This window comes from Mytilus trossulus, chromosome 2 (assembly GCF_036588685.1).
Source record: "Mytilus trossulus isolate FHL-02 chromosome 2, PNRI_Mtr1.1.1.hap1, whole genome shotgun sequence".
NCBI lineage: Eukaryota > Metazoa > Mollusca > Bivalvia > Mytilida > Mytilidae > Mytilus > Mytilus trossulus.
The window spans coordinates 96,262,735-96,323,682 of record NC_086374.1 but is presented as its reverse complement, the minus strand read 5'-3'; the positions used below and the strand labels follow the sequence as shown (position 1 = coordinate 96,323,682).

The window sequence follows — 60,948 nt, the reverse complement described above, 5'->3', positions numbered from 1 at the left end:
CTGACTTTTAAATTTTGTAAAGTTTTGAAACATTTTGTGGCTTACGTTTTGAGACTTAATCCTATTCAACTATACTAATTATTAAAAAGTATGATATGCACGTCGGAGATGAAAAAAATCATTGAAGGAAAAGAACAAAGAAGAAGAATACATAACTCATTCATATTGTAATTATACATTATGATATATCCGGGATTATTTTCTAAAAATAGAATAGTAAGTATTTATTTTCTTGTTACCATCATTCATGAAAAAAAAATAGATATAAAAAATTCAACCGAACCACTGCGATTGTCTCATAATTATAGTCGAACCTCGCTTAAACCGATGTATGATTGCCACAGTGCACGAATCTGATCATGGGTCACATTATGTTACAGAATATCGAAAAATAAAAGTCATGTAATCACCAATATTATGGGCAAATTGAGTAAATTGAGGTTATACCTAAGAAAAAAATCAACCCTGCTAATATAGCTATAACCGAATATAAATATACTTCCAAAGTAAGCTCTCGTTTGAGAACTGTGTAAAGTAGGTTACATTCAAACAAGCTACCCTTTGGCAATAAATGTATAGAATGAAGATGTTTCATTAATAAAATTATGTTCTCTCTATTCAAATTGCTACCCAAGCATCTTAAAAATACTTCATTATATTGAAATGAAAATTCAATGACTTTCTATCAAAGAATCTTGATCATATTCTGAGATTTAAAAAAAATGTTTCCTTATTAATAATTCATTTTAAAGCAGAAAGATCATTTTGTCTATTTGACTTGGAGGTTTCACAATTGTATGACATTATTTTTAATATGACTATATACTATATCTATTTTCTTGTTAAATTATATACTTTTCTGATGCACAAATCAGTCTTAATTTATGTATAATTGCACTTCAATTATTCCATTATTCCTATGCATATTTATTATAATGATTTGGCCTTGTATGTATGTTTCTTTTTTTATCTACTAGTAAATCACATCCGAAATGAATGACAGACGGACATATATACAAAACTTAATGAATAATTGAAATAAAGATGTTTGCGTTATAACGCAAAGGTTTGCGTTATAACGCAAAGGTTTGCGTTATAACGCAAAAGGTTTGCGTTAAAACGCAAAGGTTTGCGTTATAACGCAAAGGTTTGCGTTATATCGCAAAGGTTTGCGTTTAACGCAAATGTTTGCGTTATAACGCAAACATAGGAAGAAAAATAAAAAAAAAATGTGTGGCGCTAATACGCTTCCGTACATAGCCGTAAAATATTTTTCGTTTAAAATTTTGAAAGAAAAAATCAGACTGAATTCTTCATGGTGCAAAATCCAAAGACTTTTAATGGACTTCTCAAGTGAATAGGAGTTATACAGGACAAGATGCATGAAAACCAAAGATGCATGTTAAATCATTCATTTATGAAAATTGTTAATATGATAGAAAAAAAAATACTAACAAGTTTCTTTAAATGCAATGTTTTTCTAAATTGGCAATAGCGAGATAAATCTTACAATGACCAGATTTCTCCATAGTTTTAGACTTGAAAATGGTGGTTATCTCACCCAAACACAGGCACTTGTTTCTGTCAATGTGGGGTTTACTATCCATACCAGTACAAAATTTATTTTTTGTACTGGTATGGATAGTAAACCCCACATTGACAGAAACAAGTGCCTGTGCACCCAAAGTTTCACTTTTATGTATATATATAGCATTCAGATGCCGTACAGTCTGTACTCAGTCGTGGATAACCTTATCCATGTTTGTAGTCTTCTAAGAGCTGAAAAGTAATGTTTATAACAGCATTAACTAACTAATAAACATGACACTATAATTAATAATTTCACAAAACGACTCATGTTTGGATAGAAATAACCAGAATAGCTCGACATAGTTTCAATGGTGTAAAATCCAAAAACATAATCATTGTCCTGAAAAATGTGTGCACGTTATTTGACTTTGGTATCTTTTAGCGTCTTTGTCGCCGGATGAATTTCATATTTAGTTGCAATCAAGGTAAATTTGGAAAGATTCAGTACAATTTAGGGTGCAATCGACAAAGATCGTTACGGTATACATGTGTCAGAATACAAATTGAGGAACCATAGCAACTTGGAATTTTGAACCCTAAAACGTATATATGTCCGCTCGTTTTGTCAATCACTCTGATCTCGTGGGATTTTGTCTGATGCTTGGTCCATTTCTGTGTGTGTTACATATCAGTGTTGTGTCGTTGTTCTTCTCTTATATTTAATGCGTTTCCCTCGGTTTTAGTTTGTTACCCCGATTTTGTTTTTTGTCCATGGATTTATGAGTTTTGAACAGCGGTATACTACTGTTGCCTTTATTTATCAACCAATGCTATAAAATGTACCACATTCAATATGTAACCTTTGACTACAACATTTATATTTACACAAATTAATTATTAGATCAAAATTAAGTCAATGTAGTTAAAAAATCTTCAAGACCAAACTCAGACTTGTACATTCTATAATTCAAACATTGTGACGTATAAAATATCTGAGCCTTCTATTCATTAACAAACAAATTGTGGTAATACTGTTTCACATTTTTAGACAACTGACAATTTGTATCTATATATTTAATTTCCAGGCATTTATAAAACCACATTCATATAAACATATCTTTACTATTATTACTTTTACAACATTGAACATGAATTATCTACCCTTTCAAGTTCTCTGGTTTATTTATGTTGTCGTCCTAAATAATAACATGCACTTTCAGCTGACTTTTAAATTTTGTAAAGTTTTGAAACATTTTGTGGCTTACGTTTTGAGACTTAATCCTATTCAACTATACTAATTATTAAAAAGTATGATATGCACGTCGGAGATGAAAAAAATCATTGAAGGAAAAGAACAAAGAAGAAGAATACATAACCCATTCATATTGTAATTATACATTATGATATATCCGGGATTATTTTCTAAAAATAGAATAGTAAGTATTTATTTTCTTGTTACCATCATTCATGAAAAAAAAATAGATATAAAAAATTCAACCGAACCACTGCGATTGTCTCATAATTATAGTCGAACCTCGCTTAAACCGATGTATGATTGCCACAGTGCACGAATCTGATCATGGGTCACATTATGTTACAGAATATCGAAAAATAAAAGTCATGTAATCACCAATATTATGGGCTATGTATTTAGCCCAATATCCAAAGTAATTGTTTCCCAATTTATAGAGCTGTAGAAAATCTGTATCTTACTTTTATTTAATGTGAAAAATATTTTTTATGTTCATAACCAGTGTCCTTATTTGTTCAAAATACCGATACCAGGTCAACTTTAGTAGAATAATTGGTGTGTATACTGTTTACAAGAACAACCTTAACACACTATTATCCACTTTGTATTTTTTTTGGCAAACAGTAATAAATAAAATACATAAAATATTTGGACACCGTTATGAACAGAAATATTGTTCTCAAATCTATCATTATGTTCCCTGTGTGAATAAACAAACATTTCAATCGCTTTATAGGTTAATTTATTGTATAAAACAATACCAAATTATAGCTTAAGGACTAAACAAAAACTTACATTCTGTTAATAAAACCATGATTATAGACATTTTTAAAACGTTCATAACAATATTTCAAAACTGTGCTTCCGTCGTTATCATGGTTATGAACAAAAACATTTTCCCAAAATTCAAATGAAAGTCGCAAATTGCTAGCAATTTCAACAACTCCTCTTTTAAAGACAACATAAGATTTCTTGGAAAAACAACTAATTTATCATTTATTACTCAAAATCATATAAAAATAATCAAACAATAATCGTTCATAACAACAGACACAAAAATAATGTGTCTTCAAATTATTAACAATGCTGATATCGAAAATTTAATCTTCATGCCAAAAGTTATAAATGTGTAACGTGATAAAATAAGATCAGATAACAAATGTTTTCGAATATGTTTAAAAGAAGCACCAGTAATCCATTTTATTTATTAAAAAACAGATTTACAACATTTGTTCATAACTCCAATACTGTAAGCTAGTGTTAGAGTTATGAACGGCATACTTTACTCTATTTAAAGTTTATTATACATCCTAGATTTACAATTTTGACATTAAAATATTATTTAGACTTAAAGAGGATGTTGTATTTTCGGTTTCAATGTTGAACAAGTTTCATTTCAAGTTTAAATTTTAAAATATGTCTTGTTCAAAACTATGGAAACCATGACCCTTTCCGCCAAGTCGGTATAAAAAACTGAATTTTTCCAAACTGCAAAGACTATAACACTGTTAATTACATTACATTTATTTAATAGTTACTATACTTTTATAAAAAGTTCATTTGACACTGATACTGTTCACAAGAATCTTGAAAATTCATTAAAACTAGCTACTCTTTCTTTTTTTGCGTTCATAACTACGCATTCTATGGACGGACACCAACGTTGTGTAGTTGGTCACATCTCTGTGTGTAGTTACATCAATTTGATAACTATGTCATTACCTTGTGTGTACTGGCATGTTCCATTCCATATTTTGGGGGAGAACATTGAATGGCTAACAACGGATTTATTACGTATTTTTACGTTCATAACAACTGGACACCTCGAAAACCTGATTGACAATGTGGTCAATGATAGTTGTTCTTTTTAGACTACGTGCTTAATTCAACTGCTTGCTCGATAATATTAGATTAACAATGATTTTTTTAGTTGTAGCTCTAATTAAGAATGTAAACATTAAGATAATTTTGACATTTTCTTCCAACGTTTTATTGGACACCGCTGTTATGAACATGATTAGTTTTTTTGACGATATATTCTGACTCAACTAAATGATAGAATATGACTGTAGTGCAAGAAATGGCAATTCATGTGTCAGTTTTATTCATTTAAATAAAGCACTGTTCATTATTCACAAACATGTTTAATACAGAGCCTTCTAAAAATCTAAGGTGGTGGAATGTAACATTTCCGGTTCGAAATTTAGACATTTTTTTGGAAAAAATGTTCAAATAAAAAAACATGTTGTGATGTTATGCTATTGTTTTAGAAAAAGGGAGAAGGTTTGGGCCCATTAAAACGTTTAATCCCGCTGCAAATGTTTGCACCTGTCCTAAGTCAGGAATCTGATGTACAGTAGTTGTCGTTTGTTTATGTAATATATACGTGTTTCTCGTTTCTCGTTTTGTTTATATAGATTAGACCGTTGGTTTTTCCGTTTGAATGGTTTTACACTAGTAATTTTGGGGCCCTTTATAGCTTGTTGTTCGGTGTGAGCCAAGGCTCCGTGTTGAAGGCCGTACTTTAACCTATAATGGTTTAATTTTTAAATTGTTATTTGGATGGAGAGTTGTCTCATTGGCACTCACACCACATCTTCCTATATCTAAGAATTATTTCTCCCATCTTTGGTATTATCAGATTCCTTGGTTTCTAATCTTTTTTGCCATATACAGTTATCCAGGTAACAACATATGGAACAAATAGAAATTGACAGATTTTTAGTCACATGTAGTGATGTACCCATGATCAGATTCGTGCACCACATTAATTTGCCAGTGAGACAACTCTCTACAAGAGACCAAATGACACAGGAATAAACATCTATATGTCACAATATGCCTATCAATCAGGAGCAAAGCCCATACCGCATAGCCATTTATAATCATGATTATATATAATATAGGCCCCAAGATCATATCTGTAAAACAATTCAAACAACGGTGGCCGCCTAATTAATGTACAAAAATAGGTGCGAAGACCAACATGTAACACAGTATGTGCTTCGGAGCGGTCAGCAGTATACGTTCTTATAATCTACTAAACACTGTTCATATAACAATGTAGGACTCACAACGTAGCACATGTAGAACGACAGTCCCCCGGTCTACAAAATGAACCCATGAGTGGATATATGATCAGATACATTCGTCATATAATAATATGGCCAATGTTCACCAATGCAAGCAGTCATCGGCAGGGTAATATACGAGTTTTAACGCTAAACATATCATACATTATGATTACCATATGCATTGTACTAAATCATGACTATACATATATTAAACGACTTATCATTAACAAAAGATCGTCCTAGCTAATACCTATTATACTTTACGTTTTCAAGTTTTTTTAAGTGAATTACTCACAAAAAGGTACCAGTTAACAAAAAATGTTAAATACCAATCGCCACAAAACCTTAATATGTGTAAAAAGAAGCTATATACATTCGTTATACCGTTTAGAAGAAAAATGCATATCCACAGCATGCACAGGGCATGCAGAGAGTCGAAATTCCACTGGGAGATAAATCAGTTGTTTTTGTTTATACTTTTTATCTATAATTACAAAAATAATTCACTAAATGCGTCAGTTCCCGAAAATATTTTCATCATGTTCATAGAATGTAAAAAAAAACACAAATATGATATAAACAGAGATGCTTGCCAAATTTTAAATCAATATAATGTATGATCGACTTGTGCTTTCTTGGTAGTAAAAAGTCATGAGAGTTGCAGTGATTGGAGCAGGAGTCAGTGGATTAACTGCTATAAAGTGTTGTTTAGATGAAGGACTAGAGCCTGTATGCTTTGAAAGGTCAAATGATATAGGTAATTGAAATAGTGATTATTATACATTAATTGTAACACTCTTTGTTCTGAAACACTTAGACATACTGATAAGCCAGTCATACATTTTACTTTAAATTATATAACAGTCGATTTGTGCAGATTTTTGGCAAAATTGCTCAGATTGTGGTTAAAGCATGACATTGCAGTAGTATTTTGTCATGGTCAACATTTTCAAAATTAGTGACTATGTGGAACGCATCTATCCCATTGAACTTGAGATAAAGGATACTACAGACACAGTTAAGTCGGCTTCATATCTTGACTTACATCTAGAAATTGACAATGAGGATCGATTGAAAACAAAACTTTACGACAAAAGAGATGATTTCAGCTTTCCAATTGTGACCTTTCCATTTCTAAGTAGCAACATTCCAGCAGCACCTGCATACGGGGTATTCTCCCAATTGATACGATATTCCCGTGCTTGCATTTCCTATCATGATTTTCTCACAAAGAAGCTATTAAACGAAGAGTTCCAAATGGTGAAGTTGAAATCATCCCTTCGTAAATTTTACGGACGCCATCACGAGTTGGTTGACAGTTATGGAATAACCGTTTCACAAATGATATGGGATATATTCCATGCGTCAACTTCAATCCCCTTCCCTTTCATGAATGTGACCTACCGAATTTTTACCGGATTTGTTATCACATAAGCAACACGACGGGTGCCACATGTGGAGCATGATCTGCTTACCCTTCCGGGACGCCTGAGATCACCCCTAGTTTTTGGTGGGGTTCGTGTTGTTTATTCTTTAGTTTTCTATGTTGTGTCATGTGTACTATTGTTTGTCTTTTTGTCTTTTTCATTTTTGGCCATGGCGTTGTCAGTTTGTTTTAGATTTATAAGTTTGATTGTCCCTTTGGTATCTTTCGTCCCTCTTTTTCAGCGATGGACCCACTCTGAAAATCAAAATTAGCATAATTTTTTAAATGACGAATGTTTGATTTCTATATATTCATAAAACAAAATCATGAAAATGATATTAGGGAAGATGTTGATATGAAACCTGGTGAATAGAAAGACAGTGCTTATACCAATTGTCTTGTTAAACAACTTTTTTTTTTTTAAATTTCCCATCTTCAATTACGACCATCTTGAAAAATTAAAGCAAACATACATGAAGGTAGAGAGCTCCAAAGTCATAATTCGATGAAAATGAATACACAATATATATACAGTATTACAATGTCGAAAATATAAAAAAGTATTTTTATATGAGCTTTTGAAACAGGACGAAAAGCGAGGCTTGTCGATATTTATAGATACAAATGGTGCAAGACAACAAACAGAAATGGCGTCGTAAGATTTATTCTTTTTAAATTATATTTGTTCTTAAAAACACAACGTATGATAATATTATTATAATAATCTGAAAAATTTGTGACATCAGTGTCAGTACTAATTTTGTTAGGATAACTTGCTTTTCTTTTACCCAAAACAGGTGGGCTATGGAGATATTCAGATAAGGTCACAGAAGGTCAGGCATGCGTTATGAAATCAACCATCACGAATACTAGTAAAGAAATGATGTGCTTTAGCGATTTTCCAATGCCCGCAGATTTTCCAATGTATATGCATAATACTTATGTACAAAAGTATTTAAATTTGTATGCAGAAAAATTCACTCTTCGGAAACATATACAATTTGAAACGGAGGTAATAGGGCATTTTAAACAGATTAAAGTTTGATTTGACTGCCGCTTCGCCTGAATTTTTTTTATATATAAATGTTTATTTTTACCATTTTCATGACTTATCTTTAAGAATTTTCCGTATTAAATGTAAAATCTATTTTTTAGAACCTGTAGCAAATAGCACACAGAGACACTTTATTGTCGTATTGATACAATCTGTTTTATAATATTGATCTTTTGGTAAAGTGCCGGTCTGCAGCCTCATCCATTCGTCTCAACTCGGCCGATTCCGTACCTTCATCTTTCACAACTCGGTCGATTTCCTACCTTCATCTTCACAACTCGTCCGATTTCCTACCTTAATCTTCACAACTCGTCCGATTTCCTACCTTCATCTTTCACAACTCGGTCGATTTCCTACCTTCATCTTCACAACTCGTCCGATTTCCTACCTTAATCTTCACAACTCGTCCGATTCCGTACCTTCATCTTCACAACTCGTCCGATTTCCTACCTTAATCTTCACAACTCGTCCGATTCCGTACCTTCATCTTCACAACTCGTCCGATTCCGTACCTTCATCTTCACAACTCGGTCGATTTCCTACCTTAATCGTCACAACTCGTCCGATTCCGTACCATCATCTTCACAACTCGTCCGATTTCCTACCTTAATCTTCACAACTCGTCCGATTCCGTACCTTCATCTTCACAACTCGTCCGATTCCGTACCATCATCTTCACAACTCGGTCGATTTCCTACCTTAATCGTCACAACTCGTCCGATTCCGTACCTTCATCTTCACAACTCGTCCGATTTCCTACCTTAATCTTCACAACTCGGCCGATTCCGTACCTTAATCTTCACAACTCGGTCGATATCCTACCTTAATCTTCACAACTCGGCCGATTCCGTACCATCATCTTTCACAACTCGGTCGATTTCCTACCTTAATCTTCACAACTCTGTCGATTTCCTACCTTAATCGTCACAACTCGTCCGATTTCCTACCTTAATCTTCACAACTCGTCCGATTCCGTACCTTCATCTTCACAACTCGGCCGATTCCGTACCTTAATCGTCACAACTCGTCGGATTCCGTACCTTAATCTTCACAACTCGTCCGATTCCGTACCTTAATCTTTACAACTCGGCCGATTCCTACCTTAATCGTCACAACTCGTCCGATTCCGTACCTTAATCTTCACAACTCGGCCGATTCCGTACCTTCAGATAGACGGAGAGTAGCGGAATCACCCGAGGAATGCCAATTACAGCCTCGTCGATATACTTTATTTGTCAATGCTTGTCATTCAGTAATAATTGTCATTTTGACATGGCATTGTGTTTCTTTCCTTATCTGTTCTAAAAAGATATAGGAAGATGTGGTGTGAGTGTCAATAAGACAACTCTCCACCCAAGTCACAATTTATTAAAGTAAACCATATTATAGGTCAAGGTACGATCTTCAACACAGATCCTTGTCTCACACCAAACAGCAAGCTATAAAAGGCCCCAATGCAACTTCCTCTTGGTTTCTACTATTTTATCTTTCTTAATTAATTAGTTTCTAATTACTTGTCATGCAGAATCTTTAAATTTCCTAGAAAAAAAATAATACTTACATGTTTTTGTTCAGATATTGAGTGTTTTGAAAAAAGACGATTTTAAACAGACTGGTCAGTGGGTTATCAAACTGAAAGACAAGAAAACTGATAAGGTGAAGGAAAATATCTTTGATGCTGTTCTTGTGTGCACTGGTCGTAATAGTGAAAAATATGTTCCTGATGTTCCCGGTCTATCAAACTTCAAAGGAGAGGTTGTTCATAGTCATGACTATAGGAAGCCAACTGGATTTGAAGGCAAAAGAGTACTTGTCATTGGAATAGGAAATACGGGATCAGAAATAGCTGTAGAACTCAGTGCAGTTGCTTCACAGGTATACTTTGTATTCATTATTTATAATTTAAGGTGTATTATAAAATTGATTGCAAACCGAATCGCATGTAAACAAATACTAAAATCATTTTATAATATGATGGGTTACTACTTATAATAATATGTATTGTCTTAAAGCAAATATTGTGGAGATCGAGAGCTTATACATGACTAAGGTCTGTCCCCCAATCCAATTCAGTTTATAATCTATTTGAATAAAATACTGTTTAAACTTTATAAGCATATAAAGTTAAGCTTATGAAAATAAAATACAAACTACATAAAACATGTATACATTTTTTTTTAACAATTATTATCTTAAGAGTCCCTTGTCCACTCTTGTCCACAGTACCATTTTATAAATTTTAATTGTAAGTTCATAGCAATAACTTGCATAACTGAGTAAAAATTAACTAAAATACGTGAACCGATCATTTATTGTATTTGTTTAGACATGACGTATTGATGTGAAAATTTATTGAACATTTGAAATGGTTTAATGATCTTTACTTTGAAGGTTTTTATAAGTACCGGACGTGGAACTTGGGTATTTCCCAGAATAGCAGACCATGGTATGCCTATCGACATGACAGCTGTCAAAAGGATAATGATGAAAATAAAAAAAATATTACCACAGTCGCTAATTGAAAACATGGTGGAGAAAAGAATAAATGCAAGATTTGATCATAAACATTATTGTCTGCAACCAAAGCACAGTGTCTTTGCTCATAGTCCAATTATTAATGATGAAATACCAAACCGATTGGCATCTGGAACATTAAGGTTAAAAGCGGGTGTCAGAACATTTACAGAAAATGGGGTAATATTTGATGATAACACAGTGGTAGAAAACATCGATGTTGTTGTCTTGGCAACAGGATATACATTTAAATTCCCTTTCTTAGACAAATCTGTGACTGAGGTGAGAGAAAACCATGTTGATGAACTGTACAAGTACATTTTCCCGCCAAAACTGGAGAAGTCAACTTTAGGTATAATCGGATGCGCACAAGTACTGGGAGCAAATATGCCAGTATTTGAGATGCAGTGTAGACTGTCAACGCGTGTTTTTCAGGTAAATTAACAAAAGTAGTTTTAATAGTTTATAGATGTGTCTTGTGAGTGTACAGAAATAAAAAAAAATACTTTACTGAATACAATTGAAACTATCCATTGATTGATCATATGAAATATTCGATAATACTCATTTTATTTTGTATGTGTGTGTGTGCTTAAAAGATTGATTGTGTATTGCTTATCTTCCAGTGGCAAATATTACATGCATGTTCAGGACAGACACAAGTTGAACAATAAAAGCCGGGATGATGGTCGGGGAAATTTGGACTGCCACTTAAAAAATAATGTATATTGGATAAAGACAGAAGTTTAACCTTGCAACAGGCTACCTACTTACTCCTCAAAGAGTTGTTGCAAGGGTTCTTAACGTGCAAGGAGCGTGGCACTCTCTAAATACATGGAATATCAGATTTAATGTCCCGGCCCATTCTGACCGGACGTGGCTGCAAATATGTGCATACCGCACAACCAAATGGCTTCCCCACTTTGGTAATCGTTTTTCTACCGTTCGGAAACGGGAAAACGAGAAACGGAAACGTATCGGATAGAGCTGATGTCGAACGTACATCCAAAGGACGAGTACCGCATAAAACTGACACCCAAACGGAAGCGTACCGGATAAAACGGATGTACAATATATACGAAAAAATTAAAGACGACAATAACAATACATGTAATTCGGTTTTGGTTTGTTCTACAAAATGCCGCTATTGGGTATTGTCTGGCATCATTAAGTGCTGCTTGATAGTGAAGACGTGCCCTTACTTTAAGATCGATTATGAAAAATAAGAATTCATGACACTTAGATTTATTCCTGACATATTAGTCATTGTCATTACTAACTCGAAATTTTCAATTGGCATTTATCCGTTTCATATCCATTCATCATCCGTTTTATCCGTTGTACGTCCGGAAGAAGTCCGTGTCACATTCGTTCAACATACGTTTTATCCGTTAAACGTCCGTTAGAAGTCCGTTCGTAAATTTGTCTACCGGACCCCTAACGGATGAATAATGGACAAGCAACGGATACAAAACGGAAACGAAACGGGCGAGTATCGTACAAAACGGATATGGAATAGTAAAATCACAAAAATACTGAACTTAGAGGAAAATCAATTCGAAAAGTTCACAATCACATGGCAAAATCAAATAAAAAACGCATCAAAAAAGAATGGACAAGAACTCTCATATTCCTGACTTGTTACAGGCATTTTCAAATGTAGAAAACCTGGTTCTATAGCGCTAACCCTCTCACTTTAATAACAGTCTCATCAAATTCCGTTATATTTACATTGATGCGTTAATTAAACAGACACAATTCAATTTCATTCTCAATTTTACAATAACGGACGTCTAACGGACAAGAACGGATTGAAAAAAAAAGTTATCTGTTCTGCATCCGTTAGAGTTATTCGTTTAGGTGTGACCGAGGCTTAAGAGTATAGTTGTAGACAATTGTGTTTCTGTAAGAGGTATCGATTACATATATACATACATGTATGCATGGATATTTTCTGCTCCATTTTATTTAAAGATTTGTTTTAACAATACATATATGTAGCCAAACCTTTTTAAGTTATTTTGTATTGATAAATGTATACAATGTACTATGTTTGCATTTTAATCCGTCAGGGTTTCATATTTTTTGCAATAAAGTTTCTTTAATAATTTTACAGGGGAAATCAACTCTTCCATGCTATAATGACATGTGGTTAGATATTAAATCAAAACAGGAGGCACTGACACAAAAATATGTAAAATTACATAAACATACCGTTACTGTCGATTCCATAGAGTATATGGATGAATTAGCCACGTTAAATGGGTGTCGACCTGATTTAGGTATGTCTTGTCTAACATTTAATTTACAGAAACTGATAAAGAATAATTTTATTTTGTTACCATTTTACCATTCTATAAAGAAGAGCATTGAGGTCCAAATATTCCATAAAGTTTTGCCAAATACCGCTAAGGTAATGTATTTCTGAGGTAGAAAGCCTTAGTATTTCTCAAAATTCAAAGTGTTTCATGTTTATTAACACAGAATTGCTGACTTCTGGGCTGCATCAGCCTGGTGAAACCTTCGGGAAATAAAATATCCAACAGAAGCGTCATTGACCCAGTGGCTGTGAATAGATACCAGGATTGAAATTAAAAAAAAAACATACTTAGTTTATGTGAACTCCTGTACACAAAATTAAAGAAATCTCATTGTACACATTGTTGAAATATTCAGCAGACTTTAAGTGATTTGATAAATACGTGTTTTTATAGGTTCATTAGTATGGTCAGATCCCACATTGGCCTTAACCTGTTACTTTGGACCATGTACACCATACCAATATAGACTACACGGACCAGGAAAATGGGATGGAGCAAAACAGGCGATATTGACGCAGTGGGACAGAACGTTAGGACCCCTAAAAACAAGATCATTAGGATTTAAAGAACAGCCTTCACAGAAAAACTTCTTACTGTTTTCTTTTATTTTTATTGTAATCATTTGTTATATACTTCAAGCTTTATTTTTATAAGTTACTTCTTTTGTAAAAGTGGCGTCCGATTTGCCCCGATTTCTTGAAATGCAAAACAGATATAAACAAATATTTTTATATTATACATGTATACGATAAAGATTCTGAAAAATCTACCATTTTCTGAAATGAACCCAAATTTTCAACTTTTTCATAGTATTTATCATACCACATTTTTTTAAATTTTTATACTTATTTACCTTCGCTACAGAAGTGTCTTAAACTACTCATTTTTAGATATTGATAATTTTAGTATTAAAGGAAGATTTATTTGTTGGTCAAGGTTTGACTTTATTGATTCTGGTGAATTGCAAAGATGAAGGCAAACCAATAAGTTTATTAACCCTAATAAATGATTTCTGTTTGTTTAAATTGCTTAAATAATTGAAAGTTGACGTTCTTTATTATTTCAAACAATTAAACCGAATTTTACAAAGCAGTTGTTCACTGTTGAAGGTCACATTTTCACAACTCTTTAAAAAGAACACAAAAATAACAAAACATACTGGAAATGCAACAGACCTTATCCCCGGCTTAGTATATATCTAGGATTTTGATTGGTTAATGCACGTCGTTACAAAACCCATAGCCCCTGGGTGTTGCTAACCCATATCCCCGGACGTTGCTAACCATTATCCCGGGGAACTTCACGCAAGTTTTCCTAAGTTCCATGCTTGCTCCTTTTGAAATATTTAATTCTGTAGATTATTCATGATGTTTGTATATATGTTGTTAATATCAACTTCACTTTTTAAAAACATTTATCATGTATAGTTATGTTTCTTGTCACTTGTGTATACATTGTACTATGTTTGCATTTTAACCCGTCAGGGTTTCATGTTTTTTGCAATAAAGTTATAATTATGTAATTAAATATTTAATTCATTAACGATTTTGTCCTATTATGCCGATCAATTACACTCATTCCATTAAATGCATCACTTGACTGCCACATTTTTAAGGAATGGGACTACTGACCTTGCTATGCAAATGACCCAAGTTGACGTCACACCATCTATGACGTAACTCTCACAACATTGAGCGCCAAATTCGACTTAATCCAGTGTCTCTGTCTCCGTATTAAAAACGTCTTATATTTGACTACCTATAGGGTTCTACCATAGGTAGTACCCTACACCCCTTAAAAAATATGTAAAATTTCCGAATTTCAATAAAACTTTTTTAGATAATGAAAAAAACGTTGTTTTCACGTTACACTTTGTACCCGAATTTCCATAAAACTCGCCCGATTCGGACTAAGACCGGGGATAAATTCGTTATCTACGTTCATATCCGTAGATATGGATATTTTAACACCCTTCAGTACCCTGTACACCCTTCGGCTACGCCTCATGGTGTACTGGGGTACTTCAGGGTGTTAAAATATCCATATCTACGGATATGAACGTAGATAACTTATAATATCAACCATCGTCTATCCTGAAAAAAGTAGATGTAAAAACAACAGCGCACAACACAAACAAAGTCCGCGGCAATACTCTGATTTTGTACTGGCACGAATGTGGACGGGATAAATACGTGTCACCACCGCAGATATCCTCGTAACACGTATATAATTGTTAAATGTTTAGGAAATGCATAATCACTGGGAAAAAATCGGGAATTATACATAACTGGGAGGAAGAGACAATAAATAGAACCCGGAATTCTGTGACTTGAATAATTCAGGGTCACTATTTTTCTCGAGGTTATTGTAGTGAACGTAATATAACGTCTGGACTATTCGGGTTAGTAGCTCTGTGTAGCAAGACAGCGCTCTAACCGATTTATTTTTGGTGAACCGCATATGAATGGCAGGGAAGCAATTCTATCACAGAACAGTTGCTGTGCTTTTTTTTTGTGCAACATATTTTTTATAAGATAATTTTCTCAGTCACATTTTAAATCTGAGGTTACTTCACGTTGAAGAGAACCAAAGTGTTTCTAAGAATCATCCGAAGGTGCTAAAACGGGATTCTGACACCTCAAATCCTTGTGTAGGATCTGAACAAACTAGCTTACATTGCATTGTTCCTGTCAGTTCTTTCATGAACATAATTCATGTTTTGGTCTCCTTTTCTACTATGAAGAATAGGTATCAAAATATTACCGCCAATGTTGACCAAACCCAAAATTGTGTACTATCTATCAAGCTTACCTTTTATACAGTTTGTTATTCTGTTGGTTTATATGCATGTCTTTGCTACGTTAGAATTTCTTATTCATTGGAACATCGAAAACACAAAACATAATTTCAATAACTTTATGATTTATACTTTGAGGACTGAGCGAATCAGGTGAGCGTATATAGTTAGCATGCTTTATTCTATTGCATGTATTATGTTTGGTGAAGGTTAATTTTCTGGTAATAAGACCCGTTACGGCCTAGCTAATTGGGTAGGCAAATCTACCGATGTCGTCCTTTATATGCCATAACTCATGGCTGTGCTTCTTATTAAAGGATGGCCATACGGAGACAAGAAGGTAGGAGTAAAATATGGGTTAGTTCAAATTTGTTTAAAACTTCTTTAAATTACTTGCCACGTATTTTTAATGATGCAAGTTCGTCTGCAATACTAGTAACTAGTAAATTAGTAAACTAATTAAAATAAATGGATAATATAAAAAAAAATGCAAAAGGTGTAGTAAACTAATTTATTACACCTTTTGCATTTTTTTTTATATTATCCATTTATTTCATTGGACACGCGACATTTATTATTTTTTCTTAACCTTTCACAAGTCCCGCCATTGCTATAACAACAAGTGTTAATATTAGCAACGGGTGTAAACTGCCTTAAATTAACACCAGCCTGAGAATAAAGCTTGTCGATTCGAAACAATTAACACCCCTACTGCCGAAGTTTACCGATTCTTATTTCTACATCATTTTCGTCGGTTTGTTGTTATAAGTAAACTATCTTAATTTATGACTCTTTTTTTTTACAATTGTCCTTCTGGTAGCATAGTGCACACTTAAATCATACAGCTTCAGTGTATTAAAAAAAACTTTTGGAGGAAGCTAGTGTCAGCTAGGAGGATTAACACATTCGTCTTCAGTGATAATTGTTTCCCTCGTGTGTGTGTATCCAAAGGCAGCATGTTTATACTGTTACTTATAATATGATGATGCTTTTATAATATTATCAACAACAAAGGATAGATTTACTTACTGTGTAGAAAATTTGGAGAGAAAAAAATTGTTAGTACATGTTGCATTCGGGTTAATAAAAGAAAGTGTGGGGTACAATCACGAGACAGCAACCAAACAACACTACCAAATGACATACAGCGCCTAAAATAAGAGCGGAATCTTTACAACATGTAAGTAATGTCGGTTAGCTTTATGTCGTTCTTGTCGAGCAGAAGCCATTTAACGATATTTACTCTTATTGGGCAAATTGCGTTTGCCTTTGATGGGTTCAAGTTCCTAATGCATTGCCTGGACATGACATAAAGTGTCATTTTCCATAATAAAAACAACACCCTTTTCGCAAAAGATGGCTTCTCAGTTCTTCTTTGCCATTGCTTAATATTATCAATGTGTCTATTTTTTTAATTTCATTCTTCAAAGTTTGGTTCGTCAGAATTTTATTATGCTATTCAAGTGATTTCCTGGTTCCCCCCCCCCCCCCCCCCCCATTCAATGCACAAAGAGGTGCTTGCCACATGAGCACTTCGTTGACTCTGGGGGCTAAGAAATCAAAATTAATATGCTTTCATTATATTTTCTTTCTTTTTCCTTTTAATTTATCAGTATTTGCATGACGCTGCATGATACTTCATGTGGTAGTCGGTTAAAGAGCTCATCAGAGCTCATCAAAGCTCATGTTATTGTCTGTTATTATGTATACATATACAACTTACTTACTTACTTACTTACTTACTTACTTACTTACTTACTTACTTACTTACTTACTTACTTACTTACTTACTTACTTACTTACTTACTTACTTACTTACTTACTTACTTACTTACTTACTTACTTACTTACTTACTTACTTACTTACTTACTTACTTACTTACTTACTTACTTACTTACTTACTTACTTACTTACTTACTTACTTACTTACTTACTTACTTACTTATGAACTTACATAATCACTTACTTACTTATGTACTTACTTACTCACTTATGCATGTTATGAACTTATATATATATAAAATCAAGTTAAATCGAAACCAGATAAACATCTCATCTCACAGACCAGGCGTGGCAGACATGTACAGATCTGAGAATACTCTTTGTTGCTGACAGCTATTAAAAAGACAATAAATAACAAATATAAAAAACTATGCATCATTGCGCAATACTTTTTCTAAATTTAGATTCTGATTAAATATTTGATATATAGTCTCTGATACAGTATGAAGTTTATTTTTCGATTACTTAGCTAATTTGAATATAGGAAATTTACCAACAAGATCAATTATGGTCAACTATCCAATTATCATATTCTAAATATATGTTTATAATCAGCATAATAAAGAACCACAAGAATTCAATTTTTGAGGAAATTCAAAAAGTTTAATTTGGATATTATGGACCTCAATGTGAACCAATTTGATAACAGGACTCACAATTCAAAATTTAAATATTGCAATCATATCAAATAACCCCATATATTCATTTTTTTTTTTAAATCAAACAAACATGAGGGAAATTCATGACCCCAATTTCAACCAACTTGAATACTGTGTCCGAAATCAAAATTTAATAATTTGCTTGAATTCAGCATATCACAGAATCTAAAAAAATGTTTTTCTATGTTTGATTTTAGTTACTTTGTACCTTTGTGTGAACCAGTTTGAAAAACCAACCCAGAGTTAAAAATTTAAAACACTATTAGATTGCACACATTAGAGAACACCACAAATTCCATGTTTTATGAAATCAAACAATTGAAAGTTTAAAGTAAACCCAATTTGGTCAAACTTTAAAAACAAGCCCAAAATAAAAAATCTAAAACATTTGGATTGCTTATCAAATACCACTAACGATTCAATTTTTTTATGAAATCAAAAAAAAATGAAAGTTCAATATTGGACCCCAATTTGACAAACTTGAATATTGTGCCCAAAATCAAAAATCTAAATACTCGTGTAGATATAATAGCATATTAAAGTACCTCAAGAGTTCATTTCTTTTAAATAAGTTTTATTTTTGATACTTTGGAACATAATATTGACAAGAATCCGTCAAAACATGACAAGCGGACATCCTTGAAGGTATGGGAGTTTAAAATAAAAATGATAGAAGTTGTTCATACTTTGCCAAAACTTAGTATCTATTGATATATGTTAGTATCTATTGATATATGTTCAAAAATATAATAAGAATGATAGGTCACCGCGCATTTTCTCAAGCTACAGGTGGTGACAAAATGACACATTTTGTATGGATTAAACAGGAAAAAACACCATTTTGTAATTAAAAACTAAACAAAAGGATAGAATTGAAAAATGAATGAGGAAAATATAGCTTTCATACAATGCTTTGAAAATATCAAAAGAAAAGATAGGGTCACCGTGAGTTTTTTTCCGGCTGAAATACAAAATAGAAAAATTCCATGTACAATCCTTCAGAAAATGCACTGTTTTAGAGTTACTTCCCCTTAAAATGCCAATTTGAAAACATTTAAAAACAACCAAAAATTATAAACACTTGTAAAAATAATAATATAAGTTATATTCTTATAAATTTGTTCTTTTAAATGATAATTCACATTAAATATCTACATTCCTGGATTTAATTTTGCTAACTTAATAGAAAATCTGGACCTTAGATTTCTCTGTTTTTTACAATCCAAGATGGCGGAAGACACCCATACCACCTTAATGATTAATTAATCCGTTTCCTACAATATATTAAGTCACCATTTCGTTTCCTATTATCAGTCGCTTGTATTAATGTGTAAATGTCAATTACTTTGTTTAAATAATTTTACAAAATTATATAATTTACATGTGGGGCAGGTTCTTGAATCCGGATTTTTTAGTGAGTCCGATCTTGGTTTATGAATTATATTGTCGACATACATAATGACACTGGCTTATCGGTGGACTGTCAACATAATTTATCTCATCTGTTTATCAGTTCAAAAGTTGGAACAGGAAAATAAACAAAGCGTATATATATCGGCTTTTTCTGGTTGCATCTGAGGTAAGTGAATGTGAACAATATATGACATGTATTTAATAGTTTCTTTGTGTTCAAAATGTACACATTTAAAACAAAGAAGTCAACATCGCTGAAAATAACACATCAGATATCATGCTATGTGCCAATGACTTCTATAGATAAACAAAAAAATTTAGGAAAACAGATGAGGAATTTAGGCAACAACATGGGGTCTGAGATTACACCCAATTAATTGTAACCTTGAATCTTGATGACATTTAGCAGGAAGAACAATGTAAATTTGATTATACTTTGAAAAGACACAAAACTTGCATGTCTTCTCCAATCAATTATAAAAATATTTTAGCATAAACATCACAAGAAACTTGCACCCAGAAACAGAAATATGTAGTAAATCTTACAGGACTCTTGGATTGTTAAAGCATGCACAACTTTTAATCTTTTCTCCAGGAAGTAAAATAACAAACATGCATGTACAAAGGATTTATTTATAATATAGTACAATGTTGTATTAGAGTCTTAGGTCAATCGGAGCTATCTAGAAAAACATAGTAGCTACAGATCAATCCCTCTAAAAATCAGCATCTACCTAGGGATAATCCATTATTCATAAAAAGTAGCTAACCGAAAGTTTTTGATGCAATGTAAATACATTGTCTGCAAGTTTATAATTTTTACAGAAAAAAGCCACCATGAAGGTTGCAGTAATTGGAGCAGGAGCCAGTGGATTAACTGCTATAAAGTGTTGTTTAGATGAAGGAGTAGAACCAGTATGCTTTGAAAGAACAGATTATATAGGTAAGTGACAGAAATCAACTTCAACAAAAAACAATATGCAATGAACATGATGAATTAAAAAAATAATGCCTCCCAGAACCTAAAAAAAATCTTTTAGCATGTGGTTCATGTGTACATGTACTTCTAAAGCTACATCGTACTTATGCTAAACGCTAACGTAATGAAAATTGTTCTTCATTAGTGTATCAACACAATTATAAATTAGTAAAATTACACAAAATTAGGACACAATCAGTAAAATTACAGATCAGACAACTGTACTGGTATATAAAGATCAATGCATAATTCACAGTTGAGTAAAGGTATTTCTATTTTGACAGGGTGAGTGTCTGACTCTCCTGCTATAAATGGATCACCCCTCATGCAGATTCACACTCAATTCAAAATTATGACAAATCAGTAAAATTACAGATTAGACACTTATAATTGGTATCTAAAAAACAACAAGTGGATTCACAGTAATGGTGTTCCTTTTTTTACTATGTTTGTCGACTATTCTGTTTTCATCACTTCTTTGTTGATTGAAGTATTCATTTTACTCTGACTATTCATTATTCGATATTAATATCTCTAACAGGTGGATTATGGAGGTATACAGACAAGGTCACTGAAGGTCAGTCATGTGTGATGAAGTCTACCATTATCAACACAAGTAAAGAAATGATGTGTTACAGTGACTTTCCCATACCAGCAGACTATCCTATCTTTATGCATAATACTTATGTTCAGAAGTATTTCAACCTTTATGCTGATAAATTCAACCTACGGAAATACATACAATTTGGAAAAGAGGTATGATTAGGAATTATTAATATGATTTAAGAAGTGTGATATAAAAATGAAAGGACTTAAATATCATCACCAGGAATTATCATTCAGTCAATCAATTAAAGAAACTGATGTACCAGTAGTTATCTTCAAAATCTGTCAAAGTTAACATTCTTTCCCTATTTTCTATAAATGGTGAAAAGTAACATAATTCCAGCGTCACTGATGAGTCTTTTTGTAGACAAAACGCACGTCTGGCGTATATACAAAATTAAGGCCTGGTTTCTATGATGAGTTTTATTGACTTTTTCAAAGGAGTCATTCTATACAACTTCTTGACTTTAAATTCAATCATTTGTATTGGTCCAGTGGCAAATACCTCATTATCGATAAAAAAACAAAAAATAAGGTACATGTATCCATCCAGGACAAATCAGTACATGCTCAGCAAAAGGGCACATAAAACAAAGAAGTATATAGGACTGAACTTATTTGACAAAAAAGTATGAAAAAGAATACTTTACACTAAGGCTACAGTATTATTATACAAACTCCCTATGAAGCAGGAAAAATATTATTCATTTTTTTTTAAGATATTAAGTATAAACAAGCAACCTGATTATAAACACAATGGTCAGTGGAATATCAAAGTGAAAGACAATAAAACTGGTGATGTGGAAGACACTGTGTTTGATGCTGTTATGGTATGTACAGGCCATCATGCTGAAAAACATGTTCCTGAATTCCCAGGTTTATCAGACTTCAAGGGAGAAGTGATTCATAGCCATGACTACAGAAATCCAGCAGGATTTGAAGGAAAGAGAGTAGTTATAATTGGAATAGGAAATTCTGGAGGTGATATGTCTACAGAACTAAGCAGAGTAGCTTCACAGGTAAGAGTTTGATTTAGTTTCGAAGCACTCACTGTGCATAATGTTTCCATCTGGTCATCTACTGGATGATGTTTAAAATGAGAAAATGGTGTAAGTAATATGAAATGTTGAGAGTTTCACAAACAAGCCATAAATCTATAGGTTGCATTTCTGTATAAAATATTGACAATGCAATTTCCCATAGGAACTCCTTTTATGGCTAAAACTGTACCACTTTTACTAAGAAGTTTAGAAAATAAATCTTTTCCTAGAATTGAAAGTTCATATGCACTACACTTTTTTTCAATGGTCAAAATATAGGACTGTGCAGCTTATTTTCAACATTTTATGCCCATAACATTTGAGAGTTTAAACTACCACACATTTTCCTAACTACCCCTACCTTGAATGAACATGATGAAGAGTTACCACAGACTTCAATGTAAACAATATGGACATGTATATTTACTGGTAACATGCCCAAGTTATGTCTACGAGATGGAACACAGAGAGCATAACTGGGAACCAGTATGTAAACAAAATTAATTTTCTATGAATATTCTAGATCTCCCCAAAAGAGGCGTGGTTTGAGAAACTGCTGTATTTACAAAGTGCAACCTAAAGCTAGTAGACTTCCAGCTGAATTTAAAAAGAAAGAAATGAAATAATTAAATGTTTATTAGATATAAGAAGATGTGGCATAAGTGCCAATGAATGAGACAACCTTCCATCCATTAGTCACAATTTGTAAAATAGGTTTATTGAAGTAATACAAAAGAATGATATGATTCTTAATTTCTTCACTAATTTGTAAGTTTATTATATAAATAGTGAGTAAAACCAACAACAGTGTATATTATATGATATGTTTTTTAAAAAGATTTCCATTGAATCTTTCAAGTAAAGACTTACCATTCATATTTTCCAGGTGTTTTTAAGTACTAGACGAGGAAGTTGGGTATTGAATAGGATAGGAGACAATGGTATGCCATTAGACATGGCCAATACTGATAGGTTTAAACTGGCAATAAAGAATGCATTACCACCTTCCGTCATAACTAGTATAGTGGAAGGTCGTCTAAATGCCAGATTTGATCATTCACTATACAGTCTCAAACCTAAACATCATGTTTTCTCCCAACATCCAATGGTAAATGATGAAATGCCAAACAGATTGGCATCAGGAACTTTGAGGATAAAACCTGATATTAAAACATTTACAGAAAATGGAGTTATATTTGATGATGGCACCAAAGAAGAGAATATTGATGTTGTTTTCTTAGCAACAGGATATAAATTTGGCTTTCCTTTCTTAGACAAATCTGTATTAGATGTCAAAGAGAATCGTGTTGAACTCTACAAATATGTTTTCCCACCTAAAATGGAGAGAAAAAATACTCTGAGTGTTATAGGATGCATACAACCTCTTGGGGCCATTATGCCTATATCTGAGTTACAGTGCAGGCTATCTTTGCGTGTTTTTCAGGTGAATTGATATGGATTTATACATTATATTTTTATATATAAAGCAATGAATTTTAAATCTTTATACAAAAATTATTTAAAGACTTTAAAAGCAGAAACATTTGCATTCCTTGAACATGGTGGATTTAAGAAATAACTGATTATTGTTTCTTTTCTAAGATGAGGTTTGAAAAGACTATTCGTCATCATGTACAAATGTATTGAGATTAAAATCTTGATGAGCTCCCTCAAATTCTTTGTGACACAATTTAATGGTTTGTCTTGTCAACTTTTAACACCTGCTATTTCAGGATGATTTAATTGAAATCTCTTCTCATAGATTAAATACTATATTGCAGCTGCTGTATCTAGAGCATATAGAAAATTGTGATAATTCATATGTTTATTAAAGGATTTTGAAATAATTTGGATATCTACATTCACATTTTAAATGTTATTCAAGTCAGGAATATGACAGTTGTTATTCATTCTTTTGATGATTCTGAGCTTTTTGATTTTGCCATTTGATTAGGGACTTCCTTTTTATATTTTCCTCTGATTTCAGTATTTTTGTGATTTTTTTTTTCAATGAACAATGTACCCACTTGTTTAGTTATAATAAGTATTGGTTTAAAAGGGGAAGGTCTTTCTTGTGTTTATAATAGAGAAATAAGGCTAACACAATAAAGTAGAAAATAAGATAAAAAATATTTGGGTCCTGATATTTTCTCATTGATCCTAGTTATTAAAAAAATAAAGAGGATTTTTTTTAGAACTTACCTGTAATCATGGTAAAGGATACTCAACAAAACTATTTTTATAATATTTACTAATACAGGGTCATTAGATAAAACTTTCAAAGATCAAAGTCACTTTAACTCAAAAGTAGATTTTTTTAAAAGTTGAGATGGTTATTTTAAGGTCCTTGTGTAGATTGGAGTTACGGAAAATATTGATTATATAGATTTTCTGGTCAAAGGTAAATTTCAGCCCTGAAATAAAGGAAAAAAGCATTTTTTTCAATATATGTGTGCATTGTCGGCATCATCACTTGGCAGCACAATTTCTAAGTTTTTTTGTCATTTTCAGAACTGTCTTTAAACATGTTAAACCTTATCTGAAATTTCTTAGTTTATTTTCATTTTGGTTTTTTTTAACCAGAAAAAAGTCAAACTTCCCTGTAGTGACGAAATGATATTGGACATAAGATCTAAAGAATTGGCCATGAAAGAGAGATATGTACAGACACAGAGACATACCATTCAGGTGGATTATATCGACTATATGGATGAACTGGCTACACTCAATGGATGTCTACCTGATCTTCGTAAGTTCTGTAATGAAATATTGTAAAAGATTTAATTTATCTAATTGTCAATGTGGCTTCCTCCACCAGTTTAGAGCGACCAACACAAAATAGTACAATAATATTGAAGGTGGCATTAAACACTAATCAATCAATCAATGTGTTCAAATCTATACACCTATTTTAATTACCTGTACATAATATTTGTTCACACTTGTAAACTATATGTCATTTAAATCTTTATTATGTAGAACCTAATGCAAATGTGTTCGACCATTTGACTCTTTAAAGAGGAGGCATGGTTTTTCCCAATTTGATAAAACAAAATATTCAGGTCATGCAGATATTCTGAATCCAGAGTTTCCCCATACATTATAGCGTAAAATATTGGATTTTTTTTTATTACTAGCATAAAAAAAACTGAATAAAAACGTTAGCGTGAAAGAGAAAAAAATGACTAAAAAAAACAAAAAAATACCCCCTCCTTTTTGGAAGTTAAGATGTTGCCCCTTTATGGAAGCTTTTTAGGTTATTTGCAGTTGTTTACAGATCCTAAAGATGTCTCGATTACGCATTAAAAAAGCACTAGGCTGCAACAGCCTGCTGACAGACGAAGAAAAAAGAATGGAGATGTTAAGGATCACAACATTTCTATATTTTCTGTTTTTTGTTTCAAATGGTATTTCTCAAGAAGCATTTGGCAAAGGGAGGTGGTAATGTTTGTTGGTTTTTTTTTTTTATTTCGAAGTGTATTTTAATGGATCTGAGATACTAGACAAACAATACAATTTATATCATATTTTTTTTTAGTGAAGAATTTATAAGTGAATCATTCTTTGAGTAAAGGCCAGTGTCAAATATTTCTGTGTACATCCAATCGATTCTGGAAGACCTTTTCAAATGAATTATGTGTTCAGCAATGATGATGCTTTGAGTCTTGCTAAGGCTTCGTAAATTTGTCGTTTTAACAAAATTAGACAAATATTTATGTAAAGAACTTTATTAATTATTGTTATAAATATCAATGTTATTCAAAAATCGTTTCTTCCTAATAGTGACGCTCAAATCAAAATATTTATAAAACCAAACAAGTACAAAGTTGAAGAGCATTGAGGATCCAAAATTCCTAAAAGTTGTGCCAAAAACGGCTAAGGTAATCTATGCCTGGGATAAAAAAAATCCCTGTTTTTTTTCGAAAAATTCAAAGTTTTGTAAACAGGAAATTTATAAAAAAAAAATATACATGGTAAAAATAATGCTCTTAATGCCCAGTTTTGTCTTCAACTTTGTATTTGTTTGGTTTATAACTATTTCGATATGAGCGTCACTGATGAGTCTTATGTAGACGAAACGCGCGTCTGGCGTACTAAATTATAATCCTGGTACCTTTGATAACTATTTACACCACTGGGTCGATGCCTCTGCTGGTGGACGTTTCGTCCCCGAGGGTATCACCAGCCCAGTAGTCAGCACTTCCGTGTTGACATGAATATCAATTATGTGGTCATTTTTATAAATTTCCTGTTTACAAAACTTTGAATTTTTCGAAAAACTAAGGATTTCTTATCCCAGGCATAGATTACCTTAGCCGTATTTGGCACAACTTTTTGGAATTTTGGATCCTCAATGCTCTTCAACTTTGTATTTGTTTGGTTTATAACTATTTCGATATGAGCGTCACTGATGAGTCTTATGTAGACGAAACGCGCGTCTGGCGTACTAAATTATAATCCTGGTACCTTTGATAACTATTGTGTACACTTAACCTGACTATCGCCGTGTAGACAAAACATGATTAAACACTACATGTAAACATTGAGTTTTATCAATGAGAACGTAATTGTGATTAGTTTACGTGTGAGTTACACTAACAAAACACAGAGTTTTAATCAGTGTGAACATGGGCTTAATTGTCTTCTTTTGAGTAGATCATCTTAGCTCTATTTGGCAAAACCTTTCAAAACTTTGGGTCCTCAATGGTCTTCAACTTCAAATTTTTTGGCTTTTTTAACTTCTTTATTGAAGATTGTCTTGTAGGTGAATGCACGCCTGCCATATTAAATTTTAATTCTGGTATATTTGACGAGTTTGTTTTAATAAAATAAAATCCCCCCCATAATGCATCAAGAATCTATCAACCTATTATTCATTATTATTACATAAGAAACAATTGTTTATATTTTCTATAGAAGTTCCCAAAGGGTATGTTTTCTCTCAATCGATTTATGACTTTCGAAAAGCGGTATACTATTGTTGCATTTATATGGTTCAACATAGGATAATGGGATAATTTGGACCATTTATCATTTGTTTTTACAGAATCAGTATTTTGGTCAGATCCTAAATTGGCCTTTACCTGCTTCTTTGGGCCTTGTACACCTTACCAGTACAGATTGCAGGGACCAGGAAAATGGAGCGGAGCTAGACAGGCAATAATGACACAATGGGACAGAACATTTGATTCCCTGAAAACAAGACCATTGGGATTTACAGAAAAACCATCACAGAAGAAATTCTTTATTTTTTACTTTGTTTTTGTGGTGCTATTTTGTTATTTGGTGCATGTTATATTTCTGAGGTAATGTTCTATGACCAAAACTTTGACTCTGTTGACCAACACAAAGTTTCTAAAGATTTTAATGACAAATGTCCTTTGACAACATAGTAGAAAGCACTGCATGTAGTTTTGTTTTCTAAAAGTTGGATACTGAGAATTTTCAAGTATTGAAATATCTTTCGATATGAATAAAAAAAATGAAAAAAATGAGACGATATAGATAAAAAAACAAATAACTGTTGATGTCACAAAATGTGATTGGTTTTTTTTTCTGAATAAAGAAATATATGAGTTTTTTTCTTATTGGTTGATACAATGATTTTGTTTTTACAACCAATAGTTAAAAAATCAAATGACAAGATACAATATTATACAGTGTTCTCCCCAGGACCCTTGAGCATCACGGTTATGTGATGCTATATTTCTGAATGTGATGCTATCTGAATTGATTTTCTCATAGATTTTATTATGGATGTGATGCTATAATTTTTAGAAACAAGATGGTATTTCAAATTTTCTTGTTTACCAGGATGCTATATGAAACATCTGGGGAGAACACTGATTATATACCTAAGATAACATTTGCTTTTTAATCTTAAACTATTTATTATTTTGTACTGCTTTATGTTGATGTAACAGGTGCTGAATTGTAATTGTTATAAAATACAGAAGAAGTAAATGTATATATTAGTGTGTATGAATTTTTAGTCAGGTCCTCCATATTTTAATTTGCTGCCTAAAATGTTTTAGAAGCTATATTCTGTCGAGCACAATTAAACGCCAAATATTTCTTTAGCACTACATATCACTCCTGTTATTGTTTGTATTGTATAAAAGGGACCATGTATGTATTTGGACACAAATAGTTGCAGACTGTCACATTATTACACTGATTGCACAAGATTATTTTTAAGGGGATTTTAATCAACTATTTACTGATATTAATGTTTAATTTGATTATTTTTTGTCTTCTAAAAGTAAATGTTGTAGTGGCACATGTTTAGCCCTCTAAGTTTTCTACTATTGTTAATGCTGTATTGTTAATGTTTTATACTAATCTCTAGTCATTGTAGTATTTAGTAATTTGACCTTTTAACAATTATACTTATACATTTTGTATGTAATTTATTTTTCTAATACAAAGATTTTATCAATAAAGTGTGTTTAAGAATAACTTGTTTTTACTTTATATAATGTTTGGCTTATCAAATACTTATGTAAGCTGTGTCTGCATTACAAAAAGTAAAATCACAAAACTACTGAACTAGGAGGAAAATTCAAAATGAAAAGTCCCTTATCAAATAGCAAAATCAAAAGCTCAAACACATCTAACGAATCAGTGGTGGATCCAGAAATGTTCATAAGTGGGGGCCCACTCCAGTCACGCTTCAGTGATTCCCTATGGAAGCAACCAAATTTTTTCACTAAAAGGGGGAGGGGCTGAGCCCCCTGCCCCCCCCTAAATCCGCCTCTGCGAATGGATAACAACTGCCATATTCCTGACTTGGGTACAGGCATTTTCTCATGAAGGAAATGGTGGATTATACCTGTCGCTTTAAATTCCATTATATTGACAACGATGTGTGAACAAAACAAACAGACATAATTGCCAAAAAAGGGGTACAGCACTGATATATGATACTGATTGTCAATTATAAATATCCCCCAAAGACCAAGGTTGTTAACGTCTGCAGGTCACCGTAAAGCTCATCGTGTATAGTAATCTTTGAATATGCGGATAACAAATGTGACAAAAACAAAAGAGAAAAACAAAGGATAGTTTATTATGAACAAGAAGATGTGGTATAAGTGCCAATGAGACAACTCTCAATCCAAGTCATAATGTACAAAACATTAGCAATTATTGGTCAAATTATGGCCTACAACTCAGAGCCTAAGCACTGGGATCATTCAGAACTATAAAAGAGGGGCGAAAGATGTCAAACTCATAAATCGAAAATAAACTGATAATACCATAACATAATATATTGTTAAACCTTTCAAACATGAAAACCAACCGTCTTGCCTATCTATATAGAAAACGAGACGAGAAAAACTTATGAAGCAAACCTATGACATGTGCATGAAATGAACCTCGCACTTGACAGATGCGTTCAACCTGAATCAGTTTTTCCCCTGTGTATTCTTGCTTCCTCCACCAATGAAATTGACCACCACAAAATACACAAAAATGATGAAACTGATGCTAAACACCAATACATCTTACAGTTTGCATTTAACAACTTTTGACCGACATCAATCAGCTATAAATACTTGATTATTGGCTTATTGTTTTGGACATTAATTGAGCCACTGTTTTTCTTCCTAAGTTTTGTGAGGAATATGTAATTTTTTAATTCTTCTCCGTTTTGAAGTTTTTTGTTTTGTTTTTATGAGATTGATAAAATTGAGAAAGGAAATGGGGAATCTGTCAAAGCGACAACAACCCGACCATAGAGCAGACAACAACCGAAGTCCACCAATGGATCTTCAATGCATCGAGAAACCCCCTATACCTCCAGCCAATGTAGGAAAGCAAACGCATATATTTGTTTTTTGGTATGTGGATATTATTAGAAAGGAGCAAAGACTGGCGTGCAGAATATGAACCAGCAAACAGTAAATCTATTAATGTAAAAATGAGAAAACTGTTCGACTAAAGACGTTAAACACTTTTTGTCATAAATAACCCGACAAATCTAACAAACGATAGGGTATATCAAGGTAGCGACTGCCGTCTGACTAAATAGATGAATGGGGCTGAATATTAAAATACTATTTTTTGAAAAATATTCCTAAAGTAATGAACATAGAGAAGTTCTCTCTCGTACACACACTCTATAATCTAGAGCATAAACCTTAAGCACGGGGATGCACTCTACTGGAAGCACGGAACTAAAGACAAACTCTGTACAAAACAAAATTAAGAAAGGAAATGGGGAATGTGTCAAAGCGACAACAACCCGACCGTAGAGCAGACAAAAACCGAAGGCCACCAATGGGTCTTCAATGCAGCGACCACCCCCGCTCCCGTAATCGCTCCCAAGCTGGCTCCCTAAAAGCATATACACCAGCACATTGACAACGGATATATCCTGCTGGTAACTTTGGCCTGTCTTTTTTAAAACTCTTTATGTGAAAGATTACTTTGTAATTAAAGACAGATTAAAAGAATAAAACTATGTTCTAATAATACAGAATTGTTAAGTGTCGATACTATAGTTATCAAAGGTACCAGGATTATAATTCAGTACGCCAGACGCGCGTTTTGTCTCCATAAGACTCATCAGTGAAGCTCATATCAAAATATCTATAAAGCCAAACAAGTTCAAAGTTGAAGAGCATTGAGGATCCAAAATTTCAGAAAATTGTGCCAAATACGGCTAAGGTAATCTATGCCTGGGATAAGAAAATCCTTAGTTTTCGAAACATTCAAAGTTTTGTAAACAGGAAATTTATAAAAATGACCACATACTATAAGTTACATACACAGGCACTTGTCTCAGAAAAAAAAATTACCTATATACCTTAATATATATTAAGGTATATAGGTAAAAAAAAAATCTGAGACAAGTGCCTGTGTGTTATATTAAGGTATATAGGTAAAAAAAAAATCTGAGACAAGTGCCTGTGGTTACATAGTGTGTTAGTGACCTAATACGATGTATACGGGGTCAGTGAATTCCATATGGGATGAGAGCGAAACCACATATGGAACTTACTGATCCCGTATAAATGGTATTAGGTCACTATCTCACTATGTTCTGAATTTGTCTAATCGACCATCTTTATTTGTTGAATTTAGACTAGAGTTGTCTCATATGCAATCATACCACAACTCTTACTATATAAAGAGATAAAGGACAATTGTTATCAACACTTGGAAACAACCAAAACCTTTTTTTCTGAAAAGACTACATCAAACACAATTGTAACGTTTGGTGGAGGTTTTAACTTTTTATTCACAAGATGGTTAACATTTCTGATCAGAAGCTTCCAAAGAGAAATGATAGGAAGCTGACTTTATCATTTTACAAAGATTATGTCGTCTTTCATCTTTTTAAAAAAATATTTTTTCTCATATATTGAGATCTATTTTGTTACATCTTGTGATCAATTTATCGTTTGGCAACAGTCAATGGCAGTCAGCAGGGTTTAAGAACATCAGTTATTCGACCTGTTAGGCAAATGCGACAACTCTACAACGAAATTTGTCACATGCACACGTATGTAAATTACGGTTTTTATCCAACGCAATCATAGGTTTGAACGTTGTTTTCAATTTAGACTTGTTTTTATGTATTTCGTTTTGGCTTGTATTATATTTTCCCTCCGGTTTATATAATCCGTTGATCCTATTTTGACTTTTTTGAATTGAAGAATCTTTCCAAATATGCGGTAAATTAAATGCACTTCCAAATACTTTTCGATCCCTAACAACACTGAAGAGACATAAATTGTCGAAATCCGTATATGGTGTAAAAAAAATAGCATCTCATGTTGTGTTTTACCATCCTTGCCGCAAGTTATTTTTTTTTACTTGGTACTAGTATCAAATCATTATAGAGATCTATATATCAACAATAACAGTTAAGTCTACGCAAATATGTTGATTTAAATTTAGCAATTGACAATAACTGTTGGTTTAGAACTGAATTTCAAATAACGACAATCGAGATATAACTTGATTTTCCCATTGCTTAATCTATATTCATTTTCCAAGGCTGATCATTTCTATCATTGTTTTGTTAAAGGTTGTAGTAATATTAACGGTACCAAGTTTACTTTACAAGTTGATAATTTTACAAGTAACTTATTTAAATGAGAGGCAACAATGTTTAGCAATGTTTAAATCTCGGAAATCAATTTAGATTAAACTTATCAAAAGAAAAGCAGAAAATCGGAAAAAAACGAGGAAATCACATTTATTCAAAATGTTAAACAAGGAATAATACTAGTTATCAAATAGTAAAGTTGCAGTAATCCCTTTAAGGTCAAATAACTGGCTCGTTGAACAGTAACCTTTTATTGGGTGATTAAAAACCGCATTTTTTATACGTGTGCGTGCAAAATAAATTTCTTGGCAGAGGGTTCTTAGTAGACCTTTTCAACAACTCTCGATACCTACAGTTGAGAACGACTACGACAGGTAAACTGTGAGGGGTCGTATCAAAAACTTTTAAAAAAAAAGTGAAATCATTATTGATTTTATTGCTTTCATTGATAATGGTTCAACTTTCCTACAGAGTCCAAATGACATGGATTTATAATTTATTATAAGAAATGATGTACTTTAATTTTAATTTCATCTATTTAAACGTTGAGCTTCTAGCTGTCCTGGTGGAATTCGGAAAATGCAAGAACAAAGCATGTTGTTCGGCATAAAAAAATAATGAAGAGGAAAAAGCGGCCAATTATGTATCTTATTCGTGAAAAACAGCAGGAATATAAAATATTTACAACAACAAAAAAATGCCCTGACTGTTAAAGGCCCTGGGTTCTGATTCCGATTAAAATCATTAAAAAGTTATTTGAACTCAATCAAACACACTTTTAAAAGATTTAATGCATGATTTTCATTATAGTATGATGCTCCTTTTACAAACAAAATAGAATGAAACAAAATATGACGAAAATAAAAAAAAAAAACCAGTGATCTTTGATCGACTAAAATTGAATCGAATATGAAGGCGAAGCATACTGTAAATTATCATAATTATTATTAACTTTAAATTCTATCGTATCAAAGACTTACAAATTACGAACATATTCAGGACTTGGTTCAATCACACATAACATGCGACGGGGTTTTCCTAGTCTAATGTGATCCCAAACCTCCCTTATGTATGGTCATAGATTAGAAAAAATATTTAGTACGAACAAAATTGAAAAAGTTTCAAAAACCAAAACTATTTACTGGAAATTGGATTTAGAGAAACAAACTGTGATCAAAATTCACCAAGGAAAACATCTACTCTAACCAGATATCTTGAAGCGGAGAAGTCCGTGCTTGAGAGAAATAGATGTTATATTTTCCTTCAATCTTAACAATCATTATGTGATTATCCCTCCAGAAATTGAATAGTACATTAACTAAGGTGAAGATCGCTTAAAAACACCAAGTTATTCGTGTTCACAAGTGTGATACGGCCGGACGGACGAACGGACGGTCCAATACTTATATTTCATCAATTTGAAAATTATCATCAAACATAAAATATTATGTAAATACATTCAAAATAAGAAGATTATATATAGAAACATATACTTATTTATTCATTTGGTTGATATATATTCTGAAGCTGTATAGTCAAGACAGTATATAACCGCCAATCCAATATGTTACGCAATGATTATCATGACGGGTTTTTGTCTTTTAGACGACCCATCAATTTTACCTGTAAACTGTAGGTGTCATTAGTCGTTGTCGAGAGATGTTGAAAAGGTCTAATACAGCACAAACAACATTTTCCAAAAGTCCCCCAAAAAGTGAAAAAAAGTATATTATAACAAAACGCATTTGACTAGCAGGTCTAACAACTGATGTTTTCTAACCCTGGTGATTGTCAAACACACGGATCACCAGGTGAAAAAAATGAATCTTATTATTTATTAATTACAAAACAGAATACAATAATTCCGCAAACATGAGTTGTAAACATTTATACGTAAAGGCAACAGTAAACCGCTGTTCGAAAGTCATAAATCGATTAAAGAAAACAAATCCAGGTTACAACACCATATCCGGATTTCGAAAATGAATGTCTCTTCAGTGATGCTAGGAATCGATATATTTTGTTTTAAAAAGTGTATGAAAGGAAGTTTAATTACGAGAAGAATTATTCAAACTTATAAAACATCGTAAATAATTACATAATTATTTGGCTTTCTTTAAAAACCTGTTTATATCCAAACGTTTTTGGTACAGATAAATGCAGAAAAGTAAAAAGTGATCCCAAAAATCTAATTAGTATTTTTTTTTCTATTTTGTCAGATATATTTTTTACGAATCACCGCTGATTAAGGATGGCATGTCGACATTATTAGCAGAAGTTAAACTGCCGAAACTATTTAATTCTGATCGTATATATTATCGGATCTGTTACAGTGTTAGGATTATTTCTATGTTTGGATCGTTTTATGTGTACTTTTCATGCCAAGTTTGCCAACTGTTTAAACTAATAGGAGTAAAAAATTGCAAAAGATCAACAGTAGCAGTCTAGTAACTGTCGTTTTAGCATGTGTTTGTATTGTGACTTCTGATTATTCTTGCAATACACTGTTGCATAACATATATTTTTCTTGTGTCTCAGCATTGTTTTTGACATTCTTGGTCATCCCTTTATACACAATGACTGTCTGGAAGATACGTGCACAAGGAAGAAAGGTACACGCATCACCGGATGCAGGAGCAGAAAATTGAAAGAATGGTGGAAATAGGTTTACATTGATAACAATTAGAAAGCGATATCATCAAAAAGTACATGCCATTATCACCATTAATCTTCTTGTGTTTGTGCAAGCATTGATTATCTATCCTGTGTTATTTATCATGTTATGGGTAGAAATGAACAATAAAGGAATGGCAGAATCTCGACGAAACAAAGGATTTCCGTTAATAATAACACAGGATAGATAACCAATGCTTGCACAAACACAAGAAGATTAATTACAAATTATGCAATTTTTATTCAGAAATAACTCATTTTGTTTTATATTTGACGTTACAAAGACATGATACGGAATAATGTTAAGGGCATACGATACAGTTACAGGGGAGGTAATGACGTTGCTGTTGCTAAGTAAAATGTTATTTTCTGTGACATATCGGGAAAAGATGCATTTTTCGACAGATTTTTGAAAACGAGTTCATGGACCCCTATCTTTCAAAACAGCAATTGGTTTCACTTTGCAGGGAGATTATGTGACCCAAATTTTATAAAACTGTAAATAGAGGATTTTTTTTTATTTTGATAAATATGCAGCAAAAACTGAAAAAAATGATATAGACAGTGGGACGACCGATAAGTCATAGTTTGACGTCGTGAAAATAACATTTTACGTAAGCAACGTCATTATCTCCCCCTGAAACTGTATCTTTACCCGTACAATAAAATGATAACCATCACATATGTTAATACACCTTAATCGGTGACCATATAAAACATTATGATTATTTTATATCATTAAAACGGAAATGTATGTATTAAGAACATATAGATTTTTTTAAAGATAAATCTATGTTGTACAATTTTTGTACATAGTTCAGGCCTCCTTTAGTTTTCTCGTTTGAATTGTTTTGACGTTACGCGCGATGTTCGTACATGTAAGCGTAACATAACGTCGCGAATATTTCGTAACGTTCAAACCAAAACTTCGACTGAAACGTTGGTTTTAAGCATGTGCGACATTCTTGTAAGACTCCGCAAAATCGACGACGCGTTTTAACTGCTTATCAAAAATTGATGTACTTTAGATTTTTGAAAAATTATGAAAAACAACATTTTGAAAAATAATAAAATTCTACCATTATAAGAGCTCTGATAAGCAAACAATTGACGTAAATTTGAGTTGAGTTCGTATTTACGTCAAAAAATGGCGGTGCGACAACCTTGTAAGCCTTTGAAAAATCGCTCATAAATTACCATATATCATTTTTCAGGATATTTGTTTTTAAATTCATAAAATTAAGCAAATTAGCATTGATGTAGTAAATACAAATATTAACCTTTTTCCTTTTAGATAAATGTTTTTGATTCTCAAATCTGGAATACCATTTTACATTCTCCCGTGGGACAGATTTGCCCTTGTAGTATGGAACACTTTATTTTTTCTATGACGTCATCAAAACGTCATAAAAAATGCATAAAAAATGAAGGAACCTCTTTGTTAAATAATGGAAAAAACCCGTTTTTCAAAATATTAAATAGTTTAGAAGAAAATTACAGTTTAGTGGTTACAATAAATGAAATATGTTACGCGGGACAGCCTAAAAATAGCCGTTTTTCGAAACTGAAGCTTGTCGCATGCAGCATAAAACATAGTTTCAACAAATATTTTTCTTTTTTATTAAAAAAACCCACTTTTGTTCAAAATGCGTACAATAGCAATGAATATGATATCACAAAATAAGACATTTTGGACTTGCATTATGTCAACTACACCGATTTTCCAATGAGGTACGAACATCGCGCGTAACGTCTTTACATTGTCATTTCGGGGCCTTTTATATCTGACTATGCGTACGGTGACTATAGTTGTTAATTTTTTGTGTTAATTCGGTCTCGTGTGGACAGTCGTGGACATTGACAATCATACCACATCTTCTATTTTTATAACCATGCTAACCCCGTCACATTCTATTTGTGTCAGTGCCCCCCCTCCAAAAAAAAATGTAGATCAGTGGTTTTCGTTGTTTCAAGTCTGTCATTTTTTTTCGTAAATTATTTTGTTATACATGTAAATTAGCTTATAGAATTGATTTTCTTGTTTTGATTGATTCGTATTTTTCATGTCCGGGACTGTATTAATTTTTCTTATTGTTGAATATCGTGCGGATGCCTTTAACTGTTGACATCCTTGTATTATATATAGACCCCTTTAAAAAAATAAATTATTTTTACATGCACACGTATAAAATTGTGGTTTTTATCTAACACAATCATAAACTTGAACGTTGTTTTCAATTTAGACTTGTATATATATGTATATATATTTATTTTATTGTGAAACTACTCCTTTACAACGGTGGTAAGCGCCAGCGGGATACTGACACCTGCTTCATAAAAAAAAAACCATATCAAAGGATTTACAAACCACATTATATATGATTGTAATAAAAATGGTACAAGATAGTTGCAAATATTTAAAAGTTTAATAAATACATTAACGATTTAATATCCTAATACATTAGTTATTTCGTAAAAGAAACAAATTCAAATTCATATATGATTGGAAATCTTTCATACGTAAAAGATCAAAAGATCGAAACTAAAAACGTTCGCACACAGTTTAAGATAAAATACATTGGAAATTTTATCATATTAGTATATGAACTTTGTGGATAATTGTTTCATTGGAAATCATTTCTTAATTACTATATGAATCCTGGTTTAATATATATTTGATATGAGTATTTGCGCACTTTCAGGAGTCTTAAATCTTTTATATCACCATATTATGGTTATCTAAGTAAACTATTTCCGAATGAGATTGTAGTATAACGCGATAACAAGTTCAAGGTCAACAATATGATTTTTATGATTTAAACAGTAAGTTTAACTACGATGAGCAGTTAACAGGTAAGTCATCACATATTAATCTTTATGAAGTCTGAATGGACAGGTTTTCTACAGTTATCCTGCGAGACAATCCTGAGAAAAGAGCGTTTGATATTTTTATCCTAAACATATTGATGTCCGTCATTGTCCGTTCGTCCCACTTCAGGTTAGTAAAGTTTTGGTCAAGGTAGTTTTTGATGAAGCTGAAGTTCAATCAACTTAAAACTTAGTACTGTACACATGTTCCATATGATCTTTTTAATGTAATGCCAAATTACTGTAACAGTTTGACCCCAATTTCACTGAACAAAGAAAATGATAGTGTCAAGCCGATTCAGCTAGGTTAAAGTTTAAGTGAAATAAAATTGAGAATGGAAATGGGGAATGTTTTTTGGTCAAGGTAGTTTTTGATGAAGTTGAAGTCCAATCATCTTGAAACTTAGTACACATGTTCCCTATGAAATGATCATTCTAATTTTAATACCAAATAAGAGTTTCGACCCCCAATTTCACGGTCCACTGAATATGTAAAATGATAGTGTGAGTGGGGCATCCGTACTATGGACACATTCTTGTTTTAAACTAGAATATCAATTGAAACAAGTGGATGAAAACGCTTTCAACTTATCTTTTCTCAGTCGGGATTTTCTCGCTACATTGAAGACCCATTGGTGGCCTTTGCATGTTATCTGCTTTTTTGTATGGCACATTTCTCCCATTTCCATTCTCAATTTTATTAGAGTTTAGAATATATAACAAAGTACGCTCAAGAGGCAGATTTAGGGGGAGGTGATGGCAGGGGTGATTTTGTAAATCATAAAGGGAATCACTTAAGCATGACCGGAACGGACACCCTCTTAGGCAGTCAGTGGGCCCCCACTTATTTCTGGATCCGCCACTGCGCTCGACCAATAAAATTTTAGGATTTGGTGTTTCTTATTTGATATCTTATTTGTGAATATGTTCTTAATAAGGGATTAACCTTTTGTTTGAGATAACGGCTTTCGCTATCGCTCGTAGTTAAACATGAAGAAAGGGATTATCGTTCTCTTACACTGTTACATATACATATTAATGTCAACATATTAAGAGTACATGTTTTAAAAAGCTGCATGTCATGTTTATATGTAACAAGTGGTGAGACTTTAATAAAGTATTTTGTCTAATCTTGTCTTGGTTAACAGTAAGATACGTAAATAACTATTTTGTAATTTTTTTACTTGCATTCGAAAAAGTGATAATGCAAAAAAAAAGAAAAATGTCAAAGCACGAAAGATTTAAAATTTGAAATTATCCACATCGCTTTTATATGCCATTGGTATTACAGACAATAAAGATGACGGTTGCAGTGATTGGAGCAGGAGCCAGTGGATTAACTGCTATAAAGTGTTGTATAGACGAAGGACTAGAGCCAGTATGTTTTGAAAGGTCAAATGATATAGGTATTAAACTGTGAACTTTTGTCAACATCAATTGTTATAAATTACTTTTTAGTTTTGAATTAGTAATAATATCTACCCATGTTTACACTTTTTTCTCACTTTTTGTACTTTCTTCAATCGTGGTACGCTTAAGCAAAAACAAACACTCAGAATAATGAGTATCGGGCCTTTTATAGCTGACCATGCGGTATGGACTTGCTCATTGTTGAAGGCCGTACGGTGACCTATAGTTGTTAATGTTTGTGTCATTTTGGTCTATTGTGGATAGCTGTCTCATTGGCAATCATACCACATCTTCTTTTTTATATTTCATATTTTGTTATCGTTAAATATCGAATACAATAGATTAAAAGGCCAAAATACTATGCCAGTATAGTAAACATAAATGTCTATTATGGCTTAATGAATTCTTCTGTTTTCAAATAGGTGGGCTATGGCGGTATTCAGATGAGGTCGTAGAGGGTCAGTCATGCGTAATGAAATCAACTGTTATCAACACCAGTAAAGAGATAATGTGCTTCAGCGATTTCCCAATACCATCAGAGTATCCAATGTATATGCATAATACGTATGTGCAGAAGTACTTTAATCTGTATGCTGACAAGTTTAACCTACGAAAATGCATACGGTTTGGGACGGAGGTGATGTATTTAGAGTATAATATAGTTTCAATAATAAGGCTTATTTATAATCTTTATGACAGTTCCGAAAGGTCCCAAATTGTATGTAGAATCACATTGTATGTATGGAGGATGTTTCTGACCCTTCAGAAAGGCTCCGAATTGTATGTAGAATAACATGGTATGTGTGGAGAATGTTTCTGACCCTTCAGAAAGACTCCGAAATGTATGTAGAATAGCATTGGATGTGTGGAGGATGTTTCTGACCCTTCAGAAAGGCTCCGAATTGTATGTAGAATAACATTGTATGTGTGGAGGATGTTTCTGACCCTTTAGAAAGGCTCCGAGTTGTATGTAGAATAACATTGTATGTGTGGAGGATGTTTCTGACCCTTCAGAAAGGCTCCGAATTGTATGTAGAATAACATGGTATGTGTGGATGATGATCGAGTCAAAATACTCCGAACTATGTCAATAAGAATCGGACAATACGATTCAAATGTTATAATAGATATAGGAAGATGTGGTGTGAGTGCCAATGAAACAACCCTCCATCCAAATAAGAATTTTAAAAAAGTGAACCGTTATAGGTCAATATATGGCCTTCAACACGAAGCCTTGGCTCACCCCGAACAGCAAGCTATAAAGGGCCCCAAAATTTCTAGTGCAAAACCATTCAAACGGGAAAATCAACGGTCTTATCTGTATAAAAAAAAATGAGAAACGAGAAACACGTATACAATACATAAACAAATGACAACTACTGTACACCAGATTCCTGACAGGTGCAAACATTTGCAGCAGGATTAACGTTTCAATGGATCCAAACCGTTTCCCTTTTTCTGAAACAATAGCATAACATCACAACATAGAAAACGCATGATAAAATATCAATTGGCAGGCTTAACTCAATGAAAAAAACGTATATTGATACACTATGAACGGTAGGTATATTTGAATGTATCAACCAAATATAACAGTGATGGGTCTTTACTGAGTTTGGTCATAAACTGAGATTCATAGCAATAAAGAAATAAATCTGCTATTAAAGGGGCACAGTTAGTGAGAAAAACAAAACACTACAAGATTAAAGACTGAACAGCAAGAACCCAACCAAATACTGTGATCTCAGGTGCTACGGCAGATCCTGCTTTACTACTGGCACTCGTCGTGTTACTGTGATCTCAGGTGCTACAGCAGATCCTGCTTTACTACTGGCACTCGTCGTGTTACTGTGATCTTATGTGTTACGGGAGATCCTGCTTTACTACTGGCATTCGTAGTGTTACTGTGATCTTGTGTGTTACGGGAGATCCTGCTCTACTACTGGCACTCGTCGTGTTACTGTGATCGCAGGTGGCAGATCCTGCTCTACTACTGGCACTCGTCGTGTTACTGTTATCGCAGGTGGCAGATCCTGCTCTACTACTGGCACTCGTCGTGTTACTGTGATCTCAGGTGCTACGGCAGATCATGCTCTACTACTGGCACTCGTCGTGTTGCTACTATAAAATACGTTGATAATTAATATTAAAAGTCATTACAGATCACGCAATAACAGATTGGTAGTCACCTTTTAGCTTACCTTCCGACATTACGAAATTCGTTAACCGTCGTTCGGGTAATTTTAATTGAAACACAAGTTTTGTTTTAGGACAAAGACTTTTACCGATAGAAACAACTCAGACAGATATAAAAATGAAATGGAACAAAGTTCAACACTAAAGACTTAGGCAATTACAGCGACAGGAACTGTTTTTCCTTTCGACATGTTCGATGTGTCCCGAATATTGATAGGGTTATGATAATTGTTGTTAAATGTTTACATTTTTTTTGTCTTGTTTTTGTGGATTGTAATCTGTTGTTTGTTTTTTCTTATTTCTTCATCTTGACATAGTATAATCGGTTCTCTTCAACTTTCGACTTTTATTTTTGACCTTATTTTATTCAACAGGAAAACTATGCATCAATGACCATCAGAAGTCCACATGTATCTATTATAATTAATCAGTTATTCAGTCATTTCATTTAATAACATAAAGTATTTGAAAGTTATTTTGATGAGTATCACATATGCAATTAAACCATATGTGCAGTATTATTAAAACGTATATGGAAAATATTACCGTATTCTTTGTATAGTATAGGTCTTGAGCGTGAGCAAGCATGCAGATTTCAAACAATCCGGCCAATGGGTCATCAAACTAAAAGACAAGAAAAGTAATACAGTAGCAGAAGACATATTTGATGCAGTTATTGTCTGCAGTGGTCACCATGCGGAAAAGAATGTTCCTGATTTTCCAGGACTATCAAACTTCAAAGGAAAAGTTGTACACAGTCACGATTATAGACACCAAGCTGGGTTTGAAGATAAGAGGATAGTAGTGATTGGAATTGGCAATTCAGGAGGCGATATGGCGGTAGAACTTAGTCGGGTTGCTTCACAGGTAAAATTTCTAAGTGGCGGTAGAACTTAGTCGGGTTGTTTCACAGGTAAAATTTTGAAGTGGCGGTAGAAATTCTAGTCAAATTGAGTGACAGGTAAAATTACAACATGGCGGTAGAACTTGATGTGATTGTCTCACAGGTTAAATTGTAACATGGCGGTAGAACTTAGCCGAATTACTTTACAGGTAAAATTAAAATATCGGTGGAACGTAGGCGTATTGCTTCACATGTAGAAATTTGACATGGCGGTAGGTTTTGTCGGATTACTACACAAGTAACATTTCAACATGGCAGTAGAGCTAAGTCAGATTGATTCACAGATAAAATTATGACATGGCGGTAGAAGTATGTCGGATTGCTTCATGGGGTAAAATTGCGGCATGGCGGTAGAACTAAGTCAGCTTGCCTCACAGGTTAATTTAAATATAAATGGCGGTAGCACTTAGTCGGATTGCTTTTCAAGAAAATTGCGACATTGCAGAAGAACTGAGTCAGATATCCTCTCAGGTGAAATTGTGACATGGAGGTTAAACTTAAAGTCGGATTGATTTACGGTTAAAATTGTGACATGTAGGTAAAACTTATATTCTGATTGATTTACGGTTAAAATTGTGACATGTAGGTAAAACTTATAGTCGGATTGATTTACGATTAAAATTGTGACATGGAGGTAAAACTTAAAGTCGGAATGATTTACGATTAAAATTGTGACATGGAGGTAAAACTTACAGTCGGATTGATTTACGATTAAAATTGTGACATGGAGGTAAAACTTAAAGTCGGAATGATTTACGATTAAAATTGTGACATGGAGGTTAAACTTAAAGTCGGATTGATTTACGGTTAAAATTGTGACATGGAGGTAAAACTTATATTCTGATTGATTTACGGTTAAAATTGTGACATGGAGGTAAAACTTATAGTCGGATTGATTTAAGGTTAAAATTGTGACATGGAGGTAAAACTTATATTCTGATTGATTTACGGTTAAAATTGTGACATGGAGGTAAAACTTATATTCGGATTGCTTTATACGGTTAAAATTGTGACATGGAGGTAAAACTTATAGTCGGATTGCTTTATACGGTTAAAATTGTGACATGGAGGTAAAACTTATAGTCGGATTGATTTACGGTTAAAATTGTGACATGGAGGTAAAACTTATAGTCTGATTGATTTACGGTTAAAATTGTGACATGGAGGTAAAACTTATAGTCGGATTGATTTACGGTTAAAATTGTGACATGGAGGTAAAACTTACAGTCTGGTTGATTTACGGTTAAAATTGTGACATGGAGGTAAAACTTATATTCGGATTGCTTTACGGTTAAAATTGGTACATGGAGGTAGAACTTAGTCGGATTGCTTCACGGTTAAAATTGCGACATGGCCGTAGAACTAGGTCGAATTACGTCAAATGTAAAAGTTGTTTAGAATTGTCGAGTAAAAAATGTTTTAAGATTTATTCTCAAAGTGTGTTCAATCCATACATGTCTTTTAAACAAAAGTTTATTCTTCTTTATCCAAACCTTTTTTTATGTCTGCTAAAACTGAATGTTAGAATATTTATATTTATTGTTTTTAATATATTTATTTAAGAATTGAATGCTTCTTTTTGTAAATTTATTGGGGTGTAAAAGCGTTGACCGAAGTACATTTTGTAAGACGCGTTTCATTCTAAAAATGTGCGCACGGTCAACGCTTTTACAACTCTATAAAGTTACAAAAAGAAGCATTCAATACTTATAATTACATTTTTTTTAGCTAGGATCATGTAAACACGTTTTTATCAAGTTTTTATTTAATTCACCTGTGCACTTTATTGTGGGACCGCGTGTCATCATGAATGATAAATTTTATTGTGTAATGCAATTGCTTACGGAATAACACGTGATGTGCAGTTAGCCAATCAGAATAACGTATTATAATGAAACATACTTCTAATGTAATTATTAATCAAAAGAACGAAATAAGGAGATTTTAATAAAAAAAAAATTTTAATCCTCTAGGTTTTTATTAGTACAAGACGTGGAAGTTGGGTTTTTAACAGAATAGCTGATAACGGTATGCCTGTAGATATGATAGGTCTTAAAAGGTCTGTGTTGAAAATGAGGAAGCTTTTACCTCAGTCTTTTTTTGACAATTTGATGGAAAACCAGGTGAATAAAAGGTTTGACCATTCCACCTACTGCCTTAAACCTAATCATCGTATTACTGCTCAGCATCCAACGATAAACGACGATATTCCGAACAGACTTGCATCCGGGACTTTGAAGGTAAAACCAGACATCAAAATGTTCACAGAAAATGGAGTAATATTTGATGATGGCACCAAAGAGGAGAATATTGATGTTGTTGTCTTGGCAACAGGCTACATATTTGGGTTTCCATTCTTGGACAAATCTGTTCTTGATGTCAAACAAAACCATGTGGAACTTTTTAAATATGTGTTTCCTCCGAAACTGGAACAGCCTACTTTATGTGTAATAGGGTGTATACAGCCAATAGCGGCGTTGATGCCGATATCCGAGTTACAGTGTAGATTAGCCACACGTGTTTTTCAGGTAATACATAACTGTAAAAACAAAGCTTAATTTTAAATATTTTATAACATTATCATAGATTCTGATATGAAAAAGTGTCGTTAAAAGAAAAAGCAAATGTGCTGTATAAGTTGGTTTTGAAGCACATATATTGAGTCATAATTTTTGAACACCAAAGATGTGTAGATAAGTACGTAGAAATACAGTTGAATCGTGTATATTTACAAAACTAAATAAGCAAAAACAATTATTAAATGTATGAAATGATGCATCCAACATCAAAATATATCAGGCAGGACCCGTGCAGAAATACTTAAAATACAACAATTTCGATTGGCCGTCATTGAAGGGAAAACAATGGCTTCCTATACAAGTAAAATTTTGTTCTTTCGATCCAAAAGAAAACATTTGAGAAATAACATAGCAAAAGACTTGCTTTAGAAAACGTCATTTATTATGTGAAATTGTGAAAAAATTGGTTCATTTACCACTGACATAAGTCATTGAATTCGATTAGTGGCTTGATTTGTGGTTACCTAGCGTCTGGTGACAATAAACTCTTCATTTTGGGGTATTGATACTGACCGTCATACCGTATAATACAAGATATTGGCACTACATTTAATGACCATATGCTCTACTGAAAGTTCATACGGCTCTCTCATATTTTTTTACTACTAGTTAAAGTATTTTTTCACGTGCAGACTTTTCCTATTTGCTAACAAAAATTTCTCTAAAACGTTCATATAACTTAATTGATTACGTCATGTGCACTGTTACTTGTAAGTCTTTACTTTTTTTTCAACCAGGGAAAAGTTAAGCTTCCATGCTACGACGAAATGATGACAGACATTAAAAACAAAGAATTAGCCATGCAACTGAAATATGTACAAACCCAAAGACATACCATCCAAGTCGATTATATCGACTATATGGATGAGCTGGCTACATTACATGGGTGTCTCCCTGATCTCAGTAAGTTCTTATGAAGTTCGTGTGAAAGTTGTAATCGCATCTTGTTTCTTTAAATTTAACAACTTATTTTTCATCTTACAGATACACACTCAATGTTGAAATCAACTAAGGTTCTTATTAAGCAGGATAAAAAATAAAGTCATTGTACGCTTGTCTCAAGGTGTCTTAAGTGTCTCCCTCCATCTCGGATTTTGAAAAAGCTGATATGATAACAATCGGTCTAGATCTTTATCTTGATAGGAATTTGCAAATTTCGATAGTAGTATGGAAATCATGTGTTAAGCTATTCGTTTTAATATAGAAAGACAAGGTTTTGATCATATTTACGACTGTCTTTTACACAAAAAAAAGTTTTGTTTTTTTTAAACTTTGCCACATAAGGGGAAGTAACTCAGATAATGAAATTATAAATGAATGTGCTGTGCATTTACCTATTTTATGGTGTATCAAAAAACGAATCCGGTGACCCCATTTTGTCTTTTTCGTATCTGAAAGGGTATTATTCGAGCTATCTTATCTTTAAATTTAAGTTTTCTATTTATTACACAAAAGTGAAAAGGAATACTCATAACCATATATATTCATATGAACATAACTATATGTCAATATATGCCATATTGTATACCTTTAACTTAATATTGCATTACTAGTATGATGAAACAATAGTATGCATGCGTAGTTTCACCGTTCCGTTGGTTTCATAGCAAAGAAGTCGTATTGTTTTGAGGTCACAGAGAGTTCACATATTTGTTTCAGACTGATTTTAGTATTTATACGTTCGTCTCAAATTTTGTTTCTGTTTTCTAAATTAAGTTGGCCTCAGCCAAATTTTACGAAACTTATAAACTTTTACATCATGAATGTTAAGGACCTCAAAGCACAGATCATGTCCGAATTTGGGTAACATCTCGTTTGCTGTTCTCGTGTTATTATGCCCCTGTATAATATTATATACAAGCAGGGGCATCACATGTGTCGCATGGACACATTCTCCATTTTTCTTATTTTGTAAACTTGGGCTTCATTACTTTAAATATTGTGTAACTCCCATGAGCTATATGACTTTAAGATGTGATGGTCCTTTGATTATATTGCACGTACATCTACGCATGTTACTGTTTCCTGAATCTAATCGTTGGCCAAACTTTCAAACTATAGCTTTGGATCACGAAAATAGCTGCTTTAAAGATAACTTTTTATATATTATTTATTATCTATTACAGAGTCATTACTATGGTCAGATCCTATATTAGCTCTGAACTGTTACTTTGGCCCATGTACGCCATACCAATATAGGTTAAACGGACCTGGTAAATGGAATGGAGCTAGACAAGCGATCATGACACAATGGGACAGGACATTTGCGTCCCTGAAAACGAGGCCGTTGGGGTCTACAGAACCAACATCACAAAAGAAATTTCTGATTTTATACTTCGTGTTTGCTGTTACATTTTGCTTTTTTATACAGTATCTATTTTTTTAGGTAAAATTTTATGATTAAAAAGATTTAACTATGATTTAAAATATGTGTCACATGTGAATAAATGTCTACGCAAATTTATTATATTCAGTTGTTCCAGAAGGGAAATACGTTGTCATTGCTCTTTTTGGTGTACATCGATTCCAATTGGGTAATTATAGTTTTATAACAAAGACTGTTTGTCGGAGATATAATTAAAAATATTCTTTAATAAACTAGGATCCTTTATAAAAAAAAAAGTCAAAGGAACTGAGGACAGGGACCCCTTTAATATTTACCTGAATTTGTGTATATCTTTTGAGTTACTTAGTTATTTTTTGTAATTTCTGCATGCGTGACAGGTGAAAGTCAAATGATTGTGTAGTGAAAAACGGGAAATGAAGTCTAGCGAGACACGGATAATTACAAATAATTAGAACTGCATAGTATAAGCGGGATACGGGAATCTGACAAAACAATAAGCGGAATACGGGGATTTGCCAAAACAGTAAGCGGGATCCGGGATCAGAACCCCCCAATGAAACCCCAGAATAAGATATTTTTGTATATTCATCCTATTGTTACAGTCATGCCTTCAATAACAAATGTATCCGATGCATGCATTTTTTTTTTATATTTTTGGTCCCTTTTTCAATTTTGTGGGGTCCAAATTTATAGACAAAAGTCCTTTAATATAGATATTTGGAATTCTTTGACATGCTGAATCTAACCTTGTATCTAGTTTGGGGATTTTTTGCCTAGTTGCTGAAATATCCCACATAGAGTTCCAACGTTTCTAAAATCAACAAAAATGAATTGGAGCATGCGTTTTTTGTACAATAACCCAAATGTGCATGGTTTTACCTCTGCGGTAGTATCCATTCGCGGATCTAGAATTTTTCATAAGTAATTCCCTATATAAGTTAAAATCAAGGAGAAACGTAATCTGAAGAATACAATATGACATTTTGAGAATCGCTTTTGTTACAAGTTTGAAAAGCTATATATTTGATAAAGAATGAATGAGGAGTTTGTATTTCAATTTGAAAATACATGTATCATTAATCCTAAAGTCATCAATTAAGGTTTTTTTTCATTTGTTGCAAGTGCATTTATCACATAATTCTACAATAAAAATTCCTCGCATCTTTGAAAATTCTACATTAATAATGACTGCACTAACAGTGATAATTCATCGCATCTATAGTTAAAATGGATCGCTTTCAACAATCGATATGCTATATTATGATGCTTTTATAACACGTATTTGAACTTTAATGCTATGTTTGTGTATTATAAAGAAATATTACAATGAAAATATGTTAAAACTTAACTTAAAATCCTTTAACTTGATATTTTCAAAACGTAAACAAATACATATTTCCCATGATCCTTTATTCTACAATAGACATACCCGCATATAACAGTAAAAATGAACTAGCTGGATTCGCACTTTATATACACTGCCTTATAGTATGAAGATCTGTAAGGGTAGACGTGTTGTGTTATAATATATTTGTATTTTTTAAACATTTGATTGTGATATTTAATTTATTGTAATGGATCGTTTGACACGATTACATGGCTATTTAAACTCACTAACAATACCTTCTAATTAAGAATAGGCGTTAAGACATTAACACAATAGTTTGAGTTATAAATACAATGGATAAGCGTTGATTCATGAAAAACAAACCATTCGCCCTCCGGGCTCATGGTTTCTTTTTCAAGAATCAACGCTTATCCATTGTATCTATATCACATATATTTTCGTGTCAAACGATCCATTACAATAAATTAAATATGAAAATAAAATCGTTAAAAAAATAACAAATATATTATAACACAACACGTCAGCCCATAAAGATTTTCATACTAGCAGGCATCTGAATATTGTCTGTTTTTACAAAATAAGATATATTAGAACTTATTTCTGCTAAAATTGAAAATGAAAATGGAGAATGTGTCAAAGATAAAACAACCCGACAAAGAACATATGGATATAGTGCATATAATAATAAAAAAAAGAAGATGTGTTATGATTGCCAATGAGACAACTGTCCACAATAAGTATGTTTCCGAAATGTTTAACAAAAAGCTTAATTCAAGGCACATCACTATTTTCTAGCATAGTAATTTACAAACTGACAGTTGTAAAATTATGTAGTAAAACAGATGAAATCATATTATATTAATTTATAAATCAAAAAAGGACAAATAGAATGTAAACATTTTTGTTTCAACCATGTGGAATAGCCAACGATAATTCGATAATAAACGACCAAACTCGCTTTTATTACACAAAATTTCTATCATAGCATACTAAACACTAACAAAAACAAAAACAGTAAAACTAGAGAATATGGACAACAAAGAGAATTCAGGGATTCGAACCTAAACAGACAAATCCATACCTTAAACCCATTTATCTTAACCATGAAACGTCGTGGCTACCAATTCATACTATACGTTTGCCTATTATGTATATATAAAGGTACAAGCCCTGTGTGTCTGTTGAACATATATTTATTTATATATATAAAATAGACAATTAAATTGTAACCGATTGGTAGCCCAGAGGGTTTGTCGATATGTTGATGTCAGTAACAAGTAACAGAATTCATGGACGGGTTCGATTCCCAGTGAATGCATATAGAAGTTACAAAAAAGTAGGTAAGTTTTTAAAACAATTCCATTAGTGAACAGAAATCAGTAAATTAGTCAATTCAAACTTAATGAAATAAGGCACACAAAGGAAACAAAAGAATCTTATATGGTGAGTCCATTTCAGCGACAGATTTAGGAAGCGTTGATTCTAGAAAAAGAATCCACGGTAAATGAATAGGCTGACGTCACCACAATGGTTTAATTATACTAAACTCCGAATTATACCGTGACAAGAAACTAAAATTAAAAATCATACAAGACTTACAGACGTATTTACACTTGTATGCAAATTTGTCCGCCATTACGTAAAATCACACAGGTTCCCGTAAACTTTGACATCATAATTTAAAATATTTGACGTCACAATTTAAAAGTGATTGTTGCTTAACGTCAAAAAGTGATTCGGAGTAGATCTAAGGTCATTCGGAGGCAAGATTCAGCTAAATACCAAAAGTGTAAATATCTTGTTTTAATGAAAATGAAAAATCAAGCTTCAACAGTTTAAAAAATAAATAATGTGTTCTTTTAGTCCACAAAAATTAATACTTTATAACAAAATCACTATTCGAAATATTCACATATAAATCCAAACACTATAATTTATATCCTTTGAATCACTAAAGCCACTCTACTTACTAGTTGGAATATTTAATCCTAGAAGTTAACTCTTCAATGGTCCACATAAAAATGACAAAGTTTCATATATATGGAAGTTTTTAACGACCTTGACTGGCTTTTCAGCCCTCGCACGGTCGGCTCGGTGCCCGAAGGCGATTGGTGAGCGTTTGAATATTTTGTGCCGTGGGTCAGGAAGGGTAGCAAAGGACGCCGAATGGAGGCCGCCATCTTGGTTTTGTTGAGTTGATTTTGTTTTTTTACTAATTTGGTGTTACTTCTTCACTAACGGCTGCTTTCAGGGCCAGTTTGGTCAGCTTGGCAGCCCGCTAGCTTCGATGATGGAGTACTGTTAGATGATCTCGGACGTAGTTCAAAAGATGACAGGAAGCATTATCAGGACCAAAGCCGTTAGGCAGTGAAATGTAGGTCGTATCACCCAACAGCCTAGGATACAGCCCTCGGACGTTAATCGGCATGACACTCCCCATAATATACAATGGTTTTGGAGTGCATGTTAACGCGGGTACGCCAACTACTACGTCTATCTGTACGGCATGGATTGGTTTCTGTCATCTTAAGTAGTAAGTCGTTGATATCTAACTGTAAACCCTCATCGAAGATAGCGGGTAAAGGAGAGCTGGCCCAGCACGTCCGTTCAGCTGTAATGACTGAGACGTGACTGAATGCGATGATATGAATGACAAAGTTTCAACAAATGGAAGTTTTTAACGACCTTGACTGGCTATACAGTAATAAAGTTTCTCTGTCTTGAGCTGGCTTATATACTACCATATGGAACGGTCCATTGTGCGTGAAGGGGTAAAAATCAAGACTATACCAAAAATAGGGGTGTTTTAAGTAATAAATGGTGCTCCAACTATGGAGAAACTTGTATACAAATAGAAACACAATTAACAGGGAAAGACAAATGGAGTTTCACATCAAAATAAATATACTATGACCGATTTTCGTTACAGTTACAATGTATTAGAAATCTACAACTTTTGAAAAAAAAACCTTTATGTTTTCAAATCTAACGAAAGATAATCCTATACTAATTCACACACTTGTTAAAAAAATAAAGAGATCAAGAAGCCAGGACATTTCATTTAACATGCATATATAGTGATGATGATGATTTTTCCATTAAAATTAAAAATAAAATGCTGATTGGGTTCCATGAATTTAAATTATCCTCAAGAACTAGATATTAAAGAAACAACGGACATGACTTTCTCTGTCTCATTTTTAGACAATAGAAATGTTGTATAGTTTTTCTGTTTGTGCAAGTGTTAGATAAACACAGATAAAACTATTTGAAGTATATTCTCAAGCCAGACGTAATATGACAAATCTCTATCTCCCAATTTATGAACATAAACACACAATTAAGACGAGCGAGCATCACAGTTATTGATAATATGTGGCTTTGCAAGTTAGGAACCCTTACAACGAGGGGTCTGAAGATGGCCTCTTGAGAGGGAAAATTTCTGGCCCTATCCAATATACCCTCACTTTTAAGTGGCAGTCCAAAGTTCCGCGACCATCATCCCGAATTGCCTCTATTATGACACGTCCTGCTTATTGTATTTATTGTTAACATGTCTCGTCAATAAGAAGATGACAGTAAATTGGTCCTATGTGAAATTCATGGTATAATAAATTGGGATATCATAGCAGGTCCTTAGCATTTTTTCTTCACTTTTTATACCAAAAGTCAAATTAATTTCGTCCACCATAGGAATTGTATAGTTGAAATGTTATTTTGTTTGTGGTAGCTTTAGATGAGCACAGATATAACTATTTGAAGTATATTCACTTAAAAGAACCAAAACATAAAATGAGAATTCTATTTCTCATAATATATGCACATAAACAAATAGTCAGGACAAATGAGCAAGAACTTAAGAGTATGAAAAAGCATCCCGATATTAATAAGATGTGGCATAAGTGCCAAGAAGACCAATCCAAATCACTAATGATAAAAATTTACAATAATAGGCCAAATTACGGTCTACAAAACGGAACTTGGCCCGAAACAAACAGCAAACATGTACTTGGCTTGTTCATGCATCGTTGTTAATATAACGGAATTTGATGCAACTGTCATACAAGTGAGAGATTTAGCGCTTTAAAACCAGGTTCAATTCGCCATTATCTACACTTGAAAATGCCTGTACCAAGCCAAGAATACGACAGATGTTATCCATTCGTTTGATGTGTTTTATTATATGATTTTGCCATTTGATTAGGGTCTTCTCATTTTTAATTTTCATCGGAGCTCATTATTTTTACTTTTTTCTATAAAGGGTATCAAATTGACTTGTGTTAACAATTCAAACAGAAAAGGCAACGGTGTGTATAAAAGCAAGAAACGAGGTGGACAAAAGTACCATACCTACAAACGAGAAGCATTGAACAAAGGCTCTTGACTGAAGACAGGTGCATAAAAATGCAGCAGGTTGATACGCTATAACACCATTAATTGAAACAGTAGTGCAACGCTACAACATAAAACGACACACTATAAAATGTCAACTGAAACGGCTTTGCTCGACCAAAAAGACATTTAAACAAATACAAGTAAACACACATCGAAAAAAAAAATGAATCAATAAACCAATTTAAATGCAAGATCAATACGTAGATGTTTATATATCGGTGCCATTACATGTTGCAATACAAAGCTGTATAATGAGTATCAACTCTTTAATACCAGGGACAAAATGGCACGCTTGATGAAAATATCTACTTGTTTTCTTTCAGCAATTATGTGTGTTGCCAATCCTGTATACAGACTTTATTTTGCATCGCTTGCAATATTATTTTTATTTTAGATAAAAAAAATAGATTTTGGTTGAAAATATGTTGTTCTGTTAGCAGATAAATCGAATGAACATCATCCCTAAATTAATTTTGTATTTAGGTGGTAACTTACCTTACAGGGAGATGACTCTGTAAATTCAGCTAAACGTTTTAATAATGTTGTGTTGTTAATAGAATATTAAGCTAATCAATGACCAAAATTAGTGTTTGTCAAACTGCAATATAACCTGTGTATTTTTCTGTTCAAATTATTGAAATTTTTATATTTCTGTCAAAGGATTAAAGTAAATGCTTTGTCACAATTTTATGAAAATTAAACGAGCCAAATTAATTTTAGGGAATGTGTAGTGTACCACCTTAATACCCAAACAAAACAAAAAAACCCTGTAAAGAACTGTGTGGATTTTCAACAATATCAATTGTATTGAGAATGTGTCTGTACTTAAATACGTGTTGGTTTATTCTGCATTGTAACCACAGTAGTTTGGTATTTAATGTGACTATGACAGATAATATGAAAATCACTTTTCATTTATTCTCACCTAAACGTAATATTTTATTTCAAGTTGTTTTCTTACCATATTAACTTTTAATAGTAAATACATGATACAGTACTGTAACAATACCAAACTAAAATATTTTTATTAATCTTTATTGACATATTGAAAGTTAGTTTTCGCATCCTTTTTGATTTGAGGGCTGTCATAAAGTAGCTTGGGCACGTAAATTTTAACCCAACCAAAATTTTCCTATTTTACTTTGAGTACATGTACTATTTCTTGTCGACGGTTCTAAATTTTCTTTACCGTCAGAGCATTTTTCATGACAATAATTTCTGTCTCAACCGATACTCCTCTCTTTCAATAGCCTGCATTTCAGAATTAATACGCCATGCTGTTTTTTTTTCACGTTTTTCATTTTATGTATTCGCAAGAGGGTGTGGACTTTCGTTTTCTTTCGAAATTGTGTGCAGACTTCACCGCCTATGTCATACCCAACAGGAACTCTAGTATAAAAATTCCCTTTTCCCAACAACACTTTTAGTTTTTGCTTCGATCGGTATTTCTTCTTTTATTGTATTTAAAATTTTAAATCTTTGCAAGACACCGAACTGTCTGCCTCTTTTTCAGATTGTTCGCCAAGCTGGTTTTCATTTTTATGTTTGCGATTACCAGAATGGTTTTCATCAAATGTATCAGCTACCAAGTCAGAAGAAGGTGCATTTTCTTTCAGGAATTGTGTAAAGACTCCGTCGCCATTACAGTACCTAGACATACTTTTAACGGTAGCTTTGTTCGGTATTTCTTCTTTTGCTGCATTTGAATCTTTGTGAGCTACTCGACTGTCTCCTAACTTACGTTTTATTTTACCGTGTTGTGTTGAATTCTGTTTCGTTCGCTTACTAGACTTTTTTTCAGGTTTCTGCCTTTTATCATCATATTTCCCCTTTTCTTTCGGTAAGTCTAACTTTTTTGTGTATGGAGAACTTGTGCCATATTGTGCTCTGAAAATTTTACTGTTTGATTTTGCGGAAGCCTGGTTATTATGTTCTGATTTATAACGTCTGCTCGAACGTTTTGGTGCCGATTTAACTGTATACTGTGTGTTATTGTCATTTACAGCTTCAGACTGTCTTACTTCAACTTCTTCTATTGGTAATGCATTTGATGTCTCAGATTGTCTTACTTCAACTTCTTCTATTGGTAATGCATTTGATGTCTCAGATTGTATTACTACCAATTCTTCTATTGGTAATGCATTTGATGTCTCAGATTGTCTTACTTCAACTTCTTCTATTGGTAATGCATTTGATGTCTCAGATTGTCTTACTTCAATTTCTTCTATTGGTAATGCATATGACGAGTCAGATTGTCTTACTTCAACTTCTTCTATTGGTAATGCATTTGACGAGTCAGATTGTCTTACTTCAACTTCTTCTATTGGTAATGTATTTGATGTCTCAGATTGTCTTTCTTCAACTTCTTTTATTGGTAATGCATTTGACGAGTCAGATTGTCTTACTTCAACTTCTTCTATTGGTAATGTATTTGATGTCTCAGATTGTATTACTACCAATTCTTCTATTGGTAATGCATTTGATGTCTCAGATTGTCTTACTTCAACTTCTTCTATTGGTAATGTATTTGATGTCTCAGATTGTATTACTACCAATTCTTCTATTGGTAATGCATTTGATGTCTCAGATTGTCTTACTTCAACTTCTTCTATTGGTAATGCATTTGATGTCTCAGATTGCCTTACTTCAACTTCTTCTATTGGTAATGCATTTGAAGGCTCAGCGTGTATTTCTACTACCTCTTCTATTTGTAATGCATTTGATGACTCATAAAGATGATTTGGTTCCTTAAATTCACTTAACTCTTTGTTTGAACCAAATATATGCGACGCAGATAATTCATCATGCCGGATCTCTGTGACGATTTTTCCATCGACAATTTTCCTTTCATCGAATGCTTCACGACTTGGAGGACGATCTTCATCAATTACCTTATTTGACCTAGAATCTTTTGTAAGCAAATGAAATTCAAGGTCACTATCATCAGTCTGACCACTCTCCAAACTGTAACAACTAAATGTTCTGGATATATCCCTATCGTTACCGGAATGAGGTTGTAAGTTTTTGAGTAAAATGTCTTTGAAAGGAGTACTAGTATCTGCACTGACAATTTTCGGAGCTGGATGAACAAAGTTATCGTCACTGCAACCATAGTCGTCAATTTTTTTAAAGCTAAACTCAGAAGACGATGGATCTGAACTTATAATTTTCGGAGGTGGATGAATAAAGTTATCTTCATTGCAACCATAATCGTCACTTGCTTTAATGCTAAACTCAGAAGATGGTGGAACAACAATTGGTTGTTTTAAAGTTGTTGTTGACTTTAATTCATTAGTATCGTTATCGCTGTCATGTTCTATGTTTGTTTCGTCAGATAAGATGGCATATTTGTCTTCAAAGCAAAGTGGTTCCGGTAACTGGCTTTGCTGTTCTGAAATTTGATCATTGAAGCCATCTTTTAATTTCTGTCTTCGATAGACAGTGAAAGCAGTAGGGCTGGGAGCTGTATTTGTTTTTGGAACTTTTTCGTCTTTTTGTTTGTTAGTACGACACCCATCAATAATATAACATGGACAGGCTAAAGTTACACAACTAAGACTAATAACTGCAATATACCATCCATAAGTTATAGTTTCTGTTTCTTTGTCATACATGTTGTGAAATACAACAACAGCTACTACCAAGCAAATCGCTGTAAATAAAAATACGAAAATTGAAATAAAACAGCTGGAAAATAAAAATAAAACAATAATTATATTATATGCATTGTACCAGCTGTGATTTTTTATATGTTATAATATGTACATATTGTACATGTTATAAATTGTACAAGTACATGTTATAAATTGTACAAGTACATGTTATAAATTGTACAAGTTATAACATATATACAAAAAACTCGTTCATGACATTTTTGACATTTGTGATGGTTCCTATGGCAACATAGACCATTCCCAAAATTTAATGGCATATACCACATTTGTACATGGGAGGGACCATACCATCAAAGTTTCGATCAATTTGACCTACCATTTTAAGAAAGTAAATGCCACTTTAAGTTTGTTGGATCATTTGGACCTGTTATGCATTGTTTCCATGTTAACGGCAGACATTTTGGAAATTCCAATGCCAAATTCCACAACTACCAATGTTGCTTATCGTTACTATGGAGTTTCAAAATATATTGAGCATTTCATATTTTTGAAATTTTTGATGTAATTTCCATGGCAACACAGTAGTTCCAATGATTAACAAAATCATCCAAAACCAGTATATGCCAGGCACCTTCATTGTATTAAAATATAATGATTCTAAGTTTAATTATGTCCAAATAATTCACCAAAACCCAAAACTGGATTTTTTTCACATTTGTTCTGTTTCCATGGTAACGGCAGCCATTTTTATGTTCTTAAGACCTACTGCAACCCGATATTTTGTGTTTCTCATTATAGTTTCATTAAGATTGGTTCCATTGGCTTCACGAAAACTGCCGGACAAAATAGGTGGAATATAATAATAATACAGAAAAAGAAACAGAGGAAAAGCAATATGTCACCCTACATAAATCGGGTGACATAATAAAACAAAACATACTTTTTATATTTATTGTACACTGAAGAACAATAATCAAAAGATCAGATCATTTTTTCTTAGAGCACAGTAAACAGAATATTTATTGCTTCGAATAAACGGCTTATAAAGACATAATGTTTTTTCATGTCATTGTATTTTTTGTGCTGTCCAACATTGCCTACAGCAGTTAGGTCCTTTTTGAATTTTCCTCGGAGAAGAGTATTTTTGTGATTTTTTTTCCACTATGGGAAAAAGTAGATAAATCCGGTTCATATGCGAATTTAAAGATAATGCCTTAAAATTTGAATTAAATATACCCCTGCTACTTATTTCTTAAACATCCGAAATCTCATACGCATACACTTTAAAAGCAAGAGAGGGAATGTGCTCTTTATTTGACCATGTAAATTATAAATAACTTTGGAATTATTGAATCTGTTTCACACGTTTGTGCCTTCAGTACAACTGATTAAAATAGAATGCATCCGATAATAAATTATCTTGATAATTATAATTAAGATCATTTCAAGCGTCCAATCTCATTTTGATGTTTTAAGTTTCTATCCTCTTTGTTAAAAAAACGGGATACTATTTGCAAAAGATTTTTCCTCAACATAACAAAAATTTTGTTGAAAAATCTATCCTAGCTATTTACTCAATTTATTTCACTTGACTGGGCGGAGTTTAACCGTTTCGCTCATAATAAACCATTCCATCTATAGATAGGTGTTTTAGGATAAACTCATCAATGAAGTGTCAAGTTATTCTTCTGTAAATTCCTTTGATGGCACTGATAGGTGATTAGAAATCAGTAATAATTATAACGGCAATCATCCCAATCACACACATCTTCAAATAGACTGTCATTATGCAAATTAAAACGTAAGCTCCGCCCGATCAGTTGAAATGACATTGGTAATATCAAGTCTGAACTAGTATGAAAGTATTTTACTGATTGGAAAGTTATTTTAATTCATCAGGTGAGAATACTGAATAATGTGTGTTGACCATAAGTGTGTTTTACAAGATAGAAAGTAATCATGAAAACTATTCATTTAGTCATTTACTGTATCTAAAAGGATCAAAGACACATGATGAAAGAAAAATAAAAAATGACGAAGCTATTATTTTGGTCAATAACAGTGTTGTAATAACAGAAATAAAAAAAACTTGAACCACACACTTTATTGGATAAATTTCATTGGATAAATAGCAGTTTGACAAACACTAATTTTGATCATTGAGAAGCTTAATATTTCCGTTACATTATAGAACATGATTAAAACGCTCAGCTAATTTTGCAGAGTTATCTCCCTGTTATGTTATGTACCACCCTTATCCGATTATTCTAATCTTTAGAAAGATATTCAAACCAAACTATTTTTTTTTCTAAAAGTCACTAAACTGCAACCACATTTCTGACTTATCATGTTTGACTTTGTTTTACAAAAGATATACCGCTTCTTTGTTTTTAAGTTATCCTGCGAATACCATGATCAAGGTAAAATATTTAGTTAAATTAAACGAACGAAATCAATTATAAGCAAACTGTTTGGTATCGTCTTTAAGTTGCTAAATATGAAATCAAAGCTGTCTGTAATATCAATCTTGATGTGAACGTGATCAATTCTATACATCGATAGGTTGATCTAAATCAGTCATATTATTGCAGCTATTAAATGAATACGTAAATTAATGAAGGATATGAGACTCAAGTTCAACATCATAAGTAAACACAAGTCATTTCTATATGAGCAAATCATAAACCTTAATTATTCATGAACAAAATGTTTGATACAATAATTTAGGACTTATAGTAGTTATCCAAATTATCCATCTTTCATGCAAGACATTAAGTAATACAAACATTTTCTTTTTTATGATTAGTCTTTTTAAAATTAGAAAGGTTCTTCAAAAAATGCAGGGTTTTTCTATCACCTAAGGTATATACTAATGACTCCTTTTTTTCCTGCAATGGAGGGCTAATTTTCTATAACTGTAACTTAAAATCAGATGGTTGTAACACCTGTTAGAAAAGCAAATGATGCAGCAGCAAACTTGATTCCTCTTATTTTTTTCAGGTCACGTGTCCAGAAGAATGTCATAGTGGCTAAGAAAACGCTGATTAGGTAGAAACAAAACCCGAGGCCCATAAATACTTGCGGAATCTTGTAACTCCCTGAAATGTACAAAAAAATATAATAAATGCCTTTGTATTTGGTAGTTTAAGTCGTTAAAAATTTGCTTGTTAAATCTCTAAATCGGAATAAAATCATAAAATATAGAATAAATTGGTTATTATAAAATCATTTTTTGTTTGTTAAGGATGTTTGCTACTCTGTTTAAAAATAACAAGCTTTTTAAAAGACTGTTATAAATTAATAGTATATAAATAAACAAACTAAAAAAGCAGAAAAAAATGGAGGGTCCGTGAACTTGTTTTCAAGATATGAACCATTGAAAATTTGGCGGGAAATAATTCTCTCTAGATGTTTCTTTCACTTAACATTGGCAATTTTTTAGTTTAAAAAACTATTAAAAAATAACAAGGATTTCAAAAGATTTGGAAATATGGCTTTTAAAAAAATATGTAATGAAAATATGAAAAGAAAAGTAGGGGTTAGTGGGCAATTTTTTTAATGATAATGCATGGATAAAACCAGAGGATTCTGAAAATCTGACAAAAATTTAAAAAAATAAAGGAGCAATCATCCTTAATGCATTCGACGGTAACTGAATGTATAACTTTTTTGATTATTACAATTAAACTGAAAAACCAAAAGTGTTTTGTTCAATACTTTCAACATAATCGATTCTAGTTTAACTCTCCAAGTGAAATTTTGTATTGTGTATATTAAAGATTTGCCACTTAGCATACGGCAAACCGGATACTCTTCTTTCTTTTTTCCATTCTTATATAGAGTGATCTATAATATATTTCCCTTATATTAGAAGTCTTATCTTCAGGGTTTTATTACATGTATTTGTAATTGTCTTTTCGTCATTTTACTTTTCGTTCATACTGTTGTTTGTTTTTATTGGACTTTTGGTATTTGGTTGTACCCTTGTTAATTTCGTTGGTCATAACTGGAGTTCCTAAACAATTATATATATTGATCTTTGTTCTGATTCAAATTCTCTTTATCTCATGATTTGTTATTAACTCATTTTTTTATCGCAAAAAAAC

At 32.7% G+C, this 60,948-nt stretch overlaps 4 protein-coding genes across 8 annotated transcripts in view; 3 read left to right on the top strand and 1 right to left on the bottom strand.

Moving 5' to 3' along the window:
* Positions 1 to 2,713: 2,713 nt before the first annotated feature.
* Positions 2,714 to 14,196, top strand: LOC134708450 (flavin-containing monooxygenase 5-like). 2 transcript variants are annotated; one of them, XM_063568977.1, is made up of 7 exons: positions 2,714 to 2,966; positions 6,499 to 6,613; positions 8,080 to 8,294; positions 9,912 to 10,211; positions 10,728 to 11,285; positions 12,967 to 13,132; positions 13,565 to 14,196. In XM_063568977.1, the coding sequence occupies exons 2-7, from the start codon at positions 6,508 to 6,510 to the stop codon at positions 13,822 to 13,824; spliced, it is 1,605 nt and encodes a 534-aa protein (XP_063425047.1). In that variant the 5' UTR covers positions 2,714 to 2,966; positions 6,499 to 6,507; the 3' UTR covers positions 13,825 to 14,196. The 2 variants fall into 2 exon arrangements, with proteins under 2 accessions (XP_063425047.1, XP_063425048.1); XM_063568978.1 differs by lacking the exon at positions 6,499 to 6,613 and having other exon boundaries at positions 2,946 to 2,966.
* A 2,887-nt stretch (positions 14,197 to 17,083) lies between these two features.
* Positions 17,084 to 28,838, top strand: LOC134708449 (flavin-containing monooxygenase 5-like). 2 transcript variants are annotated; one of them, XM_063568976.1, is made up of 7 exons: positions 17,084 to 17,148; positions 20,649 to 20,766; positions 21,344 to 21,558; positions 22,128 to 22,427; positions 23,335 to 23,892; positions 25,032 to 25,197; positions 27,496 to 28,838. In XM_063568976.1, the coding sequence occupies exons 2-7, from the start codon at positions 20,661 to 20,663 to the stop codon at positions 27,756 to 27,758; spliced, it is 1,608 nt and encodes a 535-aa protein (XP_063425046.1). In that variant the 5' UTR covers positions 17,084 to 17,148; positions 20,649 to 20,660; the 3' UTR covers positions 27,759 to 28,838. The 2 variants fall into 2 exon arrangements, with proteins under 2 accessions (XP_063425046.1, XP_063425045.1); XM_063568975.1 differs by lacking the exon at positions 17,084 to 17,148 and adding an exon at positions 19,768 to 19,989 and having other exon boundaries at positions 27,496 to 28,837.
* A 9,089-nt stretch (positions 28,839 to 37,927) lies between these two features.
* On the top strand, positions 37,928 to 47,830 carry LOC134708448 (flavin-containing monooxygenase 5-like). Of its 3 annotated transcripts, none has more exons than XM_063568971.1 (7): positions 37,928 to 38,034; positions 39,341 to 39,455; positions 39,882 to 40,096; positions 42,223 to 42,522; positions 44,533 to 45,087; positions 45,876 to 46,041; positions 47,265 to 47,830. In XM_063568971.1, exons 2-7 carry the CDS (start codon positions 39,350 to 39,352, stop codon positions 47,522 to 47,524), a joined length of 1,602 nt encoding a protein of 533 aa, XP_063425041.1. In that variant the 5' UTR covers positions 37,928 to 38,034; positions 39,341 to 39,349; the 3' UTR covers positions 47,525 to 47,830. The 3 variants fall into 3 exon arrangements, with proteins under 3 accessions (XP_063425041.1, XP_063425042.1, XP_063425044.1); XM_063568972.1 differs by lacking the exon at positions 37,928 to 38,034 and adding an exon at positions 38,061 to 38,179; XM_063568974.1 differs by lacking the exons at positions 37,928 to 38,034; positions 39,341 to 39,455 and adding an exon at positions 38,061 to 38,179.
* A 6,568-nt stretch (positions 47,831 to 54,398) lies between these two features.
* LOC134708447 (uncharacterized) overlaps positions 54,399 to 60,948 on the bottom strand; it is a 20,497-nt gene continuing 13,947 nt past the window's right edge. Inside the window, exons 2-3 of the mRNA XM_063568970.1 lie at positions 59,788 to 59,940; positions 54,399 to 56,880 (exon numbers count right to left, since the gene is read on the bottom strand). Of these exons, the coding sequence (XP_063425040.1) occupies positions 54,692 to 56,880; positions 59,788 to 59,940 (2,342 nt within the window). The 3' untranslated portion in view covers positions 54,399 to 54,691. The remainder of the gene's footprint in view (positions 56,881 to 59,787; positions 59,941 to 60,948) is intronic.

Excerpts from the sequence above, each read along its gene's own strand:
- LOC134708448 (XM_063568971.1), top strand. The coding sequence starts at position 39,350 with ATGACGGTTGCAGTGATTGGAGCAGGAGCCAGTGGATTAACTGCTATA. Across the intron at positions 40,097-42,222 it reads GCATACGGTTTGGGACGGAG|GTCTTGAGCGTGAGCAAGCA; the intron begins GTGATGTATTTA and ends TGTATAGTATAG. Across the intron at positions 42,523-44,532 it reads TTAGTCGGGTTGCTTCACAG|GTTTTTATTAGTACAAGACG; the intron begins GTAAAATTTCTA and ends TTAATCCTCTAG.
- LOC134708449 (XM_063568976.1), top strand. The coding sequence starts at position 20,661 with ATGAAGGTTGCAGTAATTGGAGCAGGAGCCAGTGGATTAACTGCTATA. Across the intron at positions 21,559-22,127 it reads ACATACAATTTGGAAAAGAG|ATATTAAGTATAAACAAGCA; the intron begins GTATGATTAGGA and ends TTTTTTTTTAAG. Across the intron at positions 23,893-25,031 it reads TATCTTTGCGTGTTTTTCAG|AAAAAAGTCAAACTTCCCTG; the intron begins GTGAATTGATAT and ends TTTTTTAACCAG.
- LOC134708450 (XM_063568977.1), top strand. The coding sequence starts at position 6,508 with ATGAGAGTTGCAGTGATTGGAGCAGGAGTCAGTGGATTAACTGCTATA. Across the intron at positions 6,614-8,079 it reads TGAAAGGTCAAATGATATAG|GTGGGCTATGGAGATATTCA; the intron begins GTAATTGAAATA and ends TACCCAAAACAG. Across the intron at positions 10,212-10,727 it reads TCAGTGCAGTTGCTTCACAG|GTTTTTATAAGTACCGGACG; the intron begins GTATACTTTGTA and ends TTTACTTTGAAG.